This window comes from Cervus elaphus, chromosome 15 (genome assembly GCF_910594005.1).
Source record: "Cervus elaphus chromosome 15, mCerEla1.1, whole genome shotgun sequence".
Lineage (NCBI taxonomy): Eukaryota > Metazoa > Chordata > Mammalia > Artiodactyla > Cervidae > Cervus > Cervus elaphus.
The window spans coordinates 93,600,437-93,668,414 of NC_057829.1; the positions used below are offsets into that span (position 1 = coordinate 93,600,437).

The 67,978-nt window shown below is 52.0% G+C and overlaps 1 protein-coding gene across 1 annotated transcript; it reads left to right on the plus strand.

Moving 5' to 3' along the window:
* Positions 1–2,176: 2,176 nt before the first annotated feature.
* LOC122708572 lies at positions 2,177–50,585 on the plus strand. Its single transcript, XM_043924780.1, is given in 34 exon segments — positions 2,177–2,293; positions 4,087–4,404; positions 5,030–5,326; positions 6,139–6,447; positions 6,796–7,101; positions 7,251–7,568; positions 7,642–7,956; positions 9,789–10,103; positions 10,297–10,365; positions 10,454–10,768; positions 11,257–11,292; positions 12,316–12,453; positions 12,925–13,170; positions 13,604–13,781; positions 15,417–15,490; positions 16,350–16,563; positions 16,785–17,104; positions 28,937–29,125; positions 29,213–29,499; positions 29,585–29,756; positions 29,873–29,986; positions 37,721–37,976; positions 39,000–39,466; positions 40,123–40,201; positions 40,537–40,664; positions 40,832–41,139; positions 41,191–41,242; positions 41,488–41,793; positions 44,104–44,418; positions 44,612–44,680; positions 44,769–45,083; positions 46,021–46,056; positions 46,953–47,099; positions 50,452–50,585. Coding segments are annotated over 34 exon segments (7,209 nt in total). The 5' UTR covers positions 2,177–2,226.
* Positions 50,586–67,978: the final 17,393 nt, after the last annotated feature.

Sequence of the window (67,978 nt, forward strand, 5' to 3'; positions counted from 1 at the left end):
ACGATGGAAACAGCGAGAGGCTTAATTTTCTTGGGCTCCAAAATCACTGCAGATGGTGACTGCAGCCATGAAATTAAAAGAAGAAAGGCTATGACAACCTAGACATCATATTAAAAAGCAGAGACATTACTTTGCCAATAAAGGTCCATCTAGTCAAAGCTGTGGTTTTTACAGTAGTCATGTTTGGATGTGAGAGTTGGACCATGAAGAAAGCTGAGCACTGAAGAATTGATGCTTTTGAATTGTGGTGTGGGAGAAGACTTTTGAGAGTCCCTTGGACTGGAAGGAGATCCAACCAGTCCATCCTAAAGGAAATCAGTCTTTGGAAGCACTGATCCTTGCCCACCTGATGTGAAGAACTGACTCATTGGTTAAGACCCTGATGCTGGGCAAGATTGAAGGCAGGAGGAGAAGAGGACGACAGAGGATGAGGTGGTTGATGGCATCACCAACTCGACGGACTTGAGTTTGAGCAAGCTCTGGGAGTTGGTGATGGACAGGGAAGCTTGGCGTGCTGCAGTCCATGGGGTCACAAAGTGTCAGACAGGAGTGAGCAACTGAACTGAAGTGAATATTTCATGGGATAGATATATGACATTTTGTTTATCCACTCATTGACTGAAGTGCATTTAGGTTGTTTCTATTTTTTCTATTACGAATAATGCTACTATGAATATTTGTGCACAAGTTTTTATGTGAACTTATCTTTAAAATATTCAAGTATTGCTGATTTGCAGTATTAGTTTCAGGTGTATCTGTTAGTCACTCAATGATGTCTGACTCTGTGATCCCACAGACTGTAGCCTGCCAGGCTCCTCTGTCATGGACTTCTCCAGGTAAGAATACTGGAGTGGGTAGCCATTCCCTTCTCCAGGGGATCTTTCAAACCCAGGGATCGAACCCAGGTCTCCTGCATTACAGGCAGATTCTTTATCATCTGAGGCTTCAGTTGTACAGCTGAGTTTCAGTATTTTTACAGATTATACTCCATTTAAATGATTACAAAGTAATGTCTATAATTCCCTGATTTGTACGATATTGCCTTCTTGCCTATCTTGGACATAACTTCATTTCTCTTTGATACACAGGATTTCTGGGTTATAGGGAACCACTGTGTGCTGTGCTTAGTCATGTCTGACTCTTTTAGACCCCATGGACTGTAGCCCACCAGGCTCCTCTGTCCGTGGGGATTCTCCAGGCAAGAATACTGGAGTGGGTAGCCATGCCCTCCTCCAGGGGATCTTCCCAACCCAGTGATCGTACCCAGGTCTCCCACATCGCAGGCAGATTCTTTACCATCTGAGCCACCAGGGAAGCCCTAGGGAACCTCTGTGTTTAACATTTGGAAGAACTGCCAGATTGTTGCCCAAAGTGGTTGCACTATTTTACCATTCTGACTGCAAAGTATGAGTGTTCCAGTTTCATTTTTATAACTTCTATTTCTTTGCTGGAATTTTTTTCATTTATCTAAAAAGAATTTGGAACTTATAATAGAAGCATCTTTATGATGACTGCTTGAAAGTCCTCAGATAATTTTGACGAGTATTGGCAGCTGATTGTCTTTTACCATCAGATGTGGTTTCCCTGGTTCTTCTCATGGTGAGTGATTTTCAGTTGTACCCCAGGCACATTGGTTGTGATGTCAGACACTCTTGATTCTGTTTAAATCTTCTATTTCAGCAGGTGGCCATTCTGTTTGGACTCAGTGTGTAGGTTCCAGTCTTCTTTTGTGGCCTCAGTTCCAATGATAGTTTAGGTCTCAGAGCCCTTGTAAAGCTGTCATGGCCTGTCTTGTTCTTCTGTGCTTTGGGACTCCTACTGTGTCCCTGCTGGTCCCCATGATGTCTGGGGTCACTGTGTCACCACCCATGATGGGGAGCTGAAGCCTGGGTGGAGGGCAGGGCTTGGCTGCTGCTGTGGCTGTGAGCCCATTGGACCACCTGCCTGTCTGCGGGGACTGAGTGCAGCTACCCTGTCAGCGTTTTCAGCAGAGGAGGAAACCCGAAGGCCGGGCCCCCTGCTCGGTCTGGTGATGCTCGGGGCCGCCAGCCATTGGCTGCTCTGCCCACAGATGGAGACGGAGCCACTGATATGCCCTGGAAAGGCCCTCGTGGCAGCATTGGTCCTGAGGGGCCGCTGATGGCCCTTCTTCTATGTGTTGCCCTGGACTGTGATCCCCGCGTTTGCACAGGCTGAGCCGCGGAGCTGGCTTGCAGCTGCAGGGCCATGAAGGTGGCTCTCTGGGTCTTGGACCTTGGCATCCTCCTCCTGAGGACCAGGGCCGCCCCCACTGGTAAGAGTTTCCTTCCTCCGCCCATGAAACCTTCTGGAGGCTCTGCTCCACAGAGGCTGAGGCCGTGGGGTATGACGGTCCCGTGTTGTCTGCTGTCTGCTGGGGTCTTGCTCAGCCCAAGTGGGGCCACGCCCTAGGGGAGAAGACATGTGGGGCTCCTGAGTGCAGACACCCAGAGATGCTGGTCCTTACGCTGACTGAGCAGGTTCCACCCGGGGTGAGCCAGAGCCCCTGGCCCCGCCACTCGGAGTCCAGGATGCAGGGCTGGCCAGAGTCCAGACGGAGTGAGGGACATGGCTGGTGTCTGGCCCCAGTGACCCAGACGGACAGGGGATGCTGATGGGTTCTGCAGGGAGCTGCCCCGTCTCCTTCCCTTGGGGCAGGCAGGTGGTGGGTGGGTGTAGGCAAGCTGGGGGCACCCGGCTGTGATGGTGAGTGTGGTTTGGTGCTGGGCCACGGAGGTGAGCCAGTCCCGGAGAGACGCCACATCAGGGTGGGGGGTGGGGGCTGCTGGGTCCAGAAGCCAAGAGCTAGGTCATGGCAGGAGCTGTGGACGGGTGTCCTGCTGGGAGAGAGCACAGAGAGGCTGGGTGAGAGGGCGCCGTGCAGTCTGCGTGCGGGTCTGCGCGAAGAGTGGTGGAGAGTGAATGCCGAGTACAGGCAGGGATGCGTGTGAGAGAAGTCTGGGCAGCTGTGTGTGGACGCATGTGAGTGTGTCTTGGGGCTGGGGAGGGGGTGAGGGTGGCCCTGTGAGGTGCCCTGGGAGCTGATGGGAGGAAAGGTCACTGGGCAGGTTGATCCAGGGTCCAGCAGGAGGTGACAGAAAGCCAGACAGAGGGACACGCTGGGTGGGGTGGGGTCTGGGTGATGCTGGAGCGCGTGAAGGGTGGGGGGCTGGGTTCTGAAACGCAGTGAGGTTGGCTGGCGGGAGGGGTGATGGGTTGTGTTAAAAAGGCGCACACTGTGCACATGTATGTCCAGAGGAGCAGGGGTGGGTGTGAGGGGGCTTTGGGAGCGGGTGGGAGCGGTGGATGAAGGCCTGGAGGGTGGTGGGAGGAGTGTGCCTTCTTCTGTACTGAAGGCTGGGGGTCCCCCTCTCTCTCCTGCCCCACGAATCCGGGACAGGCCCTGGAGGTGGTCTGGCCCAAGCTGGGCATACTTGTCCCTGCGGAGGCTATCTGACCCCCCTGCATCAGCCCAGGGCTCGGTGGGATGATGGAGGGTCCAGGGGCCAAGATGAGGGGCTTCCGGGGCTGTGGTGTGGTGAGGACAGTCCAGGGTCCGAGACAAGGGGGGCTGTGCAGGAAAGACCGGGGTGCAGGGGCCTAGTGAGGAGTGCAACCCTGCTCCCGGTGGGACTGGAAGGTCAAGGGGCGGCTGAGACTCTTGGAGACCCAGGAGGCAGCCCCCAGGAAAGTGAGCTGGGGTACAGGGGGTGGGCAGTCAGAGATGTGGGGTGGGGGTGAGCAGGAAGATGAGGGGCTGCGGGGCTGCTGGGAAATGACCTTCGGCTGGAGGCTGGGATGGGTGATGGGAGGAGCCCGCCGTGCCAGGCAGAGGACAGGGGACTTCCATGCCTCGGGCCTGCGGTCACCCAGGATGTGGGGGCTCCGGCGGGCCAAGGAGGGCACTCAGGGCCCTTGCCCCACCACCTGTCTGGACGGCTCTGCGGTGCGGGACTTGGCTTTGCATGGAGGCCTCAGAGTCAGGCCTTGGCAGGGGCCCCAGGCACTATCGTCACCACCACCGACTCTCTGCTGTTGCCGGCCCTCACTGGCCCGTTCCATCTGCAGGTGGACCCGATGACCTGCGGTTGGCCTACCGGCCCAGTCCATGCGACGGGGTGGTGCTGGTCTGGCATGAAGGGGCCTGGGGACACGTGTGCAACTGGCAGTGGACGCTGAAGGAGGCGTCCGTGGTCTGCAGGCAGCTGGGCTGCGGCCGGGCTGTGGGCGCCCCCAAGTATGTCCCGCTGCCCAGAGAGGCGGTGCGGCCCTGGCTCCACAACGTGTCCTGCAGGGGAGACGAGGCCTCCCTCTGGGGGTGCAGCCTGGGGCCCTGGACGAAGAGCGAGTGCCCCTACGAGTGGGTGGTGGTGGCTCTGTGTTCCAGTAAGTCGTGGGCTGGGGTGTGGGGGGACGAGGGGTCCCAGGGCTCTCGGTGGGGGCCCCCAGAGCTATCTGAGACAGGCCGGCTCTCAGCTCTCCCTTCTTCCTGTGTCAGCAGGCCTCTGTGTTTTGCTTAAGAAATCCCTTCTTTACAAGGCAGCGGCAGTGTTCTGGGTGCCGGGGATGCAGCCATGAGTAAACAGTACGAAATTGGCTGCACAAAGCCTGCTGTCCAGGGAGAGACCGAGGGAGAATGCACAAGCAGGCAGAAGCGCAGTGAGGGGGTGGACATGGAGGCATCTTATCACCATCGCCAGCTCGAATGTTCTCCCTGGAGGTCTGTCTGGAGGGTCTAGGGCTGTGTCTGGCACTTCACGTCCTGTCTGAACTGACCCACAGGGTGGTTTGTGGGGCCCAGAGCAAAGCGAGAAGGCAGGTGTCTGTTGAAAAATCAACGAGGGTGTCCAGAGACTGTTGAGCCAGGAGGGCCTCTGAGCAGCCCCACGCTGACCCCTCAGCAAGGCACAGGGCTGGTCTGGCTCAGGCCGGGCCCTGCTGGGGACGGCTGTCATCAAGGCCTGAGGTCAGCAGAGCCTGCACTGTGCGCGACGCCCTTTATGCTTCACAGGTGGCACTTTCCGGGAGGTGCGGCTGGTGAAGGGCCGGAGCCCCTGTGCGGGGCTCCCTGAGATCAGGAATGTGAACGGGGTGGATCGTCTCTGTGGCCTGCACCGGGAGGAGGCCACGGTGTTCTGCCAGGAGCTGGGGTGCGGCCCTGCCCTGCAGGCCCCCCGTCAAGATGGCAGCGTTGCCAGGAAGTACATGACTTGTGTGGGCGATGAGCTGACCATCCGGAATTGCAGACTGAACAACAAGTTCCGCAGTGGCTGCGACTTCCAGCGAGATGCCCAGGTGGTCTGCTCAGGTGAGGTGGACCCTCCATCCTGGCGTGGGGTGGGGTGGGGACAGCAGGGAGCTGGCCATGGGCTGGCCATCCCTCCATGCTCCAAGTGGGCTGCAGCAGAGTGCGCCCTGGGAGTGCCTGTCGCTGGCCCAGTCCTGCCTGAGGCCTGGGGTGCCAACGTGGGGGAGATGGCCCCTGTGCAGCCCACCTGTTGTGGCGAAGGCGAGAGCAGGCCGGGGAAGGTGAGTGAAGGCAGACAGGAAAGTCTCCTTGAGAACGGACTCTGTAGCTCTTCCTTGATTTGGACAGAGACCTAGAGGTGAGGGCACAGGATGGAGCCGGGGGCACGTACAGCCGTTGCCTCTGGAGTGCAGGGTGGCCCAGGAGAGGTGCGGGCCGGAAGCCGAGGGCGGGTGCAGTCCCGGCCGTGTGCCGCGTCTGTGCTGTGTTGACTGTGACCATCGTGGGTCTCACACAAGTCAGGGTCAGTAGTGGGAACAATCTGGTCTCTTAGATCCTGGTACATTCTGGGTGGAAATGAGGTAAAGTGTCCACTCTCCTTGGTGCCCTTGGGGGCATGCCCTCAGGGGGCCATTACCTAGCCTCTGAGACAAGGAGGGTCTTGATGCCACTGCCCCGGGCAGGCAGAGGTTGTGCAGCGTCTGTTGTGATGGGGACGGAGGGTCTCTGGCCATCAGTTCTCCCAGTGCTCAGCAGGCCCTGCTGCAGGCGGATGATCGCCTCTGGCAGGACTGCTCAGGGTCCACAGGGGGGCTCAGGGCTGACCTCTGAGCTGAGAAGCCCTGTACATGTCAGAACTGTCTCCTATCCAGGACACATGGAGGCCAGGCTGGTGGGTGGCGAGCACTCCTGTGCTGGGCGCCTGGAGGTGAGGCGGGGCCTGACCTGGGGCACCGTCTGCGACGCTGACCTGGACCTGGCCACTGCCCACGTGGTGTGCCGGGAGCTGCAGTGCGGCACGGCCGTGTCCACACCCAAGGGCGCCCACTTCGGCCAGGGCTCGGGGCTCGTGTGGACCGAGGCCTTCCGCTGTGTGGGCAATGAGTCCCTGCTGTTCCACTGCCCTCGGGGCCCGGGGCACCAGTGTGGGCACGGCCAGGATGCGGGGCTCAGGTGTTCAGGTGAGGCCACGAGGGGGGCTCCCAGGCTGGGCCCTGCCCGCTCCCTGCCAGCCTCCCTCTCAGGGTGCAGCTGGCCCAGCTCCAAGGGGCCTCCTTCCAGGAGGTGAGCCCATCCCCTTGAGGAAGTGCTGCTTCTGCGGGTTGCGGGCAGGCTTTGGGGATAGAGGGATGTGACCCCAAGGCCGGCACAGAGCCCTGTACACATGTATCCGCTGGGCATTGCCGCTGAGGCGGGTGGGGAGCTGGCAGAGAAGGGGACCCGGGAGCCCCGCCCTGGGTGTGAAAGGAAGAAAGAGCCGGGAGCGGGGCCCGTCGGGGGAGCGACGCCGACACCCCTTCCCCCTGCAGAGTTCCGGCTAGTCAACGGCAGCAGCGCCTGCGAGGGGCGCGTGGAGCTCCAGGTCCAGGGGGCCTGGGCGCCCCTCTGTGCCGCCCACTGGGACTTGGCAGACGCCACTGTCCTCTGCCACCAGCTCGACTGTGGGAATGCGGTGGCCACGCCCCCAGGGGGCCACTTTGGGGGCGGGGCCTCCGCCCTCTGGCCAGACAAGGTGCACTGCGTGGGGACAGAGTCCCACCTGTGGGACTGCCCCGTGAGCACCCTGGGGGCGCCCGCGTGTGGCCCCGGCCATGCAGCCGCCGCCGTCTGCTCAGGTGGGTCAGCGCGAGCGCGGCCGGAGGGGAGGCCGGGAGCGGACAGGGCTGCGCTGGGAGGCGGCGTCCTCGGCCCGGGACAGGCCGGGTGCCACCCGCCGGCCCCCGCCGCCCTGCAGTGTCCTCCTCCCCCCGGCCCCCGCTCCCAGGTCTCCCCGACGCCCTGCGGCTGAGGGACGGACAGAGCCGCTGCGATGGCCGCGTGGAGGTGTCCCTGGACGGGGTGTGGGGCCGCGTCCTGGACGAGGCCTGGGACCTGCGCGGCGCAGCCGTCGTCTGCAGGCAGCTGGGCTGCGGCGCGGCGGAGCGAGCTTACGAGGCGGCGGCGCCCGCGCGCGGGACGGTGCCCCTGGGGCTCAGCCGCGTGCGCTGTGCAGGCACCGAGCCCCGCCTGACGCGGTGCAGCGTGTCCGCGGCCCCGCTGGTGTCCGCGGGGGTGTCGCGGGACGCGGGCGTCGTGTGCTCCGGTGAGTGCAGGCCCAGCCCCCAGGACCCCCTCCCGGGGGTCCCAGCGCCCTGACTTGGCCTCTCCGTCTGCAGGGAGCCTCCAGGTGCGCCTGGCCGCGGGGCCGGGCCGCTGTGCGGGGCGCGTGGAGCTGCTCCACGCGGGCGAGTGGGGCACCGTGTGTGACGACAGCTGGGACCTGCGGGACGCCCAGGTGGTCTGCCGGCAGCTGGGCTGCGGGCACGCGCTCAGCGCCCCGGGGGCCGCGCACTTCGGGGCCGGGGCCGGGCGCATCTGGATGGACGAGCTGGCCTGTGAGGGCCACGAGGCCGCGCTGTGGCGGTGCCCGTCGGGAGGCTGGGGCCGACACGACTGCGGCCACAAGGAGGATGCCGGTGTCCTCTGCTCAGGTGGGTGCTGAGACCCAAGTGCCCTCCCAGGGCCGCTGGGTCTCCAGGGGTCTCGCGGTGTTCGTGCGTAAGGTAATGGCCAGTGCTTTTCTGGGATTGCACTGAAACGTCCAGGGCTGTTCCCCCGCTGGTTTGAAGAACTCTGCACTTGACTCCTCAGTGCCCTCCTGCTGCAGTGATGCTGAGCGACTGACGCCCCCTTCTTTGCCCTGTGGGCCAGCGGGGATGGGGCTGGAGTGGGAGGTGCCCTGCGGTGGGCAGAGTGAGCTCACCTTGCTCCTGCTCTTGGAGTAGCACTGGGGGCCTTTCTCCGCAGCTGCTGGAAGCCCATCTCACATTTGGACTTGGGGCTTCCCTGTGTTAGATTCTTGATTTTGATCCACATTTCAGTGTGCTGGACCGGTTCTTTCCAGAGTATTGTTGAGGCATGGTAGGAAGATTGCTTGCTTTTAGCTCATACATCTCTGAGGCTTTTTGTGTGCATCTTGTGTGGGTGCGATTATTCTCAGTGATGGGGTTTTGTCACACGCTGGAGGCATCTGTGCTTCCTTCCTCCTCCAGGGTCTCTGGGAAACCCTTTGAGAGGGGGTGGGCATCCCCGCGTGGGCTCTTGGCCTCTTCTGATGGATTTTGGTTCCTATTCTTGCTTTAGGAACGTTTTCTGTAACTTTCTTGGATGTCTTAGATGACTGCTTCTACTTAAGTCATTGCATTTCTTTTCAAGTAGCAGGCGCATTGTTCTGGCTCCCCCAACCTTGTCACTCATCTGGTGGGGGTGGGGTCTCTGCTCCCTCCTCCTGCTTCCTGGGAGAGGGTCTCTAGGTGCTGTCCACTTCACACTTCGCTCTGCTGGCACTCTGGTCTGTCCTTGGATGTAGGTTTCACTCCCACTGTTTTCAGCTTGAAGCTCTTCCTTCCTCCGTGCTCTGGGCTCCTCAGGCAGTTGCTGGTGCTCGCTGGCGGACAGGCCTCTGTAGGGGACCTGGCTGTTGGCAGGGGTGGGGACTCTGCTGTCCCGATTAGCCTGGCAGCAGTGGTGTTCCGAGGGGAGATCAGAGGCAGGCAGGTGCTATGAGGCCCAGGCGCGGAGCGGGCACCGGTCACTCTTGCCCCGTGCATTTGGTTGGTGGAAGGTCAGAGGTCAGCCCAGATCCAGGGCTGGGAGTAGACTCGCTGAGGGGGCAGGGACAGGCGGGGGTCTGAGTGGCCGCTTTTACTCTATCACAGATGCAATTCCTGCCATTTATTTTCTAAGCCTATTTTACTTAGTTAAGATCCTGTCAGATGCAATTCATGTCTCAATTCTTCAATTTATCCCCATGTATGTATTTTGATGTTTTCTGATTATGGGCCCTTTTGACTTATTTTTAGAGGGTTGTGTCCTACTCCACTGTGTGGTCATGTCATAGTCGGCTTAACATACTCCTTGTTCCTGGACCTTCACCACTCCAGGGTAACAAGACACGACTTGGGTGCTGACCAGCCAGGACCAATGACAGACTCGGAGATCGGGCTAATTCCTTTTTTGTTGTTGAATTTTTACAGTCACTGCCAAATTGATCATGTTGTTTAAAAGGGTTATTCTGTATCTGAGTGACTTCCAGGGACAGATTTCTACAGTCAGTTGAGTTACTAGGGATCGCAGCATTGGAGCTGGGGCTTAAATTGGCTCCCTGTGGGCCGCTGCTCCCCTCTCGGGTGGGGATGGACGGGGATGTGGGTGGTGTGAGCTGGATGCCGGACGCCCTCGCTTGGCTCGGGTCTCGGTGCTGGGGGCCCCTGGTTTCGGCCTCCTCCTCCAGAGCCCCTGACCCGAGGGGCTTGTCTTCCAGAGGCAGTGGCCCTGAGGCTGCGCGGTGGCGCCGGGCCCTGTGCCGGGTGGTTGGACGTGTTCCACAACGGAACGTGGGGGGCCGTGTGCAGTAACGCCCTGAAGGACGCCTCCTTGTCCATCATCTGCCAGCAGCTGGGCTGCGGGGAGCAGGGCTGGCTGGAGAACAGGCCGGGGCACAGCAGCCTGGGCACCTCCTGGGTGGACAACATCCAGTGCCGCCGGCTGCGGAACTCCACGCTGTGGCAGTGCCCCTCAGCCCCCTGGCACCCGCGCTCTTGCACCCGTGGAGAGGAAGTCTGGATCACCTGTGCAGGTAGGCCCTGCCACCTGCTGCCAGTGGGCAGACTCTGGGGGCCCTCGAGGCAGCTTCAGTGTCCTGACAGGTCATCCACAGGGGCTGCCGTTCACCGATGGCTGGGGGTGGTGGGGTCTCTGGGCTCCACAGGTTCCGTTCTGAAGCGTCTCTGAGCATTTATGCTGGGTGAACCGCTATTTGAATCCAACAGGATCATCAGGGACAACGACGCAGGATTCCGGGGAGGCCCTCAATTGCTCCTTGATGGGCAGCTGCCCAGGTACCCCCCCACCGCCCCTCCCCCGCCCCCCACCAATCCCCTCCCCATCCGGGTCCTGCCCCGCGGTGACCACAGACCCCTCTTGCAGAGGAGGGCGAGCTGCGCGTGCGCGGGGGTGAGGACCGCTGCTCGGGCCGCGTGGAGCTCTGGCACGCGGGCTCCTGGGGCACCGTGTGTGATGACTCCTGGGACCTGGCGGACGCCGAGGTCGTGTGCCGGCAGCTGGGGTGCGGCCGGGCTGTGGGCGCCCTGGCGGGGGCCGCCTTCGGACCAGGCTCGGGGCCCGTGTGGCTGGATGAGGTGGGGTGCCGGGGCAGCGAGGCCTCCCTGTGGGGCTGCCCGGCGGAGCCGTGGGGCCGCGGAGACTGCGGGCACAAGGAGGACGCGGGCGTGCGCTGCGCGGGTGAGTGGTCCGGGGGGGCTCCGTCCGTGCTCTCCATGCTGTGAGGGGTCCAGGCGGGGCTCTGTCTGCCCCTCTATGTGGTGAGCGGTCCTGGCGAGGCTCCGTCTGTGCCCTCCATGGGGTGAGGGGTCCAGGTGGGGCTCCGTCGGTGCCCTTCATGGGGTGAGCGATCCAGGCGGGGCTCCGTCGGTGCCCTCCATGGGGTGAGCGATCCAGGCGGGGCTCCGTTTGCCCCTCCATTGGGTGGGTGGGTAGGTGAGGCCTTCCTAGGGCCTGGGGATGGGGCGCCCGGTGGGTTCCTTTGGCGCCCCCTCAGCCCTGGTGCTGCAGAGTCCAGCCCTGAGGCTGCTCTGAGCTGGTCCCTTGGATGCTGGGGTGGAGGCTATCTCCATGAGCTGTTTCAGCCTGAGGGGGCTGCAGTGCTGCTCCGGTGGATTGGCTGGCCACAGCCCAGGCTCCCACTTGGATCCCACCCACTTTTCCTGCAGGTGACAGAGAGGCCGTCACCCTACATTCGGCATCAGGTAGGTGAGCGCTTCCTCAGGCCTCAGTTCTGGCCCTCCTGCTTCAACCCACCCGGAGGGGCCCTGCATGGAGCCCTGCCCCACACAGAGGGGCCCTATAGGGACTCTGCCCCACCCACAGGTGTCCTGGAGGAACTCTGCCCCACCCATAGGGGTCCTGGAGGGACTCTGCCCCACCCACAGGGGTCCTGGAGGGACTCTGCCCCACCCACAGGGGTCCTGGAGAGACTCTGCCCCACCCACAGGGGTCCTGGAGGGACTCTGCCCCACCCAGAGGGGTCCTGGAGGGACTCTGCCCCCACAGGGGTCCTGGAGGGACTCTGCCCCACCCACAGGGGCCCTGTAGGGACTCTGCCCCCACAGGGGCCCTGGAGGGACTCTGCCCCACCCAGAGGGGTCCTGGAGGGACTCTACCCCACCCACAGGGGTCCTGGAGGGACTCTGCCCCACCCACAGGGGTCCTGGAGGGACACTGCCCCACACACAGGGGTCCTGGAAGGACTCTGCCCCACCCTGGGGGGCTCTTCCCCACCCTGAGAGGCCCTGTAGAGGCTCTGCCTCAGAGGTTCTGTGGACTCTCCTGCATCTACCTGGCTGCTGGGTGGAGGTCAGGATCCCAGGACCGCCGTGCTGGATGTCTCTACAGGTGCCCTGGGCCAGGCAGGCAGAGCGCGCAGGGAGGGTCAGCCAGCCACCGCCCTGCTGGGCCACCTGCTGGGCATCTCCTCTGGGCCTTTCTCTTGCCAACTGTGGGGTTCAGTTCCGGTACACTGTGTCCTCTTAGACACCGAGTCTGAGTCCAAAGCCGTCAGGACGCTAAGAGCTACCCTCCTGGCCCCTCCCTCCTGGCCCCCCTCCCGGATTTAGTGCTGTGACCTCGGGGCCAGCTGGGACAGAAGCACAAGGCCCACCTCTCCTCTGGGTGCCCCCCCCCCCAGGGGCTCCGGTGGTCCAGGCCGAGGGTCACAATGCCCCAGGAGGAGCAGGCACACGGGCGAGACCCTCCTCTCCCTGTCTTCCCAGGCAGCCCTCTGGTCCTGGCGCCTGCCCTGGAGGCTGGGACTCTGCCCATGACCCTCGGCCTGGCCCTCGGCCCCCTGCTGCTCATCATCTCCCTGGTCCTGGGGTCTTGGTGGTTCCGGGCCAGAGGTGCCTGCAGGGGTAGGTGGGCGTGGTGGGTGGGGTTGACCGTGGTCCCTGGGGGTGGGAAGGCTGGGGGGGGGGTGCTTTGAGACCCTAGCCCATCGCAGCTTCTGTCTGTCCCTGCCGCTCCACCACAGCCTATGGCAACTTCCTGCGAAGTAAATCCATGAGTTATTGGTGACTGGAGATGCTGGGCCCTGCCCCACTTCTGAGAGGGGCCAGATGGGGGAATCCACAGTCCCAGGGCTGCCTGGGTGGGACAGAGGGCTCCAAGGGTATCTGGACCCCTCTGTCCTCCATGCAGCTGGGGACAGCTCCCACATGCTGTGCCTGGGGAAGCGTGTGGCCGCTGCTGTCCGTGGGGAACTGCAGCAGAGGAGCCCAGGGTCCAGAGGGTCCTGGGACGTGTGGCCACCCCGCAGGCGCCCCGTGGGCGGGCTTAACTGCTGGGAGTGTCTCAGCTAAAGGGCTCTGGTGTGACCCCTGCAGGTTCTGGAATGCTGGGGAGCCTGCCCTCAGAAGGTGTTTATGAGGACATTGGAGCTGCCCCCGCCGGGGAGAAAGACGAGGCTGCTGGAGCGTCCGGGGCCGCGGTGCCGGAGGAGGAGTATGACGACGTGGCGGAGCCCGAGCCCGAGCCCGAGCCCGAGCCCGAGGAGGGCGACGCGGAGGAGGGCGACGCGGAGGGCGACGCGGAGGGCGACGCGGAGGAGGGCGCCCCCCTGAGTCCCACGGGTGTGCAGCTCTGCGCCGTGGCGTCCATGGTGCTCTTCCTGCTCTACTGCTGCTTCGCCCGGGGCTCCGCTCCGGCCCACCCCTACATCTAAAGGCCCGAGAACGCCTCCGTGTGTGCGTGACTCACTCCCGCCACAGGCTTGGTGCTGGGGCACTTGCTTCTCCCTTCCAAGTTGTCCCTTGGACTAGAATCTTCTCAGGGATAGACTCGGAGTTTAGGAAGGGGCCTGGGCTTCTCTTTGGGTTTCTTCTCGAGCGGCAGCCGCTGTAGGGGCTGAGCACGCGGTGGGAGGAGGCGCGCCAGCAGCAGCCCGGCCCCTGCCCCGTCCTTGTCTCGCCCTCTGGCCTCACGGTGAGCAGGAAGCCAGGGCCCGGGAGTCCTGGGTCTGTGAGGAGTTGCTGAGGGTCCCCAACGGGTGTCTTTCTCTTTCAGTGCAGGCGGGGCTCTTCATAGCCCGGGCCTCCTCACACCTCAGGCTGGGAAGGAAGACCCCAGTGGCCTCTGCCCTGGGACGTGCTGACCACGAGCCGGCTGCAGGGGACATCAGTGAGACCAGGGCAGGGGAGAGGCCAGTGTGCCTGGGGCTTTCATCCTCTTTGTTTCTTAAAGAGTTTTATTAAATGTCTCATCCATAATTCATCTCAGACATTCCTCAGATGCCCACCACGGCCTGGGGTCTGTTTCTGGCCCCCTGTCTGCCTCGCCCTGGTCTGGGGTGGGCCCCGAGGGTCTTTAGCTGTCATGGACTCTTGTCCTCACGGGTCTCCTGAGTTGTGTGTGTGTGCGTGGTCCCTGATGAACCAGCTCCGGCCACCCCTCCTTTCATCTGCGGACGTGCTTGACCTGGCTCAGGTGTTGTGCCACGGTCCCCAGTGTTCACGCATGTCCAGCCCTGATGCCCCCACCAAGCCCCTTGTGACCACAGCTCCCTGACGACACCCTCTTTGGGAAGCTAGTTGCCCTGTATCTTCTTCCTGTGTGGGTCTGGTATCAGTTTGCAAATGACCAGGCCCCCCTCCTCCATGTGTAGATCTTTCTGGACTCCCACCTCCTATCTCAGCACCCTGGGAAAGAGCAGGCTTACTTCTCCTGTGATCCCTCCCCTACAGGGTCTGTCCAGCACTGCTGTTGATTACCACCTACCTTCCATGTTTAACTTCAGGGTCTGGCCAGCCTGCAGTGACCACCACTGGCCCTGGACTCTTGGAGGGTCTTTGTCTGCTGCCTCCCACCTCCCGGCCCTTCCCCTGTGCCCCACCCTTGGACTGCAAGAGAGAGGCTGCTGTGGTCTCAGGGACCACGCTGCTGGAGGACGTGAACATGAAGGTTTCCCTTGGATGGGAGCCCTGATGAGGAAGATGATCAGGCTAATGTCCAGAGGGACTGGGCAGGGCCTCGGGCGCAGTGAGGAGGGCAAGTCACCAGGTCCCGGGGCAGCTCCTCACAGAGCTTTGGGGGACACACAGGGGCTTCCTGGCCCACCTTGCACCCCTGTGCATGTTCGAGGCCTGCCTGCTGGCCCAGAGTTGGCCAGCCTGGCTTACTGGCGTGCACTGGACATCTGTGGGGGGGCCTGGGAGTGGTAGCAGGGGTGCAGGGGGAGAAGGTCCCTGGGTTGGAGGAACGTGAGCTGGCAGGAAGTGGGGTGAGGCCCGAACAGAGTAAGGGTGCCAGCCCAGCAGTCAGAGCGGGTGGGGACTTCGGGAAGGATGCACCTGCCCTTCCCTGCATGCCTCTCCCTTCTCCTGCCCCCAGCATTCTGGTTACACTGCCTTCAGAGCGGAGTGTGAGCTCGTCCCCGCGGGCTCCCAGCCCCCTCAGTCCACCTGGGGGTGCTGATTAGGCACCCTGTGAGTAGAGCCCCCTGGGGACCCCATTGAGGCTGCTGCTGGTCCGCGCACCCCTGAGGTCCGAGCTGGGGTGCGGCTCGGTGCTCAGTGCAGGCTGCGGTTTGGGAGGCGCTGGGGCTGCTGCACAGAGGGTCCTGGCTGACGGGCCCTTGACTTCTCTAGAAACCTCTTGTCTTCTCCACATCATCTGACAACCCGGGCTGCTCTTTGTAAAATTGGTTCTCTGGCAAATCTTTTGGAAAGTAACCTTTATCGATCTTATTCTGCTTAGAAGATAATGCACATTCAAAAACTCATGTAAGCAAGAGAGAAAATGAAAAACATGTATTCTATCACTCAGAAAAAAATGCCTCAGCATCCTGGCTCATATCCACTGAGAACTTTTCTTTTCGAAGATGCAAAGCCCTGAGCATGATGGCCAGCAGCACGCGGCACCCGCTCCCTGTCCCCATGCGTCTCCCACTAGAAGGTGCAGCCTGGCCTGCTCTGCGTGCTCAGTGGCTGCTGCTGTCTCATTCACTCGCTTGCTGTCATAGCTTTGGCTGCTTCCCAAGGACACCACCCTCTGAGAGTCATGTGTTTAAGGGGTTGGTTCATGACACGCCGGAGCGTGGATTCATTCTGCAGCATACCTCTGTGTGTAGGCAGAAAGGCGTGCCTCCTACCGAGCCTGGCCCCTGGCTCCAGCCTGGCCTCCACGGGGTCCCAGCTCTGTAGGAGGCCAAGCCTGGGTCTCACCAGAGGTGGCTCCACTTCACGTGTCCGGCCGGCGGATGGGCTGGGGAGGCGGGGTGTGGCTCGTGGGCTGACTCAGACTGGCTCCCATCAGCGGGAGGCCACCTCCTGCACCCAAGGACCACAGGCTGTCCTGTGCTTGGGCGGCTTCAGGGGCAGAGGGGCCAGGCTGATGCTGTTCCCTCTGCGGCTGTGACCCTCCCTCCCGGGGAGGGTGCCCTGTGGGCCCTGGGCTGGGAGGATGCCCCATGGGGGCCCACTGGGGGTGCTGGCTCAGCCTGGCCCAGCCACCTGACGGGAAGTGACCACAGGCATGTCAAAGGCGGGGCCCCAACTCCAGAGATGCCACCGAACATGGTCCGTGAATGTTCATTTGTGTTAACCTTTTACTTTGTTAATGTCGTTGTTGCCATCAAAATAAAGCATGAGAAAACTTGGGAAAGTTGAAATTAAGGGCACAAATTTGGAATGGAAGAGGAAATTAGATTTTTAAGTTTTGAAAATCCTGGACAAGAAGCACCTTTCTGCCATCCACGAAGTTCCCATGTTCTTGTCTGGAAGGCCTAGCCATCGAGTCCCTGTCTCTGCTGCAGGGCGGGCCCCCAGCCAGGGCCTGGTGAGCAGCGACCGCTGGGCGGGAGGGCGGGAAGCATGGGTGTCTGCAGGTGGCGACGCCCCCACCTCCGCAGCGGCCAAGGGAGAGAGGCCTCGCTCCCTGCTCCAGGGCAGGCGGTGCATGGGCCTCGCTTGGGGCTGCGCGCTGGGGCCGTGGGGCCGTGGGGCCATGGGGGCTGCCCGTGTGGATGCGTGAGCACCGCGCGGCCCAGGTGGGACCCGCCCCTCTCCCCGCCACGCCCCACGCCCACCTGAGACAGCCCCCAGGGTAGAAGGCCAGGAGCCCTGGGCTGTGACCCTCCGCCTTCCCCTTGTTATGATGACCCTACGCAGGGCACCTTCTTGAGCCGTGTGTCTTCTCCGAAGGCCGGGTGGCACTTCCCCAGCTGCTTTTCATGCCCCAGCCCTTTCAGGGTTCAGGGGACTCTCACCTTCACGACCATCTGCTGCGCGGCGCTCCGACCCCACCCCCAGGCCAACCCCACCGCCTGGCCTGTGGCCGAGGGAGGCTCGCCTCTGGCCCTCTCCGCTCTGGCGAGGAGCCCACCGAAGCTCTGGAAGCCAGAGGGCAAGGGGCGCGTTCCTGCGGCGATGCCGGGCACCTGGCTGCGTAGCTTGATGCTCCTTCCGGCCGCCTCCCTCCCCGGGGTCCTGGGAGGGAGGGAAGGGCCTTTCTGCCCCAGTGCCCTGATTCCTGCACGCGGAGAGATGCCCTCATGGCGGCAGGGCTCAGGTGAGGAAGGCGGGCTTCTGTGCTGCTGTGTGCAATGGGACGCTGGCCACCCAGGGACTGAGCGGTGGGCAGCCCTGTGCTGGGACCTTTGAGAGCGTGGGCGGGACACCTGTCCTGAAGGGTGGCTTGCACGCAGTGGAGGCAGGTGTCCTGCAGAAGGCTGGGGTGCCGCTCTGCGCTCCAGGCATCCAGACCCCGCCTCTTTGGGATCCCTGAGGGCTGAGTGCCTAAGGTCATGAACTGTAAGGAAACAGAGTCCTGCATCTTCTGCCACAGGTTCAATCTGAACTTCCTGGACCTGTGCAAGCTGCCTACAGACTCCCAGTTGCTGTATTCAGGTAGGGAGTTTAGTTCAGTTACTCAGTCATGTCTGACTCTTTGCAACCCCATGGACTGCAGCACGCCAGGCCTCCCCGTCCATCGCCAACTCCCGGAGTTTACTCAAACTCATGTCCACTGAGTCAGTGATGCCATCCAACCACCTCATCTTCTGTCATCCCCTTCTCTTCCTGCCTTCAATCTTTCCCAGCATCAGGGTCTTTTCAAATGAGTCAGTTCTTCGCATCAGGTGGCCAAAGTATTGGAGTTTCAGCTTCAGCACCAGTCCTTCCAATGAATATTCAGGATTGATTTCCTTTAGGGTGGACTGGTTGGATCTCCTTCCAGTCCAAGGGACTCTCAAGAGTCTCCTCCAACACCATAGTTCAAAAGCATCAATTCTTCAGCGCTCAGCTTTCTTTATAGCCCAACTCTCATATCCATACATGACTACTGGAAAACCCATAGCCTTGACTAGATGGACCTTTGTTGGCAAAATAATGTCTCTGCTTTTTAATATGCTATCTAGGTTGGTCATAACTTTTCTTCCAAGGAGTAAGCATCTTTTAATTTCATGGCTGCAGTCACCATCTGCAGTGATTTTGGAGCCCCCCAAAATAAAGTCAGCCACTGTTTCCCCATCTATTTGCCATGATGGGGAAGTGATGGGAACCATGGGTCCCCATGGGACCAGATGCCATGATCTTAGTTTTCTGAATGTTGAGCTTTAAGCCAACTTTTTCACTTTGCTCTTTCACTTTCATCAAGAGGCTGTTTAGTTCCTCTTCACTTTCTGCCATAAGGGTGGTGTCATCTGCATATCTGAGGTTATTGATATTTCTCCCAGAAATCTTAATTCCAGCTTGTGCTTCTTTCAGCCCAGTGTTTCTCGTGATGTACTCTGCATATAAGTTAAATAAGCAGGGTGACAATATACAGCCTTGATGTACTCCTTTTCCTATTTGGAACCAGTCTATTGTCCATGTCTAGTTCTAACTGTTGCTTCCTGACCTGCATACAGGTTTCTCAAGAGGCAGTTCAGGTGGTCTGGTATTTCCATCTCTTGAAGAATTTTCCAAAGTTTGTGGTGATCTACACAGTCAAAGGTTTTGGCATAGTCAATAAAGCAGAAATAGATGATTTTCTGGAACTCTCTTGCTTTTTCGATGATCCAACAGATGTTGGCAATTTGATCTCTGGTTCAAACAGTCTCATTAACATAGCTTAAGAGAACGTTTGCATGAGTAAAACATACTGGTTTGTCAAGTCAGTTCTGAGTCTTAGGCAGAAAGACTTGAAGACAGAGCACATAGTTCATTGACATATTTGAAGACAAACATTTCCATAAGAAAAATGTATTGGTTACCTCAAGGTTTGAGAAAAGTTAAGTTCAGGTGGAACCAGGTGTTGTTTTGGCAACACAGAATTTTAAGAGAAACCTCTTTTTAAATTTGTATAGAGTAGAGGAAAAAAAAAAATCTAACACTAGTTTGTTTCCTCCTGCCACTTAAGAGAGAGAGAAAAAATGTCTGATGCTTGCAGCCTATTTCCTCCCTTTGGAGACTCCTGGTCTTCCTGCCTGTTACCCTCTCAACATCATTCAAGATGCTCCTATTCTTATTTTTCCTGTGCTTGATAAAATATTCTCAAGGAAATGTTAATATATTTCACTATGATTATATATTTTTCTTTTCCCTTATGTTTCTTCTGATTTTTGCTTTATGTATCTTTGTTGTTAAGGTACATAATGGTTTATGATGTCTATCTTCTTTGTGAATTTTATCTCTTATCATTAAAAATATTCATCTTTGTTTCATTTAAAATAAAGAAATAAATTTAAGAAAAAAGAAAAAACACATCAAAGACTTATTTAAAAGTTAAATCATAAAACTCTTAGGGAAAACATAGGAATAAACTTTCATGACCTTGACTTAATGGTTTCTTAGAAATGACACCCAAAGGATAAGCAACCAAGAAAAAAGGTGTATTGAGTTTCATCAAAATTAAAACCTTTTATGCATCAAAGGACAACATCAAGAAAGTGAAAAGGCAAACTTTGGAATAGAGGAAAATATCTGAAAATTATATTCTTAATAAGAGTCAAGTGTCCAGAAAATGTAAAGAACTATTATAACAAACACATCAGTGAAAAGATAACCCCATTCCAAGTTATGTGGAAGATCTGAATAGACATTTCTCCAAAGAAGATGCGCTGGTGGGCAGCAAGAACATGAAAATATGCTCAGCGTCATCAGCCAGAGAGGAAATGCAAGACCTCAGGGAGACGTCACTGCACATCCACTGGGGGACTGTCATAAAAGCACATCAAAATTGTAGCAGGAAAGAGGACCCCTTCCTGGGCCCGAAACTGGGCTCTTGTCTAACACTGGGAAATGAATTGTCCGAGGAGACACATGTGCTGACAAACAAGAGATTTTATTGGGAAGGGCGCCCGGGTGGAGAGCAGGAGGGTGAGGGAACACGGGAGAACTGCTCTGCCGCGTGGCTCCCAGTCTGGGGTTTTATGGTGATGGGATGATTTTCCGGGTGGTCTTTGGCCAATCATTTTAATTCGGAGTCTTTCCTGGTGGCGCACGCATTGCTCAGCCAAGATGGATGCTAGCGAGAGGGATTCTGGGAAGTGGATGGACACGCAGTGTCTTCTTTCGACCTTTCCCAAACTCTTTCGGTCTGTGGTGGCTTATTAGTTCCGTATTCCTTACCAGGATCTCCTGTCATAAAACAGCTCATGCAAATGGTTACTGTGATGCCTGGCCAGGGTGGGCGGTTTCAATCAGCGTGCTTCACCTAACAACTCCCCCCTGAGAGACTTCATACTCAAGATGCTTCTTGGGAATTGGGGTGGAGGTTTCTTTCTTCTGTAACTTCTTCCTGCTGTGCCTGGGCATAGGCTTGCCTAGCAGAGCAGAAGTCTCTCTCTACCTGATCTAAGTTGGGGTATTCCACATCTGAAATCAGCTCCCACCCTTGTAATAACAGCAATTTAGTTTGAAACTGTTGGCTCCTCTCAGAGATGAAATAGACAGGGGCCAAACAGGAGACCTAACAGGATGGTCATCACTGGTCCCCAGAAACAGGAGGTAACATTTGGGGTGAGGGCTGCAGGGTTTGTGACTTTAAAATTTTTTGATTGGCTGGTGGTGGAGCTATGCCCCAGGAATCTTGTGTTTAGTCTGAAGTTACCATCCTCCACCTGGGTGGGGGCTCCAGTTCAGTTCCAGAACTGAAAGACATTGTTATGCATATTTCTTTGAGTAGGAATGGGACCCCGTCTCAAGGCTGTACCACCGTTTGATTGTTTCGCCTCTGTTTCTGTATCCCCTCCCCTCCCTGATTAGCAATTGTTTGAATCCACCCTTTGGAACTCAGGGAAGGTCGAGGAAGCTGAATGAAGCCTATATCCTACAGATAAGAAATGGAGAACACACAGCAGATCTGTACTCCAGAGTCCCACAGAGTCCTGCTCCTGCTACTGCTAAGTCACGTCAGTCGTGTCCGACTCTGTGCAACCCCATAGATGGCAGCCCAACAGGCTCCTCTGTCCCTGAGATTCTCCAGGCAAGAATACTGGAGTGGGTTGCCATTTCCTTCTCCAATGCATCAAAGTGAAAAGTGAAAGTAAAGTCGCTCAGTCGTGTCCGACTCTTAGTGACCCCATGGACTGCAGTCTACCAGGCTCCTCCGTCCATGGGATTCTCCAGGCAAGAGTACTGGAGTGGGATGCCATTAGTTTTAATTTAGGGAACAGGGCAACTATGACTGTGATAACTTCCTGTCAAAATGGGGCAAAGGACTGCCTCAGCTTGGAGAATAGACACTGAATTGGAAGTATTCCTGAGTTCCAAGTCCTAGGTCTGAGCCTTGTATGATTAAAATCTCAATCCCTTGGTCTGCCATTTTGTTGTAACAGACCCAGTTAGTAGTAGCTGGAGGAGGGATAACTGGAATTTTAATAGACAAAATAAATCTCTTTCTTTTTAGACGAATAGGCCTGAAACCCAGTCTGGACCTGGCACTTCAGGGAGACTTTTAGCCAGGTAGCCAGCTGCCTAGTTTTATAAAAATTAAGGTATAAGTTACTAGCTTCCAGCAGACATTGTTTTGAGAATGGTGGCATCTAAGCCTGACACGACTCAGAAAACTCAAGTGTTTAGCAATACAAGGTCTAATCTGAAGTTACACCCATAGTAACACCTAGTTATTTCCCAGGGTGTCTGAACCGTAGCTACTGTGTTTTGACTTTTAATTGTAAAATATTCCTTAATAGCCAAAGCAGATGTCACCATTAATGACGTCAGTGTTTTTCTAGGTATGAGAAGATGCAAGAATTGGAACTCATAAAATCTTCTCCTGAAAAGATCTAACAATCTGAAGGCCTATTCTGCCAGCTTTTCTCAGAGCACAGAGTGCCTCATTCCTGATTTTCACCCTGAACTCCTTTCAGGGCCATTGAAAGTCAGCAGTTGCAGTGGCCATGATTTAATCTCTGTAGATGTAGATGGCAAGTTCAATCTTTAGTTGTCAGAGCCCCTTTTTGCTCATAAACTTGACCATGATTTTGAGGGGGCATTTCATGACCATTTTATCCCATGGTGCTGAGAATATCCATTCTCAGGTTTGGCAAAGATTTTGTTGACAGGCCACCCAATGTGCTGTTACTGGACTAGGCCACGAAACAGTATCCAAAATTATCTGGACCACCTGTCTTACTAGCCTCTTCATCCAGGAAAACATTCCCTCTTGTTGCTTCTTCCCATATCTAGAGTTACACTGTTACCATCATCGATCTCATGTGGAACTATATATTATCCTATCAGGGGCCTCAGTCACACATTTGGCAATGTAGGAAACAGCAATTTTGAAAAACAGGTGAAATACAAAGAACATAGCCAGCAGTATTAGTAAAGTCACAAGTAAGACTTAAGAGCTTCCATTAGATGTAGCCCAGTATATCCCAGGTTATCTGACTTAGTCTACTCTGTACGAATCTTTATCTCCTATGGAAATTATATATTGGCACTGTCTATAAAGCACACAGCTCAGTTTTCTAGTATTGCTAGACTGATTATCCTTAGTATGATTTAATTGTTTCCAACATAGAGGAGACTAAACTTAAATTACCATAGCCTGGTGTTATCTATATAAATCCATCCCATAATTGTGGGAGATTTTTCCTCCTTTGCTGAAACTTTGCTTGTTGATTGAGCTTGAGTAATAGAAGAATGCTCAAATTTATGGCCAGAGTCAGAGCAGGCATTATTAATTGGCCTGGTGAGGGGGTCCCATCTAGTAATATCACAGTGACCTGAATATGACTATAATTTTATTTTTTTTAAGTAAATTTTCTCAGGGCCAACCAGTTAGAGCCTTGTAGTAGAGAAATTTACTAAGGCAACCCAGAACTAGACACAGGTAAATTGGCCACAAACCCAACAATTGGATTGATTTCTAAAATTAGCATAGGATCAGGCCTATGATAGAAAAGCATTTGATTTATATGCAAAGGTCTAAGAAGTCAAGAAAACATTATAAATGATCATATGAATCAGGTCCAGCATCTTGGGCAAGCAGTCTATCTCTGATGTCTTCATCTTTTCATCCTGGTGTAGTGTAGTTTCTCCTGATAAAAAAGTCCTTCCATCCAAGTTGGAGAGTCCCTTAAATTATGTCTTTTTCCAGTCCTGGTTGCAGGTCATGGGGCATCTGATCTTCATCCAAAGATAGATTACTGAGATAAGCTTCAGAAGCAAACTCAGGGTGTTCTTTAAGAATTCAATTAAATTTTACATTAATATCACATAACAGCAAAGAACTATCTAAGAAATGAGTCTTACTACCTCCATTGGTAGACCTCCATTAACAAACTGGGATTTAACATTTATTGAAACATCTTTTTCTCCCTAAAATTACCCTCATTTTTATCAAATATAACCAAATTCAGGTTAGCTTGTTTGCAAAAGAAGTCTGTTCTCACTAATTTTGGTCTGATGATTTATATAACCATGATTGATCATAGACTTTTTATTTTGCTGAAACATTTATAGAATCTCAGACTGAACTTTTAAAATAAAACAGGGCTGGGAAACTCACACCAAAGGCTTATGACAGATTTTGCCTAAGAAATCTAGGTGAATTCTTCCCTCTTTAAGGTCTCAAAAATTCCTTGAGATTTTGTACCTGTTAGTGAGATAACCTTCCTAGCTCATTTGATAAACTTACTGAAAACCTAAGAGTTTCAAATTTCTGAAGGAGTCAGACAGAAAATATAATTGTTTTGTTTATAACATATAATTTTACCAAATTATTTTCATAATTAGTTTGAGAGAAAGGTTTTCCCTACTCCCAGAAAACGCAAGATTCAACCCTGTAATTTCTCAGAGGAAACCATAAAAGTTATGAGCATATTTGCTGGTTCATTCAGTCCTTTGTTAGCTTTTGTGAAGTCATCAGATTTTTCATTAGAATACCAAGACATATCAAAATGTTAAAAACTCTATATAATTTCATGGATATCTGTACTAATTTTACCATACATTATAACATGAGCAGATTTATTACTCATTTGATAATCTTTTTCATGTAATTTAACTAACCAAATAAACACAGTTTAATATCTCTCTTTGGGATGTTTCGGGGGCCCTCTGAAGCACCCCAAAGTTAGCTAGAGGTCAAAGGAACTTGAAAAGAATTCGATTTAGGAAGTTTTATTGAAAAGATCAATTAAAAGTGTTTAGAACATTTGGTCAGATTTAGTCAACGTTGATGGGTGTATCATTTAGCTTGTTGATATGTCACAATGGGCGCAAATACCAAGGCTCAAGGTCTAATGAAAGTCAGCTCCACCATCTTGGACCTAGTTGGCTCTAACCAGTTTTCTTATGGCTGTGTCATTCCTAACAAAATCCATTTATCTAACTAATTGTAATCCAATTTTAGAAAATCCTGATCATGAGTAACTCTTTTTAGTATTTTTTTCATACTTTTTTTTTTTTTTTTTTACTGAAAGCACACTTTCTGCTTTCCTTTAGCAACCAAGAGCTAACTTTTATATTAGCATTTTATAGATTGGTGAGCATAAATACCAGTGATAATTTCTAAAACCCTTGCTTTCTTAAAAGCATTTTAGTATGGCATCAAATATTATTCATTTATACTCCCAAATCTCTTTAGTTTCTCTGTAAAAGGAAATCAGTGTTTGGTAGTAAATGTTTCAAAATCTTATTTTATTTGGAAATGACCTAACTATTCAATAGACTTCCAACACAACCCTTAGAAATTCAAGTTATGCCAATCTGGAGAGACTATTTTAGACAGATATTCCTAAAGAATAATTATTCCTAATAGAGTTTATATAAAAGCTCATATCTCATTTACATTTTTTAGAAGTTTCTTCACTCGAGGTAATTTCCTTGTTGACAAACTTGTAACAGATGTAATATTTAACTTATATTAAACCTAGGTACAATGAAAATGTTCTACTTCATGTTAATTACTCTAAGACATGTCTATATTAGATAGGTCAACAAACAAACATTAATATCAGGTATTTAAAATGGAATATTTCCCAGTTCACATGAACCTGGAATTTATTGTTTAATTTAGGATTACTTGATTTGTAAGTGTTTACCTTTCTTTAGGCCAATTCAATAGAGCTCACTTACAAATTAACCTAAAAAATATTACCCAGAGACAAAGACATACCAAGACACATTTAGACAGACTCAGTGCAAGATTTAGCTTCATTTTCTAACTTTAGTCATGAATTAGATATTACAATATAAAATTTACTAGTTTATAAAAACAGTTGAAATAAAAAATTTTAAGGCTTTTTCCCTTTTCCCTCAGTCTCAGGTGTTAGAGAAGGTCTAGATAAGTGTTCCTGAGAGCCCTGGTCTCAAGGCACCGGGAAAGAAAATCAAGTTCTAACAAAATGGTGGCAGGTCTAAACCAAATGGTGGCCAGACAAAGCAAAATGGCCATCAAAAATCACAACACAAAACACAGAGTTAAAACACATACATATAAACCTGGCAGTCTTCATCAGACACTCCCTTAAATACAAGAATACAGTCTCTCAAAAAACCTTCTATAGAGACACAGACCTTCAGATGTCTTCAAAGATTTCAAAGGGAGGAAAGGAAGCCAGGTTGAAAGAAGAAGGGGAAGGAGGCGGGAAAGGGGGGCAAAAGACGTGGCCTTACAGACGTCTCCTGCCACCTGCAGATACCCAGGCATTACGGGACTTTTCCCTGAGCTTCCAGAGAAGGGAGGACTGGAACTTGGCCCTACCAGAAATCAGAACCAGAATTCGAGTTCTCTGCCAAGAGGAGGTGATCAGTCTCCAACCCTCAGCTCAGGCTGAGGCCCTTCCACCAGATTCCTGCGTCCAGGATCGGGGGACTAGAAAAACAGGGAAGGATGGGCAGGGTTAATGAGAGGAAAGAGAGAGGGAAGGGGAGAGGGTCAGTAAAGTCTCTTGTTCCTTACCGGTCGGGGCACTCTGGCCAGTTGTCCGTGTCAGGAGGAGACCAGGGACAAAAAGGTCCCAGTTGTGGCCACTGGGTCTGGTCCATTGGCAGGCAAGCTGGCCCCTGAGTACCCCAAGTGATCAGGATGTCAGTCTCAGTGAAGAAGAGTCCCCACCAGAGTCGTCATTTGTTGCAGGAAAGGGGACCCCTTCCTGGGCCCGAAACTGGGCTCTTGTCTAACACTGGGAAATGAATTGTCCGAGGAGACACATGTGCTGACAAACAAGAGATTTTATTGGGAAGGGCACCCGGGTGGAGAGCAGGAGGGTGAGGGAACACGGGAGAACTGCTCGCAGTCTGGGGTTTTATGGTGATGGGATGAGTTTCTGGGTGGTCTTTGGCCAATCATTCTAATTCGGAGTCTTTCCTGGTGGCGCACGCATCGCTCAGCCAAGATGGATGCTAGCGAGAGGGATTCTGGGGAGTGGACGGACACGCAGTGTCTCCTTTCGACCTTTCCCAAACTCTTCTGGTTTGTGGTGGCTTATTAGTTCTGTATTCCTTATCAGGATTTCCTGTCTTAAAACTCATGCAAATGGTTACTGTGGTGCCTGGCCAGGGTGGGCGGTTTCAATCAGCGTGCTTCCCCTAACAAAACCAGGGAGACTCCACTGCACACCCACTACGGGGGCTGTTGTAAAAGGCACGGACACTAACAAGTGTTAGTGAGGAGATGGAGAAATCAGAGCCCTCACACTCAGGAGCCAGACATGTTGAAGGTGGAAACAGACAGAACAGGTTCCACCTTGAAAGCAGGACTCTATCTTGGGCCGGACTGTGGACTTTGAGCTCTAGGTCCCGTATCTATGGAAACGACGTACCAACTGGAAAACCAGGCCCCCAGAAGGAAGAGCCCCAGGGCTCCTACCTATACTCTCCATCACCTAAAGTTCAGGTCAGTCCGACTCTTTGCGACCCATGAATCGCAGCACGCCAGGCCTCCCTGTCCATCACCAACTCCTGGAGTTTACTCAAACTCATGTCCATCGAGTTGGTGATGCCATCCAGCCATCTCATCCTCTGTCATCCCCTTCTCTTCCTGCCCCCAATCCCTCCCAGCATCAGGGTCTTTTCCAATGAGTCAACTCTTCACATGAGGTGGCCAAAGTATTGGAGTTTCAGCTTCAGCATCAGTCCTTCAAATGAACACCCAGGACTGATCTCCTTTAGGATGGACTGGTTGGATCTCCTTGCAGTCCAAGGGACTCTCAAGAGTCTTCTCCTAAAAGAATACCCTAATTATCTGTGTAACCGAATAGAATCATACATTCTATTATGCTTATTGGGGTATGACCACAGGCCTATTGTTAACTACCTAGGCTTAAGGCATATGAATCATGGGTTAACTTTGATTGTATCTTTCTTTTCCTTTGTTCAGACTAGTTTCAGGGAATTTGGGGAGGTGGGTTTGGGCACGTACACTTAGGGTATATAAGGTTTTCACAAAAACTGGTCAGTGTCCTTGGCTAAGCGTGTTAGGGGAAGCACACTGACTGAAACCACCCACCCTGGCCGGGCTCTCTAGTAACCATTTGCATGAGTTGTTTTGTGACAGGAGGTCCTGGTAAGGAATATGGAACTAATAAGCTACCACCAACCAGAAAAGTTTGGTAAAGGTCAAAAGGAGACACCACGTGTCCGTCCACTTCCCAGAATCCCTCTCGCCACCATCCATCTTGGCTGAGTGATGCATGCACCACCAGGAGGGACTCTGAGTCAGAATGATCACTCAGTCAAGATGGATGCTGGCGAGAGGGATTCTGGGAAGTGGACAGACACGCGGTGTCTCCTTTTGACCTTTCCTGAACTCTTCCAAGGAGACTCTGTCTGGCGCCGCCTGTGTAATAAACTGCACTCCACTATCTGCGTTGTCCTTCTGAGTGAGTTTGTTTCCTGAAATGCGGGGCTACAACACCGTGAGCAGTGCAGCTGCTCTGGGAAGCAGGCTTCCAGCCTCAGAGGCCGCCTCAGGTCAGCCGTGACACGGTGTTCCATTCCTAGGTACATACCCAGGAGAAGTGGAAATGTGTGTTCGTACAATAACTTGTACACAAATGCCCACAGCAGCATCATTCATAACACCCAAAAGTGTCCATTAACACAGTTGGGAGGGTGGCCCTTCCCCCTAGTGGGGCGCTCTTCAGCCGTGAAAGGAGTACCAGACTGACATAGGACAGAGCAGGGAAGGCCCTGAGCACGTGAAGCTCAGCCTCAGACACAGAAGCCTACACGACGCGTGATTCCGTTTGTGCGCATCCGGGGCGAGGCCAGGTGCGTGGCGGGGCTGAGAGCGAGGAGGGCGCTGGGGAGTGACGGCCAGTGGGCATGGGGTTTCCTTTCGGGGTGACAAAGTGTTCCGGAATTAGATGGTGCTGGTGATAGTACAACTTTGTGAATGTCCTAAAAGCCACTGCATTTTACAGTGTCAGATGGCGAATTTTATGGTATGTTGATTATATCTTGGTGTTAGTTATATCTTAAAGTGGCTCACTGGTAAAGAATCCACCTTCAGTGCAGGAGACGCAGAAGATGGGGGTTCACTCCCTGGGTTGGGAAGATCCCCTGGAGGAGGGCATGGCAACCCTCTCCAGTATTCTTACCTGGAAAATCCTACCAACAGAGCCTAGCGGGCTACAGTCCATGGGGTCGGAAAGAATCAGATACAACTGAAGTGACTGAACAAAGTGCAAAGACAAATAATCTTATCTTTGAAATATCCAACCTCTATCAAAAGCAGCCTGTCTCTGGCTGTAGTTCACCTCTGCTCCTTCAGTCCCTGGGTCCACCTGCGATTCTTCCCCCCCTCACATCTGGTGGATGTGGTGAGTTTCACTTGCAAAAGGGCTCTTCCTGCCACGACCCTGCCTAGCCCTGGCCAGGGCCCCTGCTTGCCCTCCTAGAGTCTCCCTGCAGTTTCTCCCCTGCCATCCGGAGAGTGAGGGCCACACTGCCCATGCCCTCTCAGGCCCCCGGGGGCTTCTGTGCCCCCGAGTGGAGGTCAGTCACCTCCGTGTGCCCTCCCCTGCCCTGCCCCAGCCCCAGGGCCCCCGGCTGCTGCAGGGCCAGGCGAGGTTCTCCCACCCCAGGGCCTCGACACTGGCTGCCTCTGCCCCAGAAGTCTTCTCTGTGACACTCCCCAGCTGCGTTCTTTCAGGTCCTTATTCCCGAGCCTTCCCTGACCACTTGGCTTAGGGTTGCAGCCTCCCTGGGTCTCCCAAAGCCCCTCCTCCCACTGGTCCAGCGTCCACTCCCAGCGTCCCCACCTGGACGTGCGCTGTCTCCCCTCTGCCCCCACCGTCAGCCTGCGAATGCTGCCTTGGCCGCGCTGGCCTCCTCCGCGGGGCGCGGGGCCTCCATCGGGCCTGCCTTCTCGGCCTGAGCTTGTTTCTCCGCTTTGTCACGGCCTCGGACTTGGCATTCCCGTCTCTTCACTTCCGGCACAGAAACACTCCTGCTCTCCCCTCCCGGCATTCAGCCGTCGGCACCGGGCAGGCCTTGCGCCACCAGGGCCAAGGACGCCCACTTCAGGTAACTCGCTGGGCACGGAGCTGCCTTTCCAGGTTGCCGCTTGGTGGTGTCCTGGGCGCAGGGACCTCGCCCGCCTGCACCCTAGTGGTGCCAGGCACCCGGAGCTGCACGCCTCCCAGTGACCGCGGCTCAGGGCTACAGGCGGCTGGGGCGGCCCCCTGAGGCCTCTGCAGCCGCACCTTCTGCCGGGAGGCATGCTTGTCCGGATAGAGGCACCGCCCAGGGCCGCCCTCCTTGCACCTACAGGGGTCCAGGGGGTGCGCAGGGCTGTGCAACCCACTGGCGGCCCGTGTGTGCAGCATCACGGGTGCAGCCATTGATAAATTCTGAGCCCTCATTGGCGCCTTCGCCCCAGCCTCTGCCTGCTCTGCAGCAGCGCAGCCCCAGGGTGTTTGCTGTGGCAGCTGGGCAGGCGGCATCATGAGGCTCCCTCTCTGCCTCCTGGGCCTTGGGCCCCTTGTGCTCACCCTCCAGGCTGCTCTCCCAGGTGAGTGTCTCGCTCCAGCTCCAGGGGCATTGGAGACGGGCGGGTTCGGGAAGGGTGGGTCTTGCTCTGCCCTGGGCATGGCTGGACTGGGCTCCCATGCCCTGGGCCAGGGTCCAGCCTCAGTTCTGAGATTTCTGACTGATCATGATTCTTGAGAAGATGTTTTGCAATGTAGAATGATTTAAAAATACAGTTTGTTGGTAAAAATACCACCATGGGTGCTTGGTCTGGGATCTCCTCCAACACTGTTTGAAGAAGGAATTCATAGGGCCTGGACTCCATCTCAGGCCTGTCTGTGCTGATCGTGCGCGGCCACCTCTCCAGTGGACTCTGAACTCTGTGCTTAGCGCCTGTGGGAATGACAATGGAAGGATAAGACCCACCTCTGGGCAGGGGAATCTTGAAGAACAGACACTAATCACCCCTGCCTCTGGACACTAGCTATCAGAATGTAAGCACAGGCTTATCAGTTATTAACTATTTGTTATGTAACTGCGGGCTTATTGATTATTGACTGTTTGAACACATAACACGTGAATGATGGGGTTATTGTAGTTGTATTTACCCTTCCTTTGTTTATGTAAGTCTCAAGGGAATTGGGGTGGTGGGTTTGGACTCGGACACATGGGGTATAAAAGATTTTCACAAATGCTGGTCGGGGTCCTTGGCTAAGAGGAGACTCTGCCTTGGGCCCGCCGGCGTAATAAACTGCACTCCACTATCTGTATTGTCCTTCTGAGTGAGTCTGTTTCCCGGAAAGCGTGGCTATAACATTTGGTGCATGGGCCGGGAAACTCCTCACTTTGAGGAGACAGGTGTCATTTGAGGCCACCCCGAGGCTTTGTGGCTTGAATCTCCTAGAGGGGGGAAGGCGCCTCGCCCCTCTGGAAGGATTCTGCTTCTCAACGCCCGGACCTTTCACGTCAGCAGGTAGTGGACGGCAGCAGGGGACCTGAGCGCTCAGGTGAGGAGGAGCCCACCCAGCAGGGTGGAAGAGGGGGCCTGATCACCCCCCTGGGAGGGACTAGAAGGAGCAAGGACCCACAGGAGCCTGGAATAGGCAGGCGGCGATTGCTTGGTACACAGGTCGACAAGCGTGCTAGGGTTTAGGAAGGAAATTTGTGAAGGTCATTTAGGAGGTGTTTCCACGCCGTCTCGTGGAATATTATTACCAAGCGATCGCCAGGGGATTTTTAGAATAGGAAACTGGTCCTTGTATGCTCGTATTCTGCCCTCCCCCAGGAGGTGTCCTGTCTGCTGTGAAATTCTTGACCCCCTCGGAATTGTTAGGCTAGAAGGAGGGGGAAACAGAAGTGAGTATGAATTGGCTTTTCTGGAGATGGCCTGGGACATGGGATATTTAACCCATCTGTGTTTCTGATCAAGCCCACCAAGGCAGAATGGACTTTAAGGGAGAAACAGTCTTGGACCATGTGATGTTCTGGTTCAGCTATGCTGACTGGCAGGTGAAGACACGCCGATCCCCCTTCTCCCTCTGGGGTCTGGCAGGTAAGGCTCTTCTCGCCCCAATTAGGAAGGAGGCAGAATGGCAATTTAAGCGTCACTGAGTGGAAATATCAGAAGTACATAGGGTACTGAGAACTTCGTAGACAGAACGAAAAGGAAAAGTAGAAGAAGGTCCGAGAAGGTAAGCAAGATGGGGGAAAGTGAATCTAAGGCAACTGTATTGGAGTGCATGATTAAAAATTTAAAGAAGGGATTAGGAGGAGACTATGGGGTGAAGATGAAGCCTAGCTGCCTCCACATACTCTGTGAGGTCGAATGGACCCCTATGGGAGCAGGATGGCCACCAGAGAACACCGTAAACTTAAAGTCACAGGAGAGCCAGGACACCTGGATCAATATCCATCTATTGACTCATGGCTAGGGTTAGCTCGAGACCCTCCTACTTGGACAAGTTTCTATATCCAGAAGGGAAAGGGAAAAATATTAATGGCACAAAAATTGACTGATGATAAAAAAGGAAATTCTACAGGATTTGGACGGGGATGACCTGACCCCTCCCGCATGCTGGATAATGACACGCCTGCCTCCCAGTGCTTCACCAGGACTGGAGGCCGCCTTAATGCCCGATCCAGGGCCAGGTGAAGTTTCTGCAACAGCCAGCTTTCCCGGAGTTCGTAGAGCCGCTGTTTGGGCAGGCTCCGATCCCGGTGACAGAAGCCTCTGGCCAGCACTTCCAGAATCCGGCTCCAACCGAACCGCCCAAGCTATACCCGCCTCTCCCGGTGAGTACTGACAAGAGGGGGAGGGAGATGTTGGAATTAAGCAGAGACCGTGCTCTGCCAGAGAGCCGGAGGGAATAAAAGAGAACCGACAAGAGACTTACGGTGCTAGCTGCTGCTCTGGGAAAGTCTATCTCGGGCCCTCCAGAAAACCTCATCTGCCCCAAGGACAGGACAGTCCTTCAGCCGGTCCCAAGGGAGGCCCTGGGCCCATTACAGCCAAACCAGTGTGCCTGGCGCCGAGCTTTTGGCCACTGGAAGAATGAATGCCCTAAGGCAAGGAAGGAAGAGGAAGCTCCTGCAGTTGTGGGGCTTGCTGACCTGGAAATTAACTAGGGCTGCCAGGGCTCAGAGATATCAGGTCCCTGAGAGCCCATGGTAACCGTAAAAGTGGGGGACCAAAACATTGACTTCATGGTGGATACAGGAGCAGAATTGTCGGTAGTAACAAAACCTGTGGCACCTCTGTCCACAAAGACTACCGCTGTAACTGGGGTATCGGGAGAAGAGATGACTAAATCGTTTTGCCAGCCCAGAAAATGTCAGATGGGGGGGTGGGGGGCACCAAGGGATTCATGAATTCCTCTACATTCCTGAGTGCCCAGTACCCCTGTTGGGAAGAGACTTGCTCTCCAAACTAGGAGCACAAGTGACTTTCTCCCCTGAGGAGAGGGCCACCTTCTGGACGGACTGTTATGACTTATTTGCCCTCTCTCTCAATACCAACCCAAGATGAGTGGAGGTTGCATGAGCCTCTGAAGGCAGAACCGGGTGGGCCAGAAGAGCATGAGGGAGCTAACTCAATTATTCCCTGAGGTCTGGGTGGAAGACAATCCCTCCTCCCCCCCAGGCTGGCTAAACATCACGCCCCAGTGATAATGGAACTCAAACCAGGCACCATCCCGGTTAGAGGGCTCCGGTACCCACTATGGATGGAGGCCTGAACCGGCATATTGCCCCACATCAATAGATTGAAACAAGCAGGCATTCTAGTAGAGTGCCAGTCGGCTTGGAATACGCCAATCCTGCCAGTCAAAAGGGAAGGAGGACAGGACTATAGGCCTGTACAAGATCTCAGGCTAGTCAACCAGGCTACTGTGACTTTACACGCCACTGTTCCAAACCCCTATACCTTACTTAGCCTCCTCCCACCGAGGACTAAAGTTTACACTTGCCTAGATCTCAAGGATGCCTTCTTCTGCATATGCCTCGCCCCAGCGTCACAGCCCATATTTGCCTTTGAATGGGAAGATCCAGTGGGGAGCACCAAACAACAGCTCATCTGGACTCCCCCACAAGGGTTTAAAAACTTCCCAGCCATCTTTGGGGAAGCCTTGGCTTCTGATCTGGACTCATTCCATCCGGAAGAGTATGGATGTCAGCTCCTACAATAGGGGGATGACCTGCTGCTGGCTGCCTGAGACCAAGGAAAAATGCTGGAAAGGGACAAATGCACTGCTCCAGCTGTTGATGGAAGCAGGTTACCGGGTGTCGAAGAAGAAGGCACAGATCTACAAAGAGGAGGCCCAGAGTTCTGAGATGGTGGAATGAACCAACCGGACACTTAAAGAGACTCTCCAAGTGGATCAGAGAGACTGACTGCTCCTGAGTGGACTTGCTCCCAATGGCTCTGCTCAGACTCAGGATGACCCCACAGTCCCAAGGCTATTCTCTACACGAAATTGTGTATGGGAGGCCTTCTCCCATAAGAAAACAGGTGTCAACAAATTTGCCTCAGGTAAGGGGGGATAAGATTTCACAGCAGATGGAACTGGGTAAGGTAATAAATCGGGTGACTAAGTTTGTACAAGAAAGGGTGCCGTTCCCCCTTGGGGAACAGATTCATGAGTTTACACTTGTTGACCAAGTATGGGTCAAAGATTGGAAACATGATTTGCTAGCCCTTTGGTGAAAGGGCCCTTATGTTATTCTAACTACCCCTACTGCAGTTAAAGTTACAGGTATTGTCCCTTGATCCATCACACCAGAGCAAAGAAGACATACCACGCTGACCCGGAGGACGCCGAGTGGACCACCCAGAAGGACCCCACCGACCCACGGGAAACCAAGATCATTCTGAGGAGGAAGAAGAAAACTAGGTCCCAGACGAGCCCTCCACAGGATGGAGCTGGGTAAACGACTCCTGCTGCTCGGCCTCACCAATGCAATTTTGAACTTGGGTATGTGGGGCTATGCCCCTGTCAGTAATAGACAGACTCCCCTGGTGGGTATCGTCATTCCGTTATGGGGACTTTAACAACAGAAAGGAACTTTCCTCTCTCTCACCAACCATAACCTTTCTTTGCCCTCTGGTGTTAGAAGAAGCCATCAATGGGCCGGGGACATAGGGTTACATTTAACATAAACACCAGCCTTACGGAGATAACAAAGGCTTATACCTCATATATGAGAATTAAAGAGGAAAAGGGCTACCTTACAAAAGGGGGACAGGCCTCCCGGTGCCTTGAGCAATACTACCAGGTCTGGGATGAATATTTCTGGATGACTCCTGAGAAAGGACAGTTGATTGCCCCTGCTACTATTTGCTGGGAACAAAAAGAACAGAAAGTTGGATTTGGAGACCATCCCCTAGACCCAAAAGAATTGTTATTTGTCCCCTGAACAAAGTAAACAAATCTTGGAAGTTACCTATCACCCCAATCAGTCTGCTCAGTGGCCCAGTTCCGACTGGAAATATAATCCTGGAATCCGCTGGGAAGCCCCCAATGGGACCCAGTGGCTCTGTGGGCTTAACTTATGGCCATGGTTACCAGTTGGCTGGGTGCGGCGTTGCACATTAGGATTTGCTTTCTCCTATGGCAGAATTAAGCCTAGCCTACAGCAGCCTCCAGTAAACCTGCCTTATCTGCATGCAAGATGGACACGATCTGTGTTCCAATGGTATGACTATCTTGCTGCCTTGTTTATACCCTCTGTAGGGACAACGGATATCATGGTTAAGGTAGAGGCCTTAACTAATTTCATTAAACAGGCCCTCTTAGACAGTACTAAAGCCATTCAAGCTTTGAACGAAGAACAGATTCAGATGAGGAAGGCAGTAATTCAAAATAGGATGGCATTAGACATACTCACAGCAGCCCAAGGAGGGACTTTGGCGAATGGTGTGTACATCCCTGACCTGTCTGAAGATGTATCTGCTGCCTTGGAGGATATGCAAAATCAAGTGAAAGCCATGTCTAATGAACTGTTGTTATAGTAATCTTGATCATACTGCTTTGTGGACCCTGCTTCCTACAATGCCTTGTGAATTTTGTAACCCAGAGGTTGATAGCATTCTCTCATGTGGGTGGCAGGAGGGCTAAGGTACAATATATCTCAATAAATGATGCTTGTTATGGAAACTAAGAGCATCAAGAGAGGGGAATGAAGAAGGAATTCATAGGGCCTGGACTCCATCTCAGGCCTGTCTGTGCTGATCGTGCGCGGCCACCTCTCCAGTGGACTCTGAACTCTGTGCTTAGCGCCTGTGGGAATGACAATGGAAGGATAAGACCCCCCTCTGGGCAGGGGAATCTTGAAGAACAGACACTAATCACCCCTGCCTCCGGACACTAGCTATCAGAATGTAAGCACAGGCTTATCAGTTATTAACTATTTGTTATGTAACTGCGGGCTTATTGATTATTGACTGTTTGAACACATAACACGTGAATGATGGGGTTATTGTAGTTGTATTTACCCTTCCTTTGTTTATGTAAGTCTCAAGGGAATTGGGGTAGTGGGTTTGGACTCGGACACATGGGGTATAAAAGATTTTCACAAATGCTGGTCGGGGTCCTTGGCTAAGAGGAGACTCTGCCTTGGGCCCGCCGGCGTAATAAACTGCACTCCACTATCTGCATTGTCCTTCTGAGTGAGTCTGTTTCCCGGAAAGCGTGGCTATAACATGTTCACCTTGCCACCTCCCCTGTGCCCTGCTTTGCCCGTCTCCCCCATGCACACCCTGCCACCCCCGCGAGGCCTCCAACATCTGGTCCAAGGAGCTCGGTAGCACCCCTCCTCCCTCTGTGCGGGGGCCCGGAGCCATGGAGGGTCTGCGAGGTGGGGAGGGCGTCGAGTTTAGCTTTACTTCCCTCCATTCCTAATCTTTCTCTCTTGGCCTCTCTGGTCTCCCAGGAGTCCTTCAGTCTTCCTTCTCCGAGTCTCAGACTGACAGCCAGTCTCCTCTCATCTCAAGGAAATCCCCTAAGGCCTCCACGGCGCCAAGCAGTGGCCCCAGCCGGCTTTGCCCTGACCCCACGTCCTGACCTGGCTGACTCCCTGCCTTTCTCTGGGCTGGGGCTGCGGGGTGCTGCTCCTGCCCACAGAGGTGTCCTGCACACGCTGTGTGCTCCAGCCCGATCTTCTGGCTGCAGCCTTGTTAGGAGACACACCAGCTGTCGCCACTGCTGGGCCTTCCTCTCACCGGAGCCAGGGTGGGGCTGGCCCTCACTCTGGCCTTGCTGCAGATGGGTTCTGGCCGCACGGCTGCCCCGGTTAGGCAGCGAACCCCTCGGGAGGGATTTTATCCTTCGGAGTCAGACAGGGACAGAGGGGGTTCTGAACACTCTCAAGTGTGCAAGTGATTGTGCACACATGTATGTGAGTGTGCGAGTGTGCAACTGCCATCTCTGGAGAGCTGGGTGAAGGAGCATGAGCAGATTTTTGCTCTCAGGGCCCAGAGGGGCTGGGTGTGGCCCCCGTGTTTGGAGATGCTCATCCAGGCTGGGTCACACACCCGGTGACCTGGATGGGCAGGCAGGGAGGACGGGCCCTCCACCTTGGGGGCAGTGTAGACAGCGCTGTGTCCATTCTGGCCCCTTGCTGCTGGTCCCTTCCACACCTGAGGCCCCTGGATGCTCACCTACCTGCTCCCTCTCCCTAACCCTTGCCTGGGCCTGAGCACCATCCCCACAAGCCACCCCAGCCTGCCCTCCTGAGGTCCCCACGCTTTCCCAGCCCCCTCCAGCCATGTCCTGCCTTCTTCCAGGAGGATTCAGGAACCATGAATCCCTTCCCTCTCCTGCTGGGAAAGCCCTGGGAGGGTGGTCATGGTGGCCTGGTCCTTGTCTGCCTCCATGGTGGGCTCTCAGAGCCCCCTTGTCCTCTGGGGGTGGAGGTGGCAGCCTTGAGGTTTGGAGACAAGGGCCTGGATGCTACTTCAGAGGCCCAAGGCCCAGGGATCCAGCCCGAGTTGGGGCAGATGCCCTGGGGCTCCTTCTGCAGCACCTTCATGATGAAGATGCAGCCATCGGGGTGGGGCCTCCTCTGAGCTGGGGCAGGAGGACCCCAGCATGGCCAGCCCAGAGGCCCCGAAATGGTCAGGGCTGCTGGGGGTGTTAGGACCTCACTCAGAACAGGTTTGAACTTGTCCCATGGAAGGACCTCGGGCCTCTGAAGGGCCTGTTCCTGGGCTCCTGGAAAGACCCCTCTGGTCTGGGGGCAGAGTCGCACGGTGCTCTTTAACCGGAGCCTGCATCTCCCACAGGAGTGGCCCCCGAGGAGCAGCTGACCATCTTCCTTCACATCACCCTCTGCAACGGGATCCTGCTGCTCCGACACCGAGGCCAGCTGGGCACCGCGCGCACAGACACCTGGGGCTCCCCGGAGGCCGCAGTGGTCTGCAGGGAGCTGGGCTGTGGGGCCCCCTTGGGTGCCCCCAGGGAGGTCCCGGGTCCTGAGATCATGGCTCAGCCCTGGCTGCATGGCCTGACCTGCCAGGGCAACGAGTCCTCCATCCAGGAGTGAGCTCTGGGCACCTGGGGCCCTCAACCCTGTCCGCATGACTGGGTGCCAGCCATGATGTGCGTGGGTAAGGGCTGCCCCTCCCTCCATTCCCTCTGACACCCGCACTAGGGCCTGTGCTGGACCTGGGAATGCCAGGTGACCCCGAAGTCCTGCTCCTAGCAGGCGGGGAAGAGGCCCCAGTGCCACAGCCCCAGGGACCACTAGCCATGGGTATGCAGTTTTCACAGAAGCACAGGAAGGGCCTGTGGCCTGGGGACCGGGCTCAGAAGCCCCCCAGTCCTCTGAGCAGCATCCATCTGGGCAAATCACATCTGTGTGGCCCGCAGGCCGATGACTCAAGAGTGGCAGTGAGATTCCCGCTGCACAGGTCAGGGAGTCAGGGAGATGCTAGTCCGGCCTGGCTGGTGGAGGAGCTCTCAGAGGCACCCAAAGTTTCAGCAGGGAACCGAGCCTGATGCTCTCAGTGGGAGGGCTATTTTTGTCAGGCTCCTGACCCCTCGGGGAGTGGGAAGGCTGGGTCTTGGTTGAGTGGTGGTTACACGCAGATGCATTTGCCTACACCCATCAAGCTGTAGGTTCGGAATGTGTGTGTGGAGGAAGACCTGCATGGGCAGGTGGGTGGGTTGCAGGGAATTGCACGCAGACCTGGCATCACTTCCAAGGAGGGTCAATCAGGGCTGTGGGGTCAGGGATAGGGGTGGGAGTGCAGACTTTCAGAGAAGAGTAATAATCAATAGGAAGTGGGGGTGGGAGCTGGATGAGGGGGCTGGGGGGCATGGAAGTGAGGGGGTGGGGTCACAGAATGGGTGGTGGGGGTTCTCTGTGCCCAAGGCTGAGGTGGGACTGGGTTCCTGGACGAGGTGGGGGTCGGGAGTGGCAAGTGGAGTTTATTGGGTGGGGGAGGTGAGCATCCTCTCCTCTGGTAGAATGTTCAGGTGCAGGGCAGGGGTGGGTGCTGAAAGGCTGGTGCAGGATCTCGGAGGTGAAGCCAGGACTCCTGGGGACTGTTCTGGACACAGTGGAGGAGCCAGGCAGGGGGACCTGGGAGCTGGGAGCTCGGCCGTGAGGAACGGGGAGGACCCACTCCCCAAGGAGCAGGCAGGAACCCTGCAGCCTGAGAGGTGTACCTGCAAGGCCAGTGACATGGCTGCCTTCTCTGAGACGCGCTCCTTTGCAGGGGGTCTGGAGGTGGTGGTAAAGCTGGTGGGTGGAAGGAGCCCCTGCGCTGGCGTCCTGGGGCTGGAGCACTTCAACCAGACACTAACTTCCTGTGACCCGCAGTCAGTCGAGGCCGGCACTGTCTTCTGCAAGGAACTGGGGTGCGGCTCAATGCTCCAGGCTCCCAGCCCCCCACCAGAGACAGAAGGTCCCAGAAAGGGGCAGCAGTTTGTTGTCTGTGAGGGCTCTGAGCCAGCCGTCCTGAACTGCAAGATCAACTGGGCAAACTTCAAGCCTTGTGTCTCACATGGTGAGGTGATCTGCTCAGGTAAGAAAGCTGCTTCCTGATCTTTTAGAGCCCCTGTGACCCTTTAGATCGTGTGTCCGTGGCCTAACCCCAGTTGACCTAGGGCTGCCCATAACTTGAGGTTCTTGGTCTCCGTGTCCCTTTGTGGGGTCAGTTGGGTGACCTCTCGATGAAGAACTGGTGCCCAACGTTTCATGATTTTAGGAGTGCTTCCTGGAGGTTGGGGTAGGAAAAGGACTCTCCCCAGAAATGTTACGGTCCTCCCCCTCAGATTAGGCCTTTCCAGGGTTCTCTAACAGAGGTAGTACTTTCCTCCGAGAGGCTCCTGAGCCACGTAAGTGGTCACTCTCCTGCTGCACACACACGCTTGAGGGCCTTGCCATCAAGAAATCAGTGCAGGATGGAATTTTGAAAGTGCTAGTTTTGTGTCTAAAGGAAGAGCTGGATGGTTTAGGGTGCTGCTTTGGGAGGTGAGGTGGGGTGGGAGGAGGCTGTCCTCCGCCCAACGTTGACCTGAAGTGATGGCCCAGGTCCTGCTTGTCAGTGACAGCAGCTCAGCCCCAGTGACCTCAATAAAGAAAGGGGCGGGAGGGATGGGAGAGCATGCCGGGCTCAGCCACTGGGCACCGTGAGTGCCAGGGCATGCTGGGTCTGTGCTCGTGGCTCTTGGCACCCAGAACCTCAGTCACAGAAGCAGCAGGAGGAGTGGGTGCAGGGCAGCCGGCTGGTGCCTTTCTCTGCACTTCTCTCCAGAAGGTGCAACAGTGACCAGCGTCGTGGTGCTCAGGGATCACTGTCTCCAGGGGTCCACCGGGCCCCTCATGGGAAGAATCCATCAGAACCTTTAGGGGATTTTTCAACACACCCCCGCATGAGTAGGGTGCAGCCAGCTTTGAGAATCTCTGGGCTAACTTCAGCTGTAATTGGGGCTTATTGGAAACACACAAGACAGTTTCCGAGTTCAGTCAACTGCCTGAGCCAACAAAATAGTGCAGGGCTCCCTGGTCTGGACGGGATGAGAAGCTGGCAGCCCAGGTCCCATGCTCCTCGGGAGGCCTGCTGGCTTTCCCTGTCTCCACCTGCCGCCTCAGGGTCACAGGCACCTGCCACCATGCAGTGCTTAGAGGCAGCCTGGCGGTGGGGGCAGAAACACGAAGATGGCCGTCCAGGAGGGATGGCCACAACTGCTTTGTGACCACTGCGGACCAACGTGTGGCAAGTGAGGGACTCCAATGGCCCCAGGAAGTCGTAAGAGGGACTGGATGTAAGAAGAGACCACTGTGGGTGTGGGGAGCCCCCCGGGGGGGGGGGGTCCCTGGGTGCAAGGGAGAGTACCCATGAAACCACTGAAGAGGGAAGGATGGTGTGAACTCTCTGTGCCCACAGGACACATGGAGGCCAGGCTGGTGGGTGGTGAGCACTCCTGTGCTGGGCGCCTGGAGGTGAAGCGGGGCCTGACCTGGGGCACCGTCTGTGACGCTGACCTGGACCTGGCCACTGCCCACGTGGTGTGCCGGGAGCTGCAGTGCGGCACGGCCGTGTCCACACCCAAGGGCGCCCACTTCAGCCAGGGCTCGGGGCTCGTGTGGACCGAGGCCTTCCGCTGTGTGGGCAATGAGTCCCTGCTGTTCCACTGCCCTCGGGGCCCGGGGCACCAGTGTGGGCATGGCCAGGATGCGGGCTCAGGTGCTCAGGTGAGGCCACGAGGGGGGCTCCCAGGCTGGGCCCTGCCCGCTCCCTGCCAGCCTCCCTCTCAGGGTGCAGCTGGCCCAGCTCCAAGGGGCCTCCTTCCAGGAGGTGAGCCCATCCCCTTGAGGAAGTGCTGCTTCTGCGGGTTGCGGGCAGGCTTTGGGGACAGAGGGATGTGACCCCAAGGCCGGCACAGAGCCCTGTACACATGTATCCGCTGGGCATTGCCGCTGAGGCGGGTGGGGAGCTGGCAGAGAAGGGGACCCGGGAGCCCCACCCTGGGTGTGAAAGGAAGAAAGAGCCGGGAGCGGGGCCCGTCGGGGGAGCGACGCCGACACCCCCTCCCCCTGCAGAGTTCCGGCTAGTCAACGGCAGCAGCGCCTGCGAGGGGCGCGTGGAGCTCCAGGTCCAGGGGGCCTGGGCGCCCCTCTGTGCCGCCCACTGGGACTTGGCAGACGCCACTGTCCTCTGCCACCAGCTCGACTGTGGGAATGCGGTGGCCACGCCCCCAGGGGGCCACTTTGGGGGCGGGGCCTCCGCCCTCTGGCCAGACAAGGTGCACTGCGTGGGGACAGAGTCCCACCTGTGGGACTGCCCCGTGAGCACCCTGGGGGCGCCCGCGTGTGGCCCCGGCCATGCAGCCGCCGCCGTCTGCTCAGGTGGGTCAGCGCGAGCGCGGCCGGAGGGGAGGCCGGGAGCGGACAGGGCTGCGCTGGGAGGCGGCGTCCTCGGCCCGGGACAGGCCGGGTGCCACCCGCCGGCCCCCGCCGCCCTGCAGTGTCCTCCTCCCCCCGGCCCCCGCTCCCAGGTCTCCCCGACGCCCTGCGGCTGAGGGACGGACAGAGCCGCTGCGATGGCCGCGTGGAGGTGTCCCTGGACGGGGTGTGGGGCCGCGTCCTGGACGAGGCCTGGGACCTGCGCGGCGCAGCCGTCGTCTGCAGGCAGCTGGGCTGCGGGCACGCGCTCAGCGCCCTGGGGGCCGCGTACTTCGGGGCCGGGGCCGGGCGCATCTGCATGGACGAGCTGGCCTGTGAGGGCCACGAGGCCGCGCCGTGGCGGTGCCCGTCGGGGCCAGTCGGGCCAACACGACTGCGGTCACAAGGAGGATGCCGGTGTCCTCTGCTCAGGTGGGTGCTGAGACCCAAGTGCCCTCCCAGAGCCGCTGGGTCTCCAGGGGTCTCGCGGTGTTCGTGCGTAAGGTAATGGCCAGTGCTTTTCTGGGATTGCACTGAAACGTCCAGGGCTGTTCCCCCGCCGGTTTGAAGAACTCTGCACTTGACTCCTCAGTGCCCTCCTGCTGCAGTGATGCTGAGCGACTGACGCCCCTTTCTTTGCTCCTGTGGGCAGGGGGTGGGGTGGGGTGGGGTGGGGGAAGTGGGAGGTGCCCGGCGGTGCCAGAGTCAGCTCTTCTAGCTCCTGCTCTTCGAGCAGCACTGGGGGCCTTTCTCCGCAGCTGCTGGAAGCCCATCTCACGTTTGGACTTGGGGCTTCCCTGTCTTGGATTCTTGATTTTGATCCACATTTCAGTGTGCTGGACCGGTTCTTTCCAGAGTATTGTTGAGGCATGGTAGGAAGATTGCTTGCTTTTAGCTCATACATCTCTGAGGCTTTTTGTGTGCATCTTGTGTGGGTGCGATTATTCTCAGTGATGGGGTTTTGTCACACGCTGGAGGCATCTGTGCTTCCTTCCTCCTCCAGGGTCTCTGGGAAACCCTTTGAGAGGGGGTGGGCATCCCCGCGTGGGCTCTTGGCCTCTTCTGATGGATTTTGGTTCCTATTCTTGCTTTAGGAACGTTTTCTGTAACTTTCTTGGATGTCTTAGATGACTGCTTCTACTTAAGTCATTGCATTTCTTTTCAAGTAGCAGGCGCATTGTTCTGGCTCCCCCAACCTTGTCACTCATCTGGTGGGGGTGGGGTCTCTGCCCCTTCCTCCTGCTTCCTGGGAGAGGGTCTCTAGGTGCTGTCCACTTCACACTTCGCTCTGCTGGCACTCTGGTCTGTCCTTGGATGTAGGTTTCACTCCCACTGTTTTCAGCTTGAAGCTCCTCCTTCCTCCGTGCTCTGGGCTCCTCAGGCAGTTGCTGGTGCTCGCTGGCGGACAGGCCTCTGTAGGGGACCTGGCTGTTGGCAGGGGTGGGGACTCTGCTGTCCCGATTAGCCTGGCAGCAGCGGTGTTCCGAGGGGAGATCAGAGGCAGGCAGGTGCTATGAGGCCCAGGCGCGGAGCGGGCACCGGTCACTCTTGCCCCGTGCATTTGGTTGGTGGAAGGTCAGAGGTCAGCCCAGATCCAGGGCTGGGAGTAGACTCGCTGAGGGGGCAGGGACAGGCGGGGGTCTGAGTGGCCGCTTTTACTCTATCACAGATGCAATTCCTGCCATTTATTTTCTAAGCCTATTTTACTTAGTTAAGATCATGTCAGATGCAATTCATGTCTCAATTCTTCAATTTATCCCCATGTATGTATTTTGATGTTTTCTGATTATGGGCCCTTTTGACTTATTTTTAGAGGGTTGTGTCCTACTCCACTGTGTGGTCATGTCATAGTCGGCTTAACATACTCCTTGTTCCTGGACCTTCACCACTCCAGGGTAACAAGACACGACTTGGGTGCTGACCAGCCAGGACCAATGACAGACTCGGAGATCGGGCTAATTCCTTTTTTGTTGTTGAATTTTTACAGTCACTGCCAAATTGATCATGTTGTTTAAAAGGGTTATTCTGTATCTGAGTGACTTCCAGGGACAGATTTCTACAGTCAGTTGAGTTACTAGGGATCGCAGCATTGGAGCTGGGGCTTAAATTGGCTCCCTGTGGGCCGCTGCTCCCCTCTCGGGTGGGGATGGACGGGGATGTGGGTGGTGTGAGCTGGATGCCGGATGCCCTCGCTTGGCTCGGGTCTCGGTGCTGGGGGCCCCTGGTTTCGGCCTCCTCCTCCAGAGCCCCTGACCCGAGGGGCTTGTCTTCCAGAGGCAGTGGCCCTGAGGCTGCGCGGTGGCGCCGGGCCCTGTGCCGGGTGGTTGGACGTGTTCCACAACGGAACGTGGGGGGCCGTGTGCAGTAACGCCCTGAAGGACGCCTCCTTGTCCATCATCTGCCAGCAGCTGGGCTGCGGGGAGCAGGGCTGGCTGGAGAACAGGCCGGGGCACAGCAGCCTGGGCACCTCCTGGGTGGACAACATCCAGTGCCGCCGGCTGCGGAACTCCACGCTGTGGCAGTGCCCCTCAGCCCCCTGGCACCCGCGCTCTTGCACCCGTGGAGAGGAAGTCTGGATCACCTGTGCAGGTAGGCCCTGCCACCTGCTGCCAGTGGGCAGACTCTGGGGGCCCTCGAGGCAGCTTCAGTGTCCTGACAGGTCATCCACAGGGGCTGCCGTTCACCGATGGCTGGGGGTGGTGGGGTCTCTGGGCTCCACAGGTTCCGTTCTGAAGCGTCTCTGAGCATTTATGCTGGGTGAACCGCTATTTGAATCCAACAGGATCATCAGGGACAACGACGCAGGATTCCGGGGAGGCCCTCAATTGCTCCTTGATGGGCAGCTGCCCAGGTACCCCCCCACCGCCCCTCCCCCGCCCCCCACCAATCCCCTCCCCATCCGGGTCCTGCCCCGCGGTGACCACAGACCCCTCTTGCAGAGGAGGGCGAGCTGCGCGTGCGCGGGGGTGAGGACCGCTGCTCGGGCCGCGTGGAGCTCTGGCACGCGGGCTCCTGGGGCACCGTGTGTGATGACTCCTGGGACCTGGCGGACGCCGAGGTCGTGTGCCGGCAGCTGGGGTGCGGCCGGGCTGTGGGCGCCCTGGCGGGGGCCGCCTTCGGACCAGGCTCGGGGCCCGTGTGGCTGGATGAGGTGGGGTGCCGGGGCAGCGAGGCCTCCCTGTGGGGCTGCCCGGCGGAGCCGTGGGGCCGCGGAGACTGCGGGCACAAGGAGGACGCGGGCGTGCGCTGCGCGGGTGAGTGGTCCGGGGGGGCTCCGTCTGCCCCCTCAATGGGGTAAGCAGAGTGGTGGGAGGGATGGGAACCAGTTGACGAAAGGGGGACCGGGTGGGTGGGAGTGTCCTACCCAGACGGGACTGTTACAGGGCTGGGGATATTCCCGCTGTTCTGCGCCCCTAATCCCAGGAAGCTTCCAAGTGTCCGTGAGGAGTACTGGGGTCTCTGGAGCAGGAGAGTCCCACAGTGCAGGGCTTGGGAACTCACCAGGCCCTTTTCCTGCAGCCATGCCTGGACCAGGCGGTGTGGCACATGGGGTCTGTTCGATATACTTGTGATTGTGTGAGTGTGATGGGTGAATATGTGAATGTGTGAGCGCTGTGTGCCCGTGTCCACGTGTAAATTGTGTGTGTGTGTGTTTATGCATGTGTGTGCTGGATTCTTGAGCTGCCAATGTGGCCTAGTTGGTCCATGTCCCGTGGGGGCATCCCTGACATGCTCTGGGGATAAAGGTGGCCGTGCAGGAACACTCGGGCTCCAGTCGGTGGGGAGCTCCACTGGGTCCAGGGTTGAGGACTTTGCAAACCTGAGCGCTGGCCAGTGGGCCCCTGGTGAAGCTGGGCAGCTCAGGACTGGCCCAGGCAGGGGCTGCAGCCCTGCTGTCCTCATGTCCCTCCTGTCTCTGCTGGAATGTGGCTACAGCCCACCTTGGAGATGTCCCCTCAGCCCATCCTCAGAGTGGTTTTGCTGGGGCAACACCAGGAGCTCAGAGGCCGAAGGACAGGTGGGCTGTGCCATCTGCCCTCAGCTGGAGGCCTGTGTGACTCCCTCTTTCTTATAGGAAAAGCAGACATGGGAGGAGCAGCTTAGGAAAGCCTGATCTCAAGGAGGGTCAGGCCAGAGCCGGCCCTGGCTGGACACATTCCGCAGTCTCTTAGCTGGGCTTCCCACCTTCAGGCCTCCCCTGAAGCGTGTCCTCAGGGCCCATGTGGGGTCATGCTCTGTGGCTCTTCCTCTGGAGCTGGGCTGATGTCCAGGGGTCAGCCTGCCTTTCTGGACTCTTCCTGGCACTGACCCAGCCTCTGCTCCATCTTGGCACAACCCTTTCTCCAACCCCAGCAGAGCCAGCTGCACCTCACCTTTGCTCCAGAGTTATCTGTAGACTTTTCATGCCAGTCACATACGTGCACACCCACCCCTACAACATACATGCACACAACCCCCCACAGCATATACACACATGCACTCCCCCAATATACACACAGGCACATACACCCTCACAACATACACACATGCACACCCCCCAACATATACACATGTGCACATACCCCCACAACATATACACACATGCACACACCCACCCACAATATACACATACACACACACACCCTCACAGCATACACACATGCCCACCCACCCCCACAACATATACATTTGCGCACACACACCTCCACAACATATGCAAACATGCCCACCACCCCACAACATACACACGTGCACACCCCCCCACAACATATACACATGTGCACACACACTCCCACAACATATACATACATGCACACCCCCATAACATATGGACACACACACACCCCCACAACATATACACACCTGCACACACACGCCCACAACATGCACATACACACACCCCTTCAAACGTATACATGCACGCACACACACCCCCACAATATACACACACGCACACACACCTCTGAGCTGCTCTCCCACGGGCATCACTGATGCCTGGCTGAGTCCCCTGAGCTCCCCCACACAGGGCCCTCACAGCTCCGTGCCTCTCACACCCAGGGCTTCACCCACAGCACGAACACAAGGGGGCCTTCAGTTGAACACCACACTGAGCACGCTTCTCCCCTCTGGGCATCTCCCTGCAGGACCTGTGGAGTCCAGCCAGGCACCCCTGCCAGGCTCACAGGGGACCCTGCCTACCACCATGGCCATCATCATCCTGGGGGCACTGCTCGGCCTTGTCTTCAGTGGGCTGGCGGCTAGGATGTTGCTTGGGAAGCTGCGGGGCAGGGGTAAGTGTCCTGGAATTCAAGTGTCCTGGCCCTTAGGAGTGCACTGGGGACCCAGGCCAGTGAGAAAGGAGACCCAGTGGAGAAAGCAGGAGATGGATGCACATGTGCCCCACACAGCGTGGGGGGGGGGTAGGGGGAGGGTGTGGAGCTGCTTCAGTAATCCCAGAGGTTCTTGTGCCCGCTGACCAGGGCTTCACTAGAGGTCTGGAGCCAGTAACTCTGCCATAGGCATCCTGGGTGCCTTGGGGTGCCAAGCAGCACCTTCCCCCATGCTGTGACAACCGGAAGTGTCTCCAGACACGACGAGCTGTCTGCTGGGGGCAAAGCTGCCTGGATCAGGAACTCCAGGATCAGAGGCAGGTTTGATAGGATGAGGAGCATTCTTCCAAACCACCACCAGCCTGTAGGATCTGACAAAGGAAGTTTCCTTATTTATGAATTTATTTGTGTAAAAAGTCTTAAAATATAAAGATATTAACTCCTTAGTAATTATACACATAATGAGTCATCTATAGAAAAGAACACTACATAGAAAAAATAAATTTTAGCAAAATTGTAACGTGGGGAAGGTTTTGCTAACCTGGAACCTGAGTGGTGACTCAGCTCACTCAGTAAGTATGACTTTCGTTAACCTGTCAGTGGCAAGTCTCCTCATGTTGCATTTACACTCTATTCACTGATGATTTCACTCATCTAAAATTGTTCACTTTTGAGATTTTCAGTGGCAGCATTGGAGGATGATTCAGGCAGTTTTGTTATACTTCAAATATTTACATCCTTGTGATAGGAATTCTCCTTTGTGTTATCAACTGTTATGCTTATCTTTGTTCATTTCATGAATTTGCATTTAAGTGTAGTTTAAGGAACAGTATTCGTTATAGAGACGGGACTACAAAAAAGAGGCAGACCATTGCCTGACTGTTGTGTTAGGAGGCCAGGGGGGTAGAGGTGATTTGAAGCCTCCTGTTAGCAGCTGTAAGGGTTCAGCTGGACACAGCCCCTCAGGACGTGTCCCTGTCTCTCAGGCTCTGAGAGGGGGTGCCCGTGGGTGTGGTGTCAGGTCTGATATGTCTCAGCCCCTGTTCCTTACATTAGCAGAATCAGAGAACCCTGGGTTCAACCAGAGACGCATTACACTACGGGTGTGGGGTTGAGTCCCAGCCCAGCCCCGCCAGAGCCTTGTGGCTCCCTCACCCTCACGGTGCCATTGCAGAGTTAAGTCAGACAGTGTTCAAATGTGCAGGTGATCAGTACGTGAGGTATTATTACTGGGCCCTTAACTGTAGCTACTGATAACTATAATATGATGACAGTGCAAGTGTTCACCATCCTTTGTAATTAACTGTCTCCGGAAGAGATTCTCAGAATGTGATTATTTGGAACTTGTACGGTAGTGCTGTCATGGACACTTTCAGAGACTTATCAAGAAGTAGGCAAATGCTTAGAAAGGAAATTGTTACTTAATCTCTGACCTCACAAGTTGTTCAGCAAGTTAATAAAAATATAACCATCAGCACTGGGAATCCTTTTACATTTAAGGACAGAAGGATGGAGGCAGGCAAATTCCTGCTGCCAATCTTCTGATATCTGAAACAAGAGGTAGTTTTATTTGTTGCTGTCTGGGTTTAGGCTGATGCTCCCAAAGACAAGCCCTGCCTAGTGTCTTTGTACGTTGGTTGTGCAAGCCCCCTGCCATGGATCTGACCTGGATTCCACACTGTCACCCTGCACCCATCTCTCTGAGTTGTCCGACCCTATGTGGGCACCCAGCTGCCTTTGCAGACTCATAGGTGCAGAGGGCTGCTGACCTGGGACATGACTAGAGTCCACACCTCCATTTGGAGGCTGAGCTGGAGCTGTGAAGGGGCTGGGACAGACAGGAGAGGTGCTGGGGCCAGTGAGGACACAATGAGCCCCCGGCCTGGGATAGAAGGAGCCTGGGATAGAAGGGGCCTGGGATAGATAGATAGGGGCCTGGGATAGAAGGGCCGGGACAGACAGGAGAGGTGCTGGGGTCGGAGAGGACACGGTGAGCCCCCCGCCTGGGGCAGGTGTTCTCAGCTCCGGGGCCGCAACGGCCCAGAGCGCCGAGGCTGAAATTGGAGACTGCTTCGAGGACACTGCTGCCTGCAAACACCCGTCTGAATCATGCGGCAGCCCTGGCAGCTTGGGCTGCTCCCCACCCATGTAGAGGCTGCTCTTCTGTTTCCAGGACCTCCCCGGGTGGGGTCTCTCAGTGTGCTCCTTTGCAGAATCCCAAGGACACGAGGAAGTCTCTGAGGTCATCTATGAGCAGATCCTTGAGGAATGGGTAGACTCAAGTGGTGCAAGCCTGAGGCCTGCGACCTCCCTGACTGGTGAATGATGGGCCTTGCACCTCTGCCTTTAGGCTGTCATCAGGATGGGGAGGCATAGCCACCATGAGCTTCCCCAAAGCCCTCTGCCATTTCTGATGAGACTAATGTCCATGATGCAGCAGGTGGGCAGAGCTTGTCATGAACGGATGGTGAGTGAGTGTCTGGCAGGTGCTGGCAGCCTGGTTGTCTGAAAAGCTGCAAGGAAGACAGATCTCTGGGGTCAGACAACGACATGTGCTGAGCAGAGTTAAGGTACAGAGATGTGATGGGGTGGGTCCTGCCTCAGGCCCCAGGTGACATTAGGGTGGGCCCTCGGGGCGGGTGGGGACCAGTTTGCCAGAAGCAGGGAGGAGCCTTGTGCTCCCAGGGTGGCAGGAGGCCTGTGGGGGGATGTTCGGACAGGCAGCAGCAGGGCCGGGCTCCAGGACTCATGGACACACAAGTGTGCACCCCTCCCCATGCCCATGCAGTATTTGCTGGCTGCACGCTCTCTTAGCTGTCCTGGGTTCCCCGAGGCCCGTCTGCCCTAAGGAGACCCAGCCAAGCCAGCCAGCCTCCTGGCCCATGAGGAGGAGTGACAGAAGGTGCCTACAGGTCAACCAATCTTGACCCATCCCTGGGATCCCACACTCTGCTCTGGTGGTTAAGGGGTGGGGGGCAGAACATACCTGGAATCAACCCAGGGGAGTTAAGCACCTGAACCAAGGCTCCTGGGGTGGGTCAGAGAAGGCCAGCACAGAGCCCACCGCCAAGGATGTGCTGGGGTCAGGGGCCAGGAGGACTGGCGAGCAGTCATTAGAAGCCAGGCAGCCCCTCCCTTACTCTCTCCCTCGAGGGACATGGCCTGAACTCCTCCAGCGAGTCTTTTGGACAAACTGGACCAGGTGTCCTGCATAACCCCCGTGTGCCGCCCCGGTGGGCCCTGCCCGTGCACGGAGCGTGGGAGCCCCTGAGACCTGATGAGCCTGGTAACCCACGCCTCTTCTGGCCCTCAGGTGACCTGCCTGCAGAGGACACGCCCGTCACGCTGCAGGCAGGTAGCCCCCTGCAGATGGGACAGGAGCCCCCCTTGCAGGCGTCCTCGGGCTCCAGCTATGACGACATGGGCGCGGCGTGCACAGGGCTGTGAGCCCACCGCTCCTTCTCCACCGGCTCTTCTGCCCTGGGGCGGTTCCAGGGCGAGCTTCGGTTTTTCCTAGTTTTGACAGATTTGTCTTTGGAAGCTTCCTTAACAATCCCCTCCTCTCCTGACTAATAAAACTCCCTCGATTTAATGAGTCTCGCCTTGCGCTTGTGGGAATGGGTTCATTAACCACAGAAACCCTGAACAGTGCAAATGCCCAGTCCGTGCCTCTGCCGGTTCCCATCCAGCAGTGATGGGTGCTAGGCCTGGGGATCTCACCCCCATCGCCTCCCCTCTGAGCGGGCGGGCTGGGTCCCAGATGCTGGGTGCCCCCGCTCGCTCTGCGCTGCCGTTGGGGGCCACCGCTCCCTTCCAGCCCATCAGCGGAGCTGTGTTCCCAGCACGCATAATTTGCGAGGAGTGGGGTCCGCTTGTTCCCATTGCCCTGATAGTTCTTCATTTTCAGGCGACTTTTATTTTTAATTGGAGGATCATTATTTTTCAATATTGTGATGGTTTTTACTCAGGCAACGTTTTTATTCTTACAAACGAGATATTCTTTGTGGACAATCTGTGAAAGAGGCATCAGAAGAAAGAAATGTTCACCCTGCAGTCAGACTTGCTAACGACTGTCTTCTTAAAAACGTGTGTGAGGGGCTTCCCCGGTGGCTCAGTGGTAAAGAGTCCGTGGGTTCCGTCTCCGATCTGGGAGGAGCCCACTCCCAGGTGCTGGGGAGCAATCAGGCCTGGATGCCGCAACTGTGGAGCCTGTGCTCTGGAGCTTGGGAAGCGCAGCTGCTGGAGCCCGTGTGCACCATAGACCTGCTGGAGAGCAGGAGAGGCTTGTGCCAGAGCTAGAGAAAGGCCCCGCCCTAGCAACCAAGGCTCAGCACAGCCCAAAATAACTAAACAGATGCCATGTAAAAATAATAAAACATATCTGAAAAGACATGTGAGGGCACTGAGGCATGTATATGTCTCTAGTCCGTGTGCCAACAGGGCACAGACAGTAAAACAGAGATGGAGGGTATGAAGCCTGTAGAGAGATGACTGGGGTCCCACCTGGCCCGGAATGGACAGCTTTCACATATCCAGAGCTCAGAGCCGTGACAGCACTGTGAGCACACGTGCACACACACGTATAGTGCACACTTGGGGCCCTGCCTCCACTAGGTTCCAGGCCCTCGGCGAGATCCCCTCCTCCATGACATGTTTTTTCAGGCAATAGACCTGCTATTTTGGTTTCCATTTGCTTTGGTGCTCTTCCATATCTCAGTTCCTTTTTTTCTGGTAGGGAGGAGGAATGCTTTTATTGGGACCATGTGGCCTCAACACTGAGGCCAGCTCCTGGGTATGTGTGTGTGTGCGTGCATGCGTGTGTGTGTGTGTGCGCGCGTGTGTGTAGGGAAAGATGGCAGTGGTCAGGCTCTCTCGCCCCACGCCCTCTTGTTCTCACCCCACGTTTTGTAAATAATGGTTATATAACAGCTGAGATCGCTTACAGCACACATGATGCACACATGCATCACCAGGTACTTGCTCGGCCACAGGCTACTTTTGTTTTGAAAGCGTATATAATTTCCACCTGGAAAACCCTGGCAGGTGTGAGGTTTTGTGTTATATTATGTCTGCTGTTAATGGCTGCTGCGCCAGCCAGGAGAAAAACGTGTCTGCAGCTCCTACGGCTCCTCGCATTTTTCTCGCAGCCCTTTAGCTTGTCCCTTGCCTACCAGGGGTTTAGCGAACAGTGCACACAGTGAGATACAGCGAGACAGTTGGTATAGCCAGCAGGATACCCAGCAGGCAGAAGAGCCTGAGGCTTCACCGGATGAAGGAAGCCAGGGGCCACCATATAGCATGTGGTACCATGTGGCTGCGATCCTCTCGGCGTGGGCTCCAGTGGAAGACAGAGAGGCGATGGACAGGTCACCGGCTAGCACTGAGAGTCATTAGGGGCAGTGAGTTCCCGTTTGCTTGAACAAGGCAGCACCCTGGGGTGGGTTTTCCCGGTTGCCCTGGAGGCGGATGTGGACTGGGCCCTACCCAAGGCTGTGCTGGTACGCAGTGTGCGGAGACGCTTGCAAGAGCTAGAGCAACGTGTATTGGAGTTAGCGCAAGAACCCAGCACCTCTGCCAGCGAGCCAGATGAGCGTGGTGAGACTACGGATGATGATGAACTCTGTGAGACTGCAGGTCCCCACCTGGCAGCAAGCCCCGTGGTGCAGCAGGTAGGAAGCATGAGTAGCCCACGGCCGGGGGGACAAACTCCAGGGGCCCCCGATGCGACAGGGTTCACGACATATCAACCACGTACTCAGGTGGAGTTTGTCGACTTGAATAAGCAGCTTTGGCAAAAGCAAGGGGAGACCTTGGCAGTTTGGCTTTTGCAACTCTGGGATAGAGGGGTGGGCCCAGCACCTATGGGGGGGTTTGTGGATCCTTATTGAGAGAAGTCCAGGGAGGGCATGCGAGATGCCATTTTGAAAGTGTGAAGATCCTGAAGGGGGCCTGAGCTGGCAGGGGTCCCATCCGGGTGACACCGATGCAAATGTGGGCTGATTTGTCAAGGACAGACAGTGGACTAGACCTGACCATGGAAGGTAAAGGTACTCCATGTGTGGCGGGTGGCTGTTGTAGCCCCCTGAGGGCAAGGACCGCAGCGTGAGTTCCAGGCGATACCTGGCGTTGGGTTTTGCTAAGTGTTGGGGATGTAACTGTCTGTTGTTGCAGCACGTACTGCTGTTGCAGGATGTGGGTTCGAAGGTCAGTGTTACTCAGAAGATGGATTGCATGCAGATTGTGAGGCAAGAACCCCTGAAGGGGTGGAATGTAGGGAAAGAACAGATTAGCCAAGACGGCTGTGGTCAGGCGGTCTAACCCCGTGTCCTCTGATCTCACCCCATGTCTTGTAAACAATGATTAAGTAACAGCTGATGTCACTTATAGCACTGCACATGGGTGTCATGAGGTATTCGCTTGGCTACGGGCTACTTTTGTTCTGAGGGCGTATATAACTTCCACTTGGAAAGGCCCGGAGGGTGTGTGTTGTGTTATGTCTGCTGCTACGGCGGCTGCAGCAGCCAGGAGAGAATAAACCCATCTGCAGCTCCTACAGCTCCTCACATTTTCTTCCAGCCTTTTAGCTCGCCCCTTGCCTACTATGGGTTCAGTGAACAGTGCTCACAGTGAGATACAGTGAGCCAGTGTGTGTCTGGGGGAAGGGTTCTTGTATTTGCCCTCCTCTTCTTACAGAAAATAAAAATGCTCGTGAATACTTAGCATCGGGAGCAGTTCATCAGTTTTCAGAGGTCAGAGCTTATTTAGTTATGGAAGCATCATTTCTCTTGTATATCATGAACTCTTTCATGCTTCATTCTACCCATTTTATCCTTCTCAGTGTCCTTTAGACGAGTGGTTTTTATAGGAACAGCTTGTTTGCTTAGCTGTGGTTTCCTTTTCTTTCAACACCCCCACCCCGTGGCAACTTGGCTGTGAGGCTCCTCGGACGTCTCCTGACGTCTCCTGAGTCCTCTGGGTCCTCCTCAGCTTCGTCCCAAGCTCCTGGTTCATCCTCCCCAGCATCCCTTGTTTCCCCTTTGGTAACCAGAAGTTCGCTTTCAATATCTACAAGTCCGCTTCTGTTTAGCAAATAAGTTCATTTGTATTTTTTTAAAATTTAGATTTCACATGTGAGTGATACCATATGATATTTGTCTTTGTCTGATAATCTCTAGGTTCAACCATGATGCTGCAAATAGCACATTTCATTCCTTTTATGGCTGAGTAATATTCCATTGTATACATATACACCACAGTTTATCTTTTCCTCTGTTGATGGATGTTTAGCTTGATTCCATGTCCTGACTATGTCAATAGTGCTGCAATGAACATAGGGGTGCATGTACCCTTTTGAATTATGGTTTTTGCAGGTATGTGCCCATTAGCAGGATTGCTGACTCACATAGTTTTATTTCTAGTTTTTTAAGGAATCCCCATACTGTTATCCAGGGACTTCCCTGGTGGCTCAGTGGTAAAGAATCTGCCTGCAGTGCAGGAGACACAGGTGACATGGGTTCAATCCCTGGCTTGGGAAGATCCCCTGGAGGAGGGCATGGCAACTCACTCCAGTATTCTTTCCTGGAGAATCCCATGGACAGAGGAGCCTGGCTGGCGTCCATAGGGTTGCACACAGATATAACTGAAACACACATACTGAGTGCACATACTCTCCTCCACAGTGGCAGTACCAGTTTACATTCCCACCAACCGTGTAGGAGGGTTCCCTTTTTCTTCACGCCCTCTTCAACATTTATTGTTTGTAAACCTTTTGATGATGGCCATTCTGACTGGTGTGAGGTGATATCTCATTGTAGTTTTGATTTGCATTTCTCTAATAGTGCTATTGAGCATCTTTTCATGTGCCTTTTGGCCATCTGTATGAGGCCTCCCTGCTGGTTCAGACAGTAAACAATCTGCCTGCAATGCAGGAGACCTGGGTTCAATCCCCGGGTTGGGAAGATCCGCTGGAGAAGGAAATGGCAACTCACTCTAGGATTCCTACCTGAGAAATTCCATGGATAGAGGAGACTGGCGGGCTGCAGTCCATGGAGTTGCAAAGAGGCAGACTGAGAAAGTAGCACTTTCATTTTCATGTCTTCTTTGGAGATCTGTCTATTTAGATCTTCTGCCCATTTTTTGATTTTGAGCTGTATATTTTGTATATTTTGGAGATTAATCCCTTGCAAATGGCTTCATCATTTGCAAATATTTTCTCCCATTCTTTGGTTGTCTTTTCATTTTGTTGATGATCTCCTTTGCTGTGTAGAAACTCTTAAGTTTAACTAGGCCACGTTTTTATTTTTGTTTTTATTTTCATTACTCTAAGGTAGGTGATTCAAAAAAGATGTTGCTGTGATTTATGTCAAGTGCTCTGCCTATGTTTTCCTCTACAAGTTTTATAATGTCAACCCTTACATTTAAGTCTTTGATCTATTTCAAGTTTGTTTTTGTGTATAGTGTTAGAGAATGTTCTAATTTTATTCTTTTCCATGTAGCTTTCCAGTTTTCCCAGCAAAACTTACTGAAGAGACTGTCTTTTCTCCATGGTATGTTCTTCTCTCCATTACCATAGATTGGTTGACTATAGGTGTGAGTTAATTTGTGGAATCTTGTCCTGTTTCACTGATCTATATTTCTGTTTTTGTGCCCATACTATACTGCTTTTATTACTGTAGCTTTGTAATATTGTCTTAAGTCAGGGTGTCTGATTCTTCTAGCTCCATTTTTCTTTTTCAAAATTACTTTGTCTTTCAAGTTCTTCTTTGTTTCCATACATTTTTAAAATATCCAGATATTTTGGAGCTTTTACTTGTCTTTTCCCAAAATTTTATTGTGGAAAATTTCAACATACAGCAGAGTTGAAAGAATTTGTAATAAACACCCATATATCCACTGTTAGATTTTGTCTTTAATGTTTACTTACACTTACTTTGAAGTAAAGTGAGACTGAGGCTTCCTTGGTGGCTCAGATGGTAAGAATCTGCCTGCAAGCAGGAGACCCAGGTTTGATCCCTGGGTTAGGAAGGTCCCTTGGAGAAGGGAACGGTTACCTACTCCATACTTACATTAGGATGTCAGACCTTCTATATCCATCTGTCTATTCACCCATGAATTTATATTTTTTGGATGCATTTCAAAATACATAACAAATTTCAGTATATTTCCTCCTAAGTATCTCAACATGTGTTAACTAGAGTTCAAAATTCATTTTTCTTTTGTTGTATAATTTGCATATAATAAAATCTTACATATTCATTGAACTTTAAAAATGCATAAAGCTGTGTAACCTAATACCTATCAAGTTGTGGAATGTTACCATCACCTCCAGAGGGCCTTTTCATGTTCATTCTCAGGAAGATCTCATACCTTCCCCTGACAGAACCATAGTTCTCATTTTTTCTACAATAAGATAGTTTGCATTTTCTAGAATTTCACATAAAGTGGAATCATACAACATATACTCTTTGATGTAAGGCTTCTTTCACCTAGCATAATGTTTTTGAGATCTGTTGTTGTGTTTATCTAAAATCTGTTTCTTTATATTGCTGAGGAGCCTTCTATGACATGACTATACAATGGTTTGTTTTCTCAGTTTTCTTACTGGGCTATTTTTGCTTTTTGGGTGAATGAATAAAGCCATTCCAAAATTCTTGTACAAGTCTTTTTGGGTGTATGTTTATGGTATGTATTCATAAATATATACCATAAATATAGTTGGCACATATTTAGTTTTATAAGATACTTCCAGACCTTATTCCAAAGTGGTTCTACTAGATTTCACCCCCACCACCAACAAGTGAGAGTTCAAATTGCTCCACATCCTTTCCAACACTTGATGTTGTCAGTCTTTTCAACGTCAGCTATTCTAAGCTGTATATTTGTGTCCCATTGTGGCTTTAATTTGTGTTTCCCTGGATTGAGTGAGAATCAGGATGTTTCCTCAGACAGACGATGGTGGAAGGCAAGCCTCACAGTGATCACTGTTTCTGCTTTGCTTTTTTATCTCCATCAAATGCTCTCTCCTATTTCCTTTCAGTTTATTTCTTTCTTTTTGATATTTTTCATGTTTCTTAAGTTCAGTGTTTGTTTGTGTCTATCATTTTTTTAAAAATTGACTTTATTAGTTCTGTTGACCACTTCCAAGGACAGACCCTCTAGTCATCTGTTGCAATCCAAGGAGGCCTATCCATGTGGCAGACAATACAGAGTTTCTTCTGAACCAGAGATCTCCATTGTGTTCTTGTACACTGGCTTTTGGAACTCAAATAAAGGCCCTTTCATTTCAGGTGAAATTCCTCATAGTAGATTGAACATAGGCTGGTCTTTGGAGATAGATTAAGCCCTGAGTGGGAGCACTTACTCCAAGACCCTAGACAACCAGAGAACCAACCCTCAGTTCAGTTCAGCCACTCAGTCATGTCTGACTCTTTTCAACCCCATGGACTGCAGCATGCCAGGCCTCCTTGTCCATCACCATCCCCTGGAGTTTACTCAAACACATGTCCATTGAGTCAGTGATGCCATCCAACCATCTCATCCTCTGTCATCCCCTTCTCCTTCTGCCTTCAATCTTTCCCAGCATCAGGGTCTTTTCAAATGTGTCAGTTCTTTGCATCAGGTGGCCAAAGGATTGGAGTTTCAGCTTCAGCATCAGTTCTTCCAATGAATATTCAGAACTTATTTCCTTTAGGAGGGACTGGTTGGATCGCCTTGTGGTCCAAGGGACTCTCAAGAGTCTTCTCCAACACCACAGTTCAAAAGCATCAATTCTTTGGCACTCAGCTTTCTTGACAGTCCAACTCTCACCTCCATACATGACTATTGGAAAAACCATAGCTTTGACTAGATGGACCTTTGTTGGCAAAGTAATGTGTCTGCTTTTTAATATGCTATCTAGGTTGGTCATAACTTTTCTTCCAAGGAGCAAGGATCTTTTAATTTCATGACTGTAGTCACCATCTGCAGTGATTTTGGAGCCCCCCAAATAAAGTCTGCCACTGTTTCCCCATCTATTTGCCATGAATTGATGGGACCAGAACTAACCCTAGGGAGTATCAAATAGTGAGAACTCACACAAAGGAAACCTGTTGAGTACAAGACCTGGCATCACCCAGCTACCAGTAGCACCCTGTGCAGGACACCTCATCTAAACAACAAACAAAACAAAAGTACAAACCAAATGATCAGCAGACAGGATTACCACCTCACTTAACCTTGCCCATCAGAGGAAAAACAAACAAAAACTCAGCACAAATCTCACCCTACACAAAGCTTACACAAACCACTGGACCAAACTTAGGAGGGCAGAAACCAAAAGGAATAAAGAGTTCAACCTTGAAGCCTGGGGAAAGGAGACCTCAAGCACAATAAATTAAAGAAAATAATGAAAATGCAGAGAAATACTACACAAATGGAGGAACAAACTATAAACACAGAAGTCCAAATAAATGAAGAAGAGGAAATGGACAAACTACCTGAAAAAGAATTCAGAATAATGATAGTAAAGATGATCAAAAACCTTGAAAACAAAATGGAGAAAATGCCAGAATCAATTAATAAAGACTTAGAAGAATTAAAGAATAAACATACAGTGACAACACAATTACTGAAATTAAAAATACTCTAGAAGGAATCAATAGCAGAATACCTGAAGCAGAAGAATGAATCAGTGAGCTGGAAGATAGAATGGTGGAAGTAACTTCTGAAGAGGAGGATGAAGTAAAAAGAATGAAAAGAACTGAAGATATTCTCAGAGACCTCTGGGACAATATCAAACACACCAACATTTGAATTGTAGGGGTCCCAGAGGAAGAATAGAAAATGAAAGGGTATGAGAAAATTTTTGAAGAGATTATAGTTGAAAATTTCCCCAACACAGCAAAGGAAATAGTCAATCAACTCCAAGAGGCACAATGAGTCCCATACAGGATAAATCCAAGGAGAAACATGCCAAGACACATACTAATCAAACTAACAAAGACTAAACACAAAGAAAGAATATTAAATGCAGCAAGGGAGAAGCAACAAGTAACATACAATGAAAACCTCATACTCTTAATAGCTGATCTTTCAGCAGAAACTCTGCAGGCCAGAAGGGAATGGCAGGATATATTTAAAGTATTGAAAGGGAAAAATCTGCAACCAAGATTACAGTACCCAGCAAGGATTTCATTCAAAATTGATGGAGAAATAAAAAGCTCTTCAGACAAGCAAAAGTTAAGAAAATTCAGTACCACCAAAGCAGCTTTACAACAAATGTTAAAGGGACTTATATAGTCAAGAACTACTAGAGAAGAAAAAAGATCTACAAAATCAACTGCAAACAATTGAGAAAATGGCAATAGGAACATATATATCAATAATAACTTTAAATGTAAATGTATTAAATGCTCCAACCAAAAGACACAGACTGGTTGAATGGATACAAAAACAAGACACATATATATGCTGTCTACAAGAAACCCACTTCAGACCTAAAGACACATATAGACTGAAAGTGAGAGGATGGAAAAATATATTCCATGCAAATGGGAAGCAAAAGAAAGCTGGAGTAGCAAGCCTCATATCAGACAAAATAGACCTTAAAGAAGATTACAAGAGATAAGGAAGGACACTGCATAACGACCAAGGGATCAATCCAAAAGGAAGAAATAACAATTGTAAATAATTATGCACCCAACATAGGCGCACCTCAATACATAAGACAAACACTAACAGACACAAAAGGAGAAGTTGACAGTAACACAATAACAGTAGGAGACTAACACTCCACTCACTCCAATGGACAGATCATCAAAACAGAAACTTAATAAGGAAACATGTGTCTTAAATGATACATTACATGAGGTGAATCTCACTGATATCTTCAGGGCATTCCATCCAAATGCAGAAGACTACACCTTCTTCTTAAGTGCACATGGAGCATTCTCCAGGATAGACCACATCTTGGGTCACAAATCAAACCTCAGCAAATTTAAGAAAATTGAAATTGTATCAGGCATCTTCTCTAACCACAATGCTATAAGACTAGATATCAATTACAAGAAAAAAAAAAAACTATAAGAAACACAAACACATGGAGATTAAACAACACGTTGCTAAATAACCAACAGGTTACTGAAGAAATCAAAAGGGAATTAAAAACATTTCTAGAAACAAATGACAATGAAAACACAACAACTCAAAACCTATAGGATGCAGCAAAAGCAGTTCTAAAAGGGAAGTTTATAGCAATACAATCCTACCTTAAGAAACAAGAAAAACATCAAGTAGACAACCTAACTTTACACCTAAGACAACTGGAAAAAGCAGAAGAAAAAAACCCCAAAATTAGTAGAAGGAAAGAAATCATAAAGATCAGAGCAGAAATAAATGAAAAAGAAATGAAAGAAACAATAGTAAAGATTAATAAAACTAAAAGCTGGTTCTTTAAGAAGATAAAACAAAATTGACAAGGCTTTAGCCATACTCATCAAGAAGAAAAGAGAGAAGAATCAAATGAACAAAATTAGAAATTAAAAAGGAAAGGTTACAATAGACAATGCAGAAATACAAAGGATTATAAGAGACTATTATGAACACTATATGGCAATAAAATGGATAACCTGGAAGAAATGGACCGATTCTTAGAAAAGTTCAATCTTCCAAGACTGAACCAGGAAGAAATAGAAATTATGAACAACCCAATTACAAGCACTGAAATTGAAGCTATGATCAAAAACCTCTCAAAAAACAAAAGCCCAGGATCGGATGGCTTCATAGGAGAATTCTATCAGACATTTAGAGAAGAGCTAATGCCTATCTTTTTAAAACTTTTTCAAAAAATTGCAGAGGAAGGAACACTTCCAAACTCATTCTATGAGGCTACCATCACCCTGATACCAAAACCAGACAAAGACAACACCAAAAAGGAAAACTGCAGGCCAATATCACTGATGAACATAGATGCAAAAATCCTCAACATAATTTTAGCAAACAGAATTCAGCAACACATCAAAAAGCTCATACACCATGATCAAGTTGGGTTTATTCCAGGAATGCAAGGATTCTTCAATATATGCAAATCAAGCAAGTTGATACACTATATTAACAAATTGAAAGATAAAAGCCATATGATAATCTCAATAGATGCAGAAAAAGCCTTTGACAAAATTCAGCACACATTTATGATTGAAACTCTTCAAAAAATGGGCATAGAAGGAACCTACCTCAACATAGTAAAGGCCATATATGATAAGCCTATGGCAAACATTATTCTCAATAGTGAAAAACTGAACGTATTCCCCCTAAGATCAGGAACAAGACAAGGGTGTCCACTTTCACCACTATTATTCAATGTAGTTCTGGAAGTACTAGCTACAGCAATCAGAGAAGAAAAGAAATAACATGAACCCATATCAGAAAAGAAGTGAAGCTCTCACTGTTCGCAGATGACATGATACTACTATACATAGAAAACCCTAAAGATAGTATCAGAAAATTACTAGAGCTAATCAGTGAATTTAGCAAAGTTGCAGGATACAAAATCAATACACAGAAGTCACTTGCATTTCTATATACTAACAATGAAAAATCAAAAAGAGAAATTAAGGAATCAATCCCATTCACCATTGCAACAAAAATACTTAAGTATCTAGGAATAAACTTACCTAAGGAGACAAAAGAACTGTACTCAGAAAATTATAAGACACTAATGAAAGAAATCAAAGATGACATAAACAGATGGAGAGATATCCCATGTTCCTGGGCAGGAAGAATCAATATTGTGGAAATGACTATACTATCAAATGCAGTCTACAGATTCAGTGTGGCCCCTATCAAATTACCAATGGCATTTTCCACAGAACTAGAACAAAAAATTTCACAATTCATATGGAAACACAAAAGACCCCGAATAGCCAAAGCAGTCCTAAGACAGAAGAATGGAGCTGGGAGAATCAACCTTCCTGACTTCAGGTTATACTACAAAGCTACAGTCATCAAGACAGTATGGTACTGGCACAAAAACAGAAATATAGATCAATGGAACAAGATAGAAAGCCCAGAAATAAACCCATGCACCCTTGGATACCTTAGTTTTGACAAAGGAGGCAAGAATATGCAATGGGGCAAAAACAGCCTCTTCAATAAATGGTGCTGGGAAAACAGGACAGCTACATGTAAAAGAATGAAATTAGAACACTTCCTAACACCATACACAGAGATAAACTCAAAATGGATTAAAGACCTAAATGTAAGACCAGAAACTATAAAACTCTTAGAGGAAAACATAGGCAGAACACTCTCTGACATAAATCAAAGCAAGATCCTCTATGATCCACCTCCTAGAGTAATGGAAATAAAAACAAAAGTAAACAAGTGGGACCTGATTAAACTTAAAAGCTTTTTCACAGCAAAGGAAACTATAAGCAAGGTGAAAAGACAACCTTCAGAATGGGAGAAAATAATAGCAAATGAAACAACCGACAAAGGATTAATTTCCAAAATATACAAGCAGCTCATACAACTCAATGCCAGCAAAACCAAAAACCCAATCAAAAAGTGGGACAAAGACTTAAACAGACATTTCTCCAAAGAAGACTAACAAACACACGAAAATGTGTTTGGCTAACGAACACATGAAAAGATGCTCAACGTTGCTCATTATTAGAGAAATGCAAATCAAAACTACAATGAGATATCACCTCACACTGGCCAGAATGGCCATCATCAAAAAGTCTACAAACAATAAATGCTGGAGAGGGTATGGAGAAAAGGGAACACTCTTGCATTCTTGGTGGGAATGTAAATTGATACAACCACTATGGAAGACAGTATGAAGATTCCTTAAACAACTAGAAATAAAATCACCATATGACCCAGCAATCTCACACCTAGGCATGTACCCTGAGGAAACCAAAATTGAAAAAGATACGTGTATCGCATTGTTCACTGTAGCACTATTTATAATAGCTAGAACATGGAAGCAACCTAGGTGTCCATCGACAGATGAATGGATAAAGAACTTGTGGTACATATACACAATGGAATATAACTCAGCCATAAAAAGGAACTCATTTGAGTCAGTTCTGATGAGGTGGATGAACCTAGAGCCTATTATACAGAGTGAAGTGAGTCAGAAAGAGAAAGATAAATATCATATTCTAATGCATATATATGGAATCTAGAAAAATGATACTGAAGAATTTATTTACAGGGCAGCAATGGAGAAAAAGACGTAGAAAATAGACTTATGGACATGGGGAGAGCGGGGAGAGGGTGAGATGTATGGAAAGAGTAACATGGAAACTTACATCACCATATGTAAAATAGATAGCCAACGGGAATTTCCTGTATGGCTCAGGAAACTCGGACAGGGGCTCTGTATCAATCTAGAGGGGTGGGATGGGGCGGGAGACGGGCGGGAGGCTCAAAAGGGAGGGGATGTATGTAATGTCCCTTGTGGCTGTGGCTGATTCAAGCTGAGGTTTGATAGAAAACAACAAAATTCTGTAAAGTAATTATCCTTCAATTAAAAAAATTAAAAAATTGACTTTATTTTTTAAAGCACTTTCAGGCTCACAACAGAATTGGTCAGGAAGTCAGAGATTTATCATGTACCTCCTACCCCCCTCACACCACCCCCGCTGTCAACATCCCTCCAGGGTGGTGCAGTCATTAAAATGGATGAACCTACACTGACACATCATTATCACTCAAAATCCACAGTCTACATTAGTATCTATAGGAATTTTTTTATTTGTGAATTTTATAAAATAAATTTTTATTGTGGTAAAATTGGCATGTAGCATTATATTAGTTCCAGATATACAACGTGATTCAATATTTGTACACACTGTAAGATGATCGCCAACCTAGACAGCATATTAAAAAGCAGAGACATTACTTTGCCAACAAAGGTCCATCTGGTCAAGGCTGTGGTTTTTCCAGTGGTCATGTATGGATGTGAGAGTTGGACTGTGAAGAAAGCTGAGCACTGAAGAATTGATGCTTCTGAACTGTGGTGTTGGAGAAGACTCTTGAGAGTCCCTTCGACTGCAAGGAGATCCAACCAGTCCATCCTGAAGGAGATAAGTCGTGGGTGTTCATTGGAAGGACTGATGCTGAAGCTGAAACTCCAATACTTTGGCCACCTGGTGTGAAGAGTTGACTCATTGGAAAAGATCCTGATGCTGGGAGGGATTGGGGGCAGGAGGAGAAGGGGATGACAGAGGATGAGATGGCTGGATGGCATCACTGACTCGATGGGCATGAGTTTGAGTAAACTCCGGGAATTTGTGATTGACAGGGAGGCCTGGCATGCTGCGATTCATGGGGTCGCAAAGAGTCGGACACGACTGAGTGACTGAACTGAACTGAACTGAAGATGATCACCACAGTAGGTCTAGTTGACATCTGTCATATAACATAGTTACATTTTCTCATGATGAGATGTTTTATTATTTTTTTTCCACAACTTTCAAATATGAAATTTAGTATTACTAACTATAGTTGCTGTATATTATATCCATGACCCATTTATAACTAGAACTTTGTGCTTTTTGCCAATGTTGCTCCCCCCATCTTTGTCCCACATCTGGCAGCCACCATTCTGTTTCTGTATCCAAGAACTCTCTCTTTTCAAGACTGGACCTGTGAGGTCATGTTATTTGTCTTTGTCTAACTTATTTCATTAGCATAATACTCCCAAGGTCCACCTTTGTTGTTGCAAATGGCAAGATCTTCTTTTTTATGGTAGAATAATATTCCATTGTGTGTGTGTGTGTGTATCATTTATCCACTGATAAACACTTACATTGTTTCCATGTCTTGGCTGTTGTAAATAGTGCAGCTATGAACATTGGAGTGCATGTATTTTTTTGAGTTAATGTTTTCATTTTCTTCAGAGAAATACACAGAAGTGGAATTGCTGGACCATATAGTTGCTTTATCTTTAATTTTTGAGGAAACTCCATACTCTTTCACAGTGGCTGTACCAGTTTACATTTACACCAATGGTGTACCAGAATTCCCTTTTCTCTGCATCCTCACCAATACTTGTTATTTTTTGTCTTTTTCACAGTAGTCACTTTAGCTGGTGTTTGGTGCTAACTCATTGTGGTTTTTTTTTCCCCCAATTATTTTTATTAGTTGGAGGCTAATTACTTTAAAATATTGTAGTGGCTTTTGCCATGCATTGACATGAATCAGCCATGGATTTACATGTGTTCCCCATCCCGATCCCCCCTCCCACCTCCCTCCCCATCCCATCCCTCTGGGTCATCCCAGTGCACCAGCCCCGAGCACTTGTCTCATGCATCCAATCTGGGCTGGTGATCGGTTTCACACTTGATAGTATACTTGTTTCAATGCTATTCTCTCAGATCATCCCACCCTCGCCTTCTCCCACAGAGTCCAAAAGTCTGTCCTACACATCTCTGTCTCTTTTTCTGTCTTGCATATAGGGTTATCATTACCATCTTTCTAAATTCCATATATATGCGTTAGTATACTGTATTGGTGTTTTTCTTTCTGGCTTACTTCACTCTGTGTAATGGGCTCCAGTTTCATCCACCTCATTAGAACTGATTCAAATGAATTCTTTTTAATGGCTGAGTAATATTCCATTGTGTATATGTACCATAGCTTTCTTATCCATTCATCTGCTGATGGACATCTAGGTTGCTTCCATGTCCTGGCTATTACAAACAGTGGTGCGATTAACACTGGGGTACATGTGTCTCTTTCAGATCTGGTTTCCTCGGTGTGTATGCCCAGGAATGGGATTGCTGGGTCATATGGCAGTTCTATTTCCAGTTTTTTAAGGAATCTCCACACTGTTCTCCATAGTGGCTGTACTAGTTTGCATTCCCACCAACAGTGTAAGAGCGTTCCCTTTTCTCCACACCCTCTCCAGCATTTACCGCTTGTAGACTTTTGGATAGCAGTCATTCTGACTGGCATGTAATGGTACCTCACTGAGGTTTTGATTTGCATTTCTCTGATAATGAGTGATGTTGAGCATCTTTTCATGTGTTTGTTAGCCATCAGTATGTCTTCTTTGGAGAAATGTCTGTTTAGTTCTTTGGCCCATTTTTTGATTGGGTCATTTATTTTTCTGGAATTGAGCTGCAGGAGTTGCTTGTATATTTTTGAGATTAATCCTTTGTCTGTTGCTTCATTTGCTATTATTTTCTCCCATTCTGAAGGCTGCCTTTTCACCTTGCTTATAGTTTCCTTTGTTGTGCAAAAGCTTTTAAGTTTAAGTAGGTCCCATTTGTTTATTTTTGCTTTTATTTCCAATATTCTGGGAGGTGGGTCATAGAGGACCCTGCTGTGATTTATGTCGGAGAGTGTTTTGCCTATGTTCTCCTCTAGGAGTTTTATAGTTTCTGGTCTTACATTTAGATCTTTAATCCATTTTGAGTTTATTTTTGTGTATGGTGTTAGAAAGTGTTCTAGTTTCATTCTTTTACAAGTGGTTGACCAGTTTTCCCAGCACCACTTGTTAAAGAGGTTGTCTTCTTTCCATTGTACATCCTTGCCTCCTTTGTCGAATATAAGGTGTCCATAGGTATGTGGATTTATCTCTGGGCTTTCTATTCTGTTCCATTGATCTATATTTCTGTCTTTGTGCCAGTACCATACTGTCTTGATGACTGTGGCTTTGTAGTAGAGCCTGAAGTCAGGCAGGTTGATTCCTCCAGTTCCATTCTTCTTTCTCAAGATTGCTTTGGCTATTCGAGGTTTTTTGTATTTCCATACAAATCTCATTGTGGTTTTAATTAATGATTTATGGATCTGTTGGCCACTGTATGTCATCTTTGGAAAAAAATGTCTATTCAAATCTTCTGCCCATTTTTAAATTGACTTGTTTGCTATTGAGTTGTAGGAAGAACTAAAGAGTTCTAGAGAAGCTAAAAGCAAAGAAGAAAAGGAAAGATATACCCATCTGAATGCAGAGTTCCAAAGCATAGCTAGGAGAGATAAGAAAGCCTTCCTCAGTGATCAGTGCAAAGAAATAGAGGAAAACAATAGAATAGGAAAGACTAGAGATCATTTCAAGAAAATTAGAGATACCAAGGGAACATTTCATGCAAAGATGGGCACAATAAACAACAGAAATGGTATGGACCTAACAGAAGCAGAAGATATTAAGAAGAGGTGGCAAAATACAAAGAAGAACTACACAAAAAATATCTTCATGACCCAGATAATCACAGTGGTGTGATTACTCACCTAGAGCCAGACATCCTGGAATGTGAAGTCAAGTGGGCCTTAGGAAGCATCACTACGAACAAAGCTAGTGGAGGTGATGGAATTCGAGCTGAGCTATTTCAAGTCCTAAAAGATGATGCTGTGAAAGTGCTGCACTCAGTATGCCAGCCAATTTGGAAAACTCAGCAGTGGCTACAGGAGTGGAAGAGGCCAGTTTTCATTCCAATCCCAAAGAAAGGCAATCTCAAAGAATGCTGAAACTACTGCACAATTGTATTCATCTCACACATTAGCAAAGTAATGCTCAAAATTCTCCAAGTGAGGCTTCAACAGTACATGAACTGAGAACTTCTAGATGTTCAAGCTGGATTTAGAAAAGGCACAGGAACCAGAGATCAAATTCTATGATCCAACATCTGCTGGATCATAGAAGAAGCAAGAGAGTTCCAGAAAAAATGTCTACTTCTGTTTTATTGACTATGCCAAAGCCTTGAGCTCTGTGGACCACAACAAACTGGGGAAAATTCTTCAAGAGATGGGAATACCAGACCACCTTACCTGCCTCCTGAGAAATCTGTATGCAGGTCAAGAAGCAACAGTTAGAACTGGACATGGAAAAATGAACTGGTTCCAAATTGGGAAAG